This window comes from Ipomoea nil, unplaced genomic scaffold (assembly GCF_001879475.1).
Source record: "Ipomoea nil cultivar Tokyo-kokei standard unplaced genomic scaffold, Asagao_1.1 scaffold1317, whole genome shotgun sequence".
NCBI lineage: Eukaryota > Viridiplantae > Streptophyta > Magnoliopsida > Solanales > Convolvulaceae > Ipomoea > Ipomoea nil.
The window spans coordinates 2,671,197-2,743,041 of record NW_017617745.1 but is presented as its reverse complement, the minus strand read 5'-3'; the positions used below and the strand labels follow the sequence as shown (position 1 = coordinate 2,743,041).

Here is a 71,845-nt window from a genome sequence, read left to right as displayed (position 1 = left end):
AGTGCAGGGTGTTATGCCACATCTGAGCTGGAGAACTCATATGCACAGGCTAAACTAACTAAATATCCTCAATACATCATCATGGCACGCAGGCCGAAAGGAAAACTATCTATCTACTCCAAGTTCTTCTAGCGCGCTCTGGGAGCTAATCATCTGTGCCTGAAAGCCAAATATATCTGTTCAGCAAATGATGCCGGTAACCCACTCCAACGCGTTGAAATACATTATAGATAGATATATATAGATATATGAAAAATCATTTTGAAGCAGGAAGATATATATTTAAGAGACTCTAGTTTTAAAACCAGGAATGGACTCAGCAAATAGGGGTAAGCACAATAATCAATGATAACGGTTAAGCAGAATCATCATAAAGAATACGCAACTAAGGCCACAGTCTATTTCCAAGTCAATTACATCATAATCCAATCATCATTTGTGACACTCAATCACACTGAGCTGGCGCCACGGGACCAATCGCATGCCCCGAACATGAGGGTTAGCGCATATAGCACTAACACGGCCCCGCAGCACCCTACCTCATACCGCAGCATGAAGGGAGTTGATCGCAACCAACCCTTTAAAGACCGCTGACGAACTCAACGTCGGACCACAATCCTACACACCGCTGACGCGCCCAGTCGGTGGACTGTGATCCCCTTTACAAGGGGGGACATACGACCCTACACACCGTTGACGGGCACAGTCGGTGAACCGTAGCGAATCAAGCCCTACACACCGCTAAGAGACTCAGTCGGTGGGCGAAGATCCTCGGAGACTACGACCCTATACACCGCTGGCCCATCACTCGGTGGGTCGCAGCCAGCCGTAGCCCTACACACCACCTGATTACTTAGGTCGGTGGACTACAGCCTTCCTCAGGTTTGTTAGCCCTACACACTGCCTGGCGCGTCCAGTTCGGTGGGTCATCGTACCCGAGGCCCATGTGGACCGCAACCCAAGAAGTGAATCACTGACCGCAGCCAGGAGGATGAACCGCAGCTCATAAGTAACCATCAGTGGACCGCAGGCCTATATAATATTTATATACCTGACCGATCGCAACCGGCCTGGTTAACAGTTAGGATGGTTCTCAACCCATCCAACTGCCCGTATAGCCAATTTGATCGCAACCAAATTGGGGAATCATGCATCACATAACACACAATAGCACATAATAGCACATTGGGAAGGGGGAGACACATAAATAAGCTTACGTGTGATCATTCACATAGGTCCTAAGGGGTTCATACGACTTCCACCTAGGTCAACGGGTTACCGATTCAACTAGCATGCAATCCCTAAGGCTCTTTTATCCTACGAATGGTACCCAAAACATCAAACTAGACTCAAGTACGACAAACGGGGTCCGTTGGGACACCACGGGAGAATGGGGAACATCAAACGGGGAAGCCAAAGAACCGGGGTGGGTACGGACCAGCCGGTAGCCGGTGGGTGGGGGTCACCCGCCGGCTGCCCGCCGGAGATCATCGCCCGGGCAGCGGGTTGCCGGCAGGCGAACGCATGCCAGGCGCCTGCCCGCTGCCTGGCGGTGATTTTCGGGCAGCGGGTAGGTGGCGGATACCCCTACCCCCCACTGACTCTTTCATCACAATTACGTCCCGGGATCCTTTGTGGAACCCGAAACCATGCTTAGACACTTTTAAACGCAATTAACGGCACCACGTAGGCAATTAATGGATCAAAAGCAAGAATCACGTATAACTCATCCTATTATGACTTCTAAGTATAAACAACACCCGAACATGCGAATTCCCACCCGAATATATATCAAGAACATTATAACACAAATTCCCAATCCAACCTTAGGCTTAATCCCACCCAAATCATCAAACTCATATTTTATTTTCATTATCAAGAACCATCAAGATTTATCAAGAATCATCACATAAATATCAAGAACCTCTTTTTAACATCAAGATCATCAAGATCCCTCATAAAATCATCACATCAATCAATCAAGATTATATCACAAATATCATAAAGAAATTCATCAAGACACAAGTACATAGAGGGAGCCAAAGAAGGAAATCATAGCAAGGAAAATAGGTTTTGTTGAGACATGGGTTACCTCTTAGCCTTAATTAATCCTCCCTTGGCTATTAAGGTTCTTCCCTAAAATTTCCATCCAATTGACCTCCCTAGACTTGGTGGTGGGGAATCCCTTGGAATTCTTGTGTGGTGATATCTATTGTGGTGTGACTTCTAGGTGTCTCCTATGTCCTTATATATATATATCTAGGAGTCCTAATTAGGGTCTGAATGGTATGGGTTTACTAATTCTATTCCTTATAGGACTAAGGGCTTGGTTTAGGGATAAGGGTCCATGGTGGACCATATTAATTAATTAAAGGGAATCCTAATCATAATCTGAATAGTAAAGGCCTACTTTCTTCATTCTTAATAGATAATTAGGTCTGTGACTCCTAATTAGAATCTGATTAGTAAAAAGGTTTACTCCATTTATTCCTAATAGGCTTAAGACTCTAGTTTAGGGAAGGGTCCACGATCCATGGTGGACCACATTAATTAATTAAAGGAAATCCTAGCCAAATTAAATCCCGTTTTAATTATTATTAACGGAATTAATTAAATAATTAATCCGGGATTGAAGGTCGTAACACGGGGTGTTACAACAAGACTCTATACACTCACAACAAGGATAAGGGAACACATCCCAAGACAACAAGAAGTACAACGACACACAAGAACGGCTCAAGGCGTATTCTACCATCACTCAGTAGAATATCACCCGACATGCACAACACAAAAGAATAAGAGACACACAAAGGCAACACATGCCTTCGCGACATCACTCGTCACGAACATAGAATTACACAACGACAACATTTGCCTTCGTGACATCACCCATCACGAATTGATATGCCTTCATTATGCCCGGTTCCAACCTTATGGCTACCCCCAACCTTATAGCTAGTTCCAACCTTTACCTCCAGGACCCCTGTACACCAAGTCCAACCTTATTCCTCCGAGGACCGTCATCCCCACTCCAACAATCTCCAACATGACCACCGATTTCATAGTACACGAGGGTACCGATCACACACACGGCAACACATGCCTCCCAAGAAACGTGAACCCATCACTCAGGTCACAAGCTCCATATCATGTCAAGGCCACCACGAGGACCACTGTCGTACCTTTGTGACTAATGTCTCATAAAATTAATCGTGCAATCCAGGTACAGCCACACACACCACACCATCATAGGAATCAATCAACGGATCACAACGAAGATATGAAACCATACTCAACAAGGAAAGGATCACAATCTGACAACAATGATGATTACACAAGTCATCATCCACAATAGGAAAGGACAAACAACACACACGCTAGCATTTAAACACCGAACTAGCATGCTTATCAAACGGGTAAACCAAAAGTAGTTCCGAAGAACACACAAGATCACCATGGCTCAACGAATCACAAGGTTGAACACTTAGCACGATTCAAGACACCAAAACCTACACGGAATCCTACCATATAGTTCTAGACATACGAAACATCAAGAAGACACTCAAATAGTTCCACAAAAGAACATCGGGAAGTCAAAAGACTAATTACCGAGTCAAAAGAATCACGGGAAACAAATCCCCAACAAGCCAACATTGTTCCCCGCGGGTGGGGCCACGGGTAAACCCCCACCCGTGGTTCCGCCTGCGGGAACCAACTCTCCCATGCCTTTTTCCCCGCGGGTAGGGCGGCGGGTAGGCCACTGCCCGCGGGTACACATCCTGTACCAAAAATATCCCTTCGGGGATTTTCAACACCAAGCTCAAATTCAAGTCCAAAACATGCTAAATCTCACCCAATACAACAAAATGACTTGAATCAAAGGAATAGCCAAGCAATGGCATACAAGAACCCTAATAACAAGCTCTAGATATGCATTTTCACAAGACAATGCACCAACACTCACATTTCATAGCACAATCACATGTAGAATCCAATAAACCATCATATAGGTAAGCAAAATAGATTTTATAGAGCATGGGTTACCTCTTGTAGACAAAAACCTTCACTTAACACTTCTCAAAGCCCCTAACAAGGTTTACCTTCCACACCCACTTCAAGAACACACCAAAAGATCATAAAGATTTCATCTTTAGGAAAAGATACCTTAGAAGACACTAAAAACACAAAAGGAACATAGATCTTACCCTCCTAGATGCTCAAAGGTAGGAAAGGTGGAATCTTGGAGACAAACTTTGGAGATCTTGATAACCCTAAACTTAGCTTGGAGAGAAAGCTAGCTAGATTTTTAGAGAGAAGGTAGAGCTTTTGATTTGGAAAGTGTTTGGGAAGAAATGAAATGTGTCTCCTAGGTTAGCTTGGAATACCATTACAAGGAAAATGTCTTCTTTACCCTTACTAAGATGAAAAGTGTAAGGGAACAAGGGAACTATTCACAAAGCTTTAGGTACAACACCTTGACTTGGGTTGACTAGTCAATTACTAGTCCCTGATTATTAAATTTTCAGGAATTTAAAGAATTAAATTACCAATTGAATTAGGATTAATTTGTGACACCCCAAAATCCACACTCCAATCCATGAATTAATTAAGTAATTAATTCTATTTCTTTGAGGAGTTGATTCCTAAAATCATGATTTTTGATACTCAAGGACTAGTATTTGACTAGTCAATCTTTAAGTTGTGTTGTACCTTGTGCTTTGAGAGGAGTTCCCTTGTTCCTTACACTTTCTAAGAGTTAGTAAGGGTATCCTTGTCTTTTCACCAAGAGTTAGTTTTGTAACCTAAACCTAGAAGACTTCTTCATTTTCATCCCTTACAATTCCTAGAAAATATCTCTACCTTCTCTCTAGAAAAGAAGAGTAGCTTGTTCTTCAAGACAAGTGAGACCTTTGTCAAGATTCCAAGTTTTGCTTCCAAGATTCAATCTTTCATCTATTTGGGCATCTAGAAGGGTAAGATCTAAGCTTGTCTAGTCTTTTTGGTTCCATCTTAGTAGTCTTTTTCTTAAAGGTGGGATCTTTATGATCTTTTGGTTTGATCTTGAAGTGGGTTTGGCTAGTGAGCTTAGTGGAGAGCTTGTTGTGGTGTAAGAGGAGTCTTTTGGTCTTCAAGAGGTAACCCATGCTCTACAAAACCTATTTTGCTTACCTATATGTGATTTCTTGGATTCTACATGTGTTTTGCTATGAAATGTGAGGGTTTATGCATTTATCTTGTGATATTGCATATCTAGAGCTCGTGTAGAGGGTTCCTTTGTGCCATTGCTTGGCATTTTCCTTGGTTCAAGTCATTTTGTTGTGTTTGGTGAGATTTGGCATGTTTTGGACTTGAAGTTGTGTTTGGAGAAGAAAATCCCCGAAGGGATTTGTTGTGGTACAGGGACGTACCCGCGGGCGGAACGGCGGGCGGGGCACCACCCGCCAGCCTACCCGCGGGGAACATGTTGCCTTGTGGGTTGTGTACCCGCGGGCGGGACCACGGGTGGGGCACTACCCGTGGGTCCACCCGCGGGGAACACAGTGGTGTGGTGATGGGATTTGTTCCCCGTGATTTGTTTGTCTCGGTGTTTGATCTTTTGGCTTCCCGTTGTTCTTTTGTGGAACTATTTGAGCGTCTTCTTGATGTTTCGTAGGTCTAGAGCTTTATGGTAGGTATCCGTGTAGGATCTTTGGTGTCTTGAACCGTGCTAAGTGTTCAACATTGTGTTTCGTTGAACCAAGAAGTGTCTTGTGTGTTCCTCGGAACTATCTTGAGTTTCCCCGTTGATAAGCATGCTAGTTTGTTGTCTTAATGCTAGCGTGTGTGTTGTTCGTACCTTCCATTTGGTGGATGATAACTTGTGTTATTCATCGTTGTTGTTGTTGGGCTGTGAGCCGTCTCTTGATTGAGTGTGTTTCATACCTTCTTTGCAATCCGTTGATTGATTCGTGTGAGTGGTGGTGCGTGTGTGGCTCTACCTGGATTGCACGATTAGTGGTATGGGACACTAGTCACCAAGGTATTGCAGCGGTCCTCGTGGAGGCCGTGACGTGATTATGGAGCTGTGGCTGAGTCCACGTGATTGGGGGATAACATTGTGTTATCCGGGCATGTGTTGCCATGATTGGTGGGTTTTTGTTGGTGATTATAGGTGGGGGACGACGGTCCCGGCGGAATAAGGTTGGACTTGGCTATACAGGGGATTTCTGGAGGTAATGGTTGGCTTTGAAGGTACAAGGTTGGGGGTAGCCATAAGGTTGGAACAGGGCATAAGGAAGGCATATCAACTCCTGATGGGTGATGTCGCGAGGGCTTGTAAAGCCGGTGTTGTGTGATCTTCTCTCGTGACGTGTGTAGTCACAGAGGCTTGTGGTGTTTAGGCATGTGTTGCCGTTGGGTGAGTCTTTACCCTTGTGTGTGGTTAATCTTTGTGGTTGGGATGTGTTCCCGGTGTTATCCTTGTGAGTGGTGAGTCTTGTGTTGTCTTTTGATCTTGGCTTTTGATTTATATATATGTATTCCGTTTCGAAAATGGTTTTTATATCTTATATCTACCTATTTATGATACTTAACAGTATTGGTGGGTTACCAGCATCTTTCGCTGACCGGGCGCCGCCCCGATGTTTATCTTTGTATCTTTCAGGTGTTGAGTAGTCGAGCGCGATGTCTAGAGCCGGTAGCTTAGCACCTGTATCTTTAGACTGTGTTTTTGTGGCCTGCGTGCCAATGGTTTTAGATTGTTTTTAGACTGATGTTTTGGGTTGGTGTGATACACTTGCAGATTGTCGCCTTAGCGTTACCTCGTGTGGTATACGTGGCATAACACCCCTATTTTGGATTTCTTTTATCCAGTTTCCGTTTTCTTCCGCTATGCTAGTGTTTTGTTGTTAATCTGCATGTATTAAGACTTGTTTTTAGGTCTTGTTGTTTTGGGGGTGTTACAGTTGGTATCAGAGCCTAGGTTTTGAGCCTTGGTTTAGAGCCTAGGAAGAGTTGAGTCTAGACTTTCTAAGTGTTTAAGTGTGTTTTGAGACCTCTAAGCGACCGTAAAGAGGTAAGTGTTAGACTTAGGACTCTAGGTTGCGCGGTGAGATGTGCGTTGCTTTCTGTCTTGCTTGCTCTTTTGGTAACCTTGTTGTTGTAGCAGAAGTGTGATGCCTCCTCGTCCTCGCGCTCGCTCCCCAGAGACCCCGACCAACGAGCAGCTCGCCCAGAATCTCCATCAGTTGACACAGACGATGTAGTCGCTCAGTGAAGCTCTGTTGAACAACAATCAAGCTGCGCGGCCTCCGCCTCCGGCTGGGCACCGCGATGTGGGTCGTTTAGTGTCCGGGCATCGGCCGCCTTCCTTCGCTGGTGAAGAAGATCCTGTAGTCCTTGAAGAGTGGCTATGGGTGTTTGATAAGATTTTTACCGTGGTGGGCTGTCCCGAAGAGAGTAGAGTAGAACTGGCAACATTCTACTTCTGCCAAGAAGCTGATCTGTGGTGGGTTCACGAGAGTCCGACCTTTCTTGAAGAGCCTGGGTTTGATTGGACCGCGCTCAAGGACAGGATGCGCGAAAGGTTCTACCCAGCGCATGTGCGAGCCGCCATGTTTGATGAGTTCCTTCATCTGCAGCAAGGACCTCTATCTGTGGTGGAGTACCACAAGAAGTTCCTAGAGCTGGCGCGCTTCGCGAGGGTGTTGGTGCCTACAGAGCTTGCCAAAGTTGAGCGTTTCGTTGCCGGTCTGAATTATGAGGCACGAAAAGCGTTGACGGTGAGTAGGCCTAGTTATCTCAAGGATGCGTATCTGTGTGCCGCGGATCTGTTTCGTGTTCAGCAGCTTCAGAAGAGTTCACTTGAGTTGGCTAGGAAGAGAGTTCAGAGTGGAGGTTCTTTTGCTTTCAAGAAGCCCCGACCGAGTTTTCCGGGTAGAGTTGTGTCATCTTCTTCTCAAGGACCAGTTAGGATGGAGCCTCCGGTTCAAGCTAAGTCGGTTGGTTGTCGCAAGTGTGGGAAGGTGCATCCGGGCCAAGTTTGCTATGACCAGGCGTTTAAGTGTTTTCGCTGTGGGGTTGTTGGTCATAGAGTTGCAGAGTGTCCCCAGCTTGCCGGTCAGAGAGCGTTGCCGCCACCCCCGAGAGCTGGAGGAGCACCAGGAGGGAGTTCAGGTCACGGAGCTGTTGGAGCTAGGCCGCCTGGGAGAGTTTTCGTGATGGCGCGTTCGCAGGTGGAGTCGGAGGGTCTGATGGAGGAGGAGTTAGCAGGTAACCCTTGTTTTCGAGCCTATCCTTGTGTCCCCGAGAGTGTTGTGTTCTTTGTTGCCTTGGGTGCTATCTTGTGTTTCGTAGTTGTCTTTGTTTGGCAATCCTCGGCATGCTTTCCTTGTTAGTTTTTCGTTGAAGTGCTTAGTATAGACTCTTTTCTTGCTAAGTGTTTTCTTTAGTTGGTATCTTGTTTGTGGTAGTCATCTATCCTTGAGTTATCTTGTGCTTAGCCCAATTCTTCCACCTTTGTACTTGGTTGTTCTTACAACAATTCCTTGAGCTTTTCCCTAAATTTTCCAAGTATTCTTTGATTTGGAAAAATAGCAAATCCCTACCAAAATCTTTCCTTGTGTAGCCTAAAAGTTAAGCCTAATGTTTCTTTGTAATCTTTGAGTTTTAAACCCTAGCCAATTTCTTTTCTACCCAACCTCTAAACCTCTTGAGCCAATTATCTTTTTTGAAACCTAACCTATTTTAATTCCTTTTAAAACTTAAATTCCCACTTTGTTCAAAATCCCCAAATTTAATCATCTTTTTCCCAATCTCACCCAAATCCCTAATTTCTCTTCCCAAATTCTCTCCTTCTTTTTCTTCTTCCTACCCGTGAGCTACCTGAAGCCATCCCACCCCCCACCAACCTGCCCGTCGCACCACCGTCTCGCCACCGCCGGAGCCTCGCCGCACCGCCGCCGTCGCCGGTCTGCTTCGCCGCGTCGCCGAGAGAGAGAGAGTGCAGCGAGAGAGAGAGGCAGCGTGAGTGTGAAGAAGGAGAGTTTGTGGGCTTTGTTTGTTGAGCTTTGGATCATCTTCCACCATGCCTAGAAAGTCAAGCTTGGCTAGGAAAGCGGAGTGGGTGGATGCCCACTACCTTGTGCTTGAAGGTAAAGCTTTTTATCCGGAATCTTTTTCAAGTTCCTTGTTGGATTTGCTTAAGTTTTAAGGTTTGTTAGATGGGTTTCTCGCCATAAGGGCCGAGACTTACCCGAGTTTGGTGAAGGAGTTTTACCGTCACATGGTGGTGACGAAGGAAGGTGAAAGGCTTGAGATCACCTCTAAGGTGAGAGGTGTGAAGGTTGTGTTGTCTGAGAAGAGGTTAGCTCAGTTGTTGAGTTTGTCTGCTACCGGAGTGGCTCAGTACAGTGGTCATTCTTGGATTAGTACGGATACCATGGGGTACCGTGACTATTTGAGTTATCTGTTTGGCCGTACGAGTGGTTTCACTCAAGCTTCGAGGCCGGAAAAGAAGTGGTTGTCTGCGGAACAAAGGATCTTGGTTATGTTGGTGTCAGATTGTTTGTTGCCTAACAACAACAAGAGCAGTTTGTTGGGTAAGTTGGAATGTACCTTTGCTTTCTGTCTGAAGAATATGGTTAAGTTCAATCTACCTGCTTTGATGATGCAACACATGGTGTTTTGCCGGGATCACAACCGGAAGAGTTTGCCGTATGGCATGGTGCTAAGTTGGATCTTGGTTAAGAAAGGTGTTAGTGTGGATGGTTGTCTCCCGAAGGCTGTGGGAAAGATGGTGTTGGATACCGCCAATCTCCGAAGTTGTAATCTATTTCAGTTGGATAGTGGTGAGTACATCACGCTTGAGGAGGTTGCAAGGAAGGCACCTGTTGAGAGAGCAGAGTTAGCTGCTGGGCTTGGGATCCATGCCAGGAAGTTGAGCCTTGCAGTCCAGAGTTTGGGTGGTGACGAAGAAGTTGAGGAGGAAGCAGATCAGGAATAAGAAGAAGGAGCGCCGGAGACCGCTGAAGCTGAAGTAAGTGAATCAGACAGTGAGGAAAGTCGGAGAAGGAAAGAAGTTCGCACCAAGAGAGAGCAGGACGTCGTCTCTTTGCTTCGGCAGCAGAACAGTTTGATCGCCGAGGGCTTTGCGTTTGTGAGGTCGCTGTTTGTCGCAGTGCATCAGAGGCTGGATCGGTTTGAAGCTACTTCAAGCCACATAGATGAAGCCGAAGAAGAAGAGTCTGAAGAGGCCGAAGAGTCGGAGAGTGAGGAGTTCTAGTGGTGTTGTGGTAACCCCGTTCGCTTCTTCCTTGTGGTTTCTTAGTCGTTGTAGCTTGGTGTTAGGTTGTTGTGAGCTTTGTGTGCTTGCTTGTTTTGTTTGTTGCCTTGTTGTTTAGCTAGTTTGTTAGTTGGTGTTTGAGTTAGTTGTTGAGTTCTTGGTTGTTGACTAGAAGTTGGTTATTGTGTTGAGGGTAGAGTTCTTGATGCTCAATCTATCCGTTTGTTGACCCCTACCCCAAACCTTGAAATCGTAATGTCTTCTTCTTTGCTTTGGAACCCTTGTGAGTACTTTTGGAGTTTTTGACCAAAAGGGATATTCTTGAAATTTCTTGTCACAATTTTGTTTCCTTGTTACTTTCGTTCTAAACTCGTTGTACCCAAGTTTCGGGGACGAAACTTCTTTGAAGGGGGAGAGGATGTGACACCCCAAAAATCCACACTCCAATCCATGAATTAATTGAGTAATTAATTCTATTTCTTTGAGGAGTTGATTCCTAAAATCCTGATTTTTGATACTCAAGGACTAGTATTTGACTAGTCAATCTTTAAGTTGTGTTGTACCTTGTGCTTTGAGAGGAGTTCCCTTGTTCCTTACACTTTCTAAGAGTTAGTAAGGGTATCCTTGTCTTTTCACCAAGAGTTAGTTTTGTAACCTAAACCTAGAAGACTTCTTCATTTTCATCCCTTACAATTCCTAGAAAATATCTCTACCTTCTCTCTAGAAAAGAAGAGTAGCTTGTTCTTCAAGACAAGTGAGACCTTTGTCAAGATTCCAAGTTTTGCTTCCAAGATTCAATCTTTCATCTATTTGGGCATCTAGAAGGGTAAGATCTAAGCTTGTCTAGTCTTTTTGGTTCCATCTTAGTAGTCTTTTTCTTAAAGGTGGGATCTTTATGATCTTTTAGTTTGATCTTGAAGTGGGTTTGGCTAGTGAGCTTAGTGGAGAGCTTGTTGTGGTGTAAGAGGAGTCTTTTGGTCTTCAAGAGGTAACCCATGCTCTACAAAACCTATTTTTCTTACCTATATGTGATTTCTTGGATTCTACATGTGTTTTGCTATGAAATGTGAGGGTTTATGCATTTATCTTGTGATATTGCATATCTAGAGCTCGTGTTTAGGGTTCCTTTGTGCCATTGCTTGGCATTTTCCTTGGTTCAAGTCATTTTGTTGTGTTTGGTGAGATTTGGCATGTTTTGGACTTGAAGTTGTGTTTGGAGAAGAAAATCCCCGAAGGGATTTGTTGTGGTACAGGGACGTACCCACGGGCGGAACGGCGGGCGGGGCACCACCCGCCGGCCTACCCGCGGGGAACATGTTGCCTTGTGGGTTGTGTATCCGCGGGCGGGACCACGGGTGGGGCACTACCCGTGGGTCCACCCACGGGGAACACAGTGGTGTGGTGATGGGATTTGTTCCCCGTGATTTGTTTGTCTCGGTGTTTGATCTTTTGGCTTCCCGTTGTTCTTTTGTGGAACTATTTGAGCGTCTTCTTGATGTTTCGTAGGTCTAGAGCTTTATGGTAGGTATCCGTGTAGGATCTTTGGTGTCTTGAACCGTGCTAAGTGTTCAACATTGTGTTTCGTTGAACCAAGAAGTGTCTTGTGTGTTCCTCGGAACTATCTTGAGTTTCCCCGTTGATAAGCATGCTAGTTTGTTGTCTTAATGCTAGCGTGTGTGTTGTTCGTACCTTCCGTTTGGTGGATGATAACTTGTGTTATTCATCGTTGTTGTTGTTGGGCTGTGACCCATCTCTTGATTGAGTGTGTTTCATACCTTCTTTGCAATCCGTTGATTGATTCGTGTGAGTGGTGGTGCGTGTGTGGCTCTACCTGGATTGCACGATTAGTGGTATGGGACACTAGTCACCAAGGTATTGCAGCGGTCCTCATGGTGGCCGTGACGTGATTATGGAGCTGTGGCTGAGTCCACGTGATTGGGGGATAACATTGTGTTATCCGGGCATGTGTTGCCGTAATTGGTGGGTTTTCGTTAGTGGTTATAGGTGGGGGACGACGGTCCCGGCGGAATAAGGTTGGACTTTGCTGTACAGGGGATTTCTGGAGGTAATGGTTGGCTTTGAAGGTACAAGGTTGGGGGTAGCCATAAGGTTGGAACAGGGCATAAGGAAGGCATATCAACTCGTGATGGGTGATGTCGCGAGGGCTTGTAAAGCCGGTGTTGTGTGATCTTCTCTCGTGACGTGTGTAGTCACGGAGGCTTGTGGTGTTTAGGCATGTGTTGCCGTTGGGTGAGTCTTTATCCTTGTGTGTGGTTAATCTTTGTGGTTGGGATGTGTTCCCGGTGTTATCCTTGTGAGTGGTGAGTCTTGTGTTGTCTTTTGATCTTGGCTTTTGACTTATATATATGTATTCTGTTTCGAAAATGGTTTTTATATCTTATATCTACCTATTTATGATACTTAACGGTATTGGTGGGTTACCAGCATCTTTCGCTGACCGGACGTCGCTCCAATGTTTATCTTTGTATCTTTCAGGTGTTGAGTAGTCGAGCGCGATGTCTAGAGCCGGTAGCTTAGCACCTGTATCTTTAGACTGTGTTTTTGTGGCCTGTGTGCCAATGGTTTTAGATTGTTTTTAGACTGATGTTTTGGGTTAGTGTGATACACTTGCAGATTGTCGCCTTAGCGTTACCTCGTGTGGTATACGTGGCATAACACCCCTGTTTTGGATTTCTTTTATCCAGTTTCTGTTTTCTTCCGCTGTGCTAGTGTTTTGTTGTTAATCTGCATGTGTTAAGACTTGTTTTTAGGTCTTGTTGTTTTGGGGGTGTTACATAATTACTTAATTAATCCCTTAATTGAATTTGGATTACGGGGTGTCACACTACCGGCCCTCCAGTTCCCGTGGTGCGGAGATCACTAGCACAGGGGAGTAAATGTAGTCGGGACTATATCTTGCCCTCGGGTTTCTCAAGGTCATCCAACTAAATGGTTATTTACACTCACCGACCAACAGATCCGGCACGTTATGATCTAGAGATCAAATTAAACCGACCTCCAAGTCGAGTTCAGGCCTGGGAGAAGACCGCACCGAGAAATTAAAGCTGAGCATCACAACCACGAAAGTCAACCGACCTAATGGTTTAGTCACTTACCTCGACCGATAGGTCGGATATACTATGATCTAGCGATCAAATTTCATCGACCCACAGGTCGGGCTTACCTTCAATCTAGTGATCGGGTTGCTCGCGATCTAGGGATCGCCTTTTATCGATTAACCCATTGGATTTTCCATCGATCTAAAGATCGGATTCATTACGATCTAAAGACCGTTTCTATCGATTTTGAGATCGAATTTGACATCGATCTAGGGATTGGAATTATTGCGGTCATGGGGACTTTTTGCCCGATACTAAAACCGGATTTGAATTGATCTAGGGATGATTTTACTGTGATCTAGTGATCGTTCTTCATATTTATTCCCCAACTGAGAGATTGAAAATAATATGATCTAGGGATTGTTCTTCGCCATTGTCGAGATCAGTTTTCATGGAGGCGGGGTGAGCCAACCTAAATAAACACTACAATATACAATACAGTTACAAATTATTTCATTCAATAGGGCATTACATCGGGAATAATACATATTGTAAAATATCTGAACTGAATCGGATCGGTGGATATAAACTCCCATCCGAGCACCAGACCGATCAAAAAGGATTTAAGGCTTGGTTTGGTACCGATGGGAAAATATTGTTCGAATTGATCGTAGCGATGTCAGTTTGACCTGGAAACATTGTTTTTATATTAAGAATATTTGAATCGATACCTTTGACCTGGAAATATGCGAGAAGAAATTTTTTCACTAAATTTCGGCTTAAGTCCCGTAGGTCAGATTTGACCGAGTACTAATGAATAATACTAATGTTGTAGTTTCTTTTGCATGTATGGGGCAGGATAGAGGTTTTGACACCGCTCTCTCAGCACTTCAGAAGCCCTGCCCTAATGCCGCCCTAGGCGAAAAGAAAGCAAGCTCTTCGGTGTTCGATCCATGCGAGCCAACCGTGCCGACTGTTGTTCCCTTAACCGCCACGACCACGGCGCAGCTCACCAACTCGAGCCAGGATTTGCTCGTCGTCCAGGTTCAGAGCAAAATGGGTAAGGAAAAAGCCACTGACTCTAACGTCAAGGAGGTGGTTCCTTTAAAACGGACTCGGCGCTACAGCCCCCCGGCCTGGACTCCCGTGGTGGATGCTCTGTTGAGCAGTGAGCAACCAGCTGCCCTCCTGGGAAGCTTAGCGACCTGATCCGCCCGGGCGACAATATGCACAATTGGATGGCCGACCAGATCGACGAACGGGGCGCCCAAGATCCAGTGCAGGTATGCGCCTCGCTATTTTATATTTCTTAATCGTTGCTTCATAAAATTAATTGATCCTTTATGTAGCTAACTTGCATTCTCATCGCCCTCTACTGTCGAGCCAAGGCCGAGCCCTTTCTTTATCTTATTTTTCTGTCAAGAAAAAATATGGCAAACTGACTGATATTTAGATCAGTCAATGAAAGAGCCCAATGCAAAAAAAAAAAAAAAAAAAAAAAAAAAAAAATGCACGTTGGGTCTTTGAAACAGTTCAGATCATTTTGATAATAAGCAGTTTGATCTGTTTGACCGAGAAGGTCTACGGTTCGAGTCCGTATAGCCCTATATAACTTCTACTTATTATAACGATAAAAAAAAAAAAAGAAAAAATCATCAAAAAAATTGTCTCATTTTCTCATTTCTTCATTATTTTTTCGTGTTTGGAACTAACGACCGGTTGGTGTTGGTTAATCGAAATCAATTTATTCCTATAAGTTCACTCATGGAAATCGTTTAAAGTAGAACCGAAAACTGAAAGAAAGAATGGATATCAATGGACTCAGTCAATATTGTTTTTCCAATTGCGGATAAACAGAGGAGACCGAACCCCTGAAGAAGACCGTAAGTCAACCGAGAAGTGGTCTGCAACGAAGGAGGCTAAAAGTACCCGGGAATATGCCCAAAAGGCTATGCTTAAGTTCAACGACCCGAGTCGCCTCACCGCTCACCTCTACCGCAATGCGCTACGGAGGCCTTTTTCCAGGCCATCCAGAAGAATCAAACCGAGGACCTCGTTTGGGCCTTTGGAAAATGAGCCGCGTTTGGGCCTTTGGAAAATGAGCCTTTACCACTGACTAAAGGAGCGAACAGCCCTGGCGGAATCCATTGAGAGTAACTACCTTACCACCATCTTGAGCATCCTACCCGAGGAGGTTGCCCACTCGGGCCCTACTCCCTACACGGGCAGAACACAAACAGGGCCCCAGTTGTGTCAAATACGCTTTCGATCATTTAGTTGAGGTGCATGGAACATATATGTGTTTTAATATTAATATATATTATCATTATAGTACTTCAAAATTTGTTGTAAGACTAGAGAAAAGAGTGAAGGGGGATTTCATTGCATTTTGTAAGATCCATGATCAACAATATTAGTACATTTTGCCGTGAAAATAAAATTAAACTAGTGTAATATAATTTGCAGACATTTATAATTAATTATTGATTTAAACATATGATCATATTATAATAATTAAATAAATAATATTTTGAGTTTTTGAAACATGTATAATATTTTCATCATTTTCTTATTGTAAAATTAATTAAAAGATATCTTCAATTATGTTTTAATTAGTTTAGATATCATTGAAGTTTTTAAACATTACTTTTTAAATTATTAGTGCTATATATACAAAAATGATAAAATATTATTTTTAATATGAAAAATATAAAATATTTATTTACTTTCAAAAACTATTACAAAAGTGACATATAGTCTTTACATGATAGGGGTGACAAGAAAAACCGCCACTATCTCAAAATATAATATTGACTTCAAATATAGAAATCCTATGATGTTTCACATTAAATATAATAGATTGTTTTATTATTCTTCTAGATTTTTACCCCGTCCTTAATTAAGTTGATTTTTCCTCGTCCTTAGCTACCTTATTGTCGTCCTTAAGAAGCTTGTCATCATCCTTAAGTTGCTTGTTCTCATCCTTAAGGAGTGTATGCATGTCCTTACAGAAATGCTCCACGTCCTTACATGGCTTATCGTCGTCCTCACATGGCTTGTTCTTAAAAGCCTTACAATGCATGCCCATAAAGTCCTCAATCTGTTTTTTCTTAAAGTCCCAAAGTTCCTTCTCCTCGTCCGTAAGTTGCTTGCCCTCGTCCTTAAGTTTGCCATCGGCAATAAGTTGCTTGCCCTCGTCCTTATGCTTGCCCTCTGCAATTACAAAATAACCTCAAAATTATTAATGAAAAAAAAAAACTAATTTAAAATATAACTATAACTATATCTACCTTTATACGCCTTGTCGGTACATTCGCTTTCACATTGTCTTCCGCATACAATGACAGTTTTTCCTGTGTCTTTGCAAGCGGAATTGCATGGATCGAAGCATGACTTGTAAACCGAAGAAAGCGAAGCGTCGACAGTGAGGACAAACATGCACACGCACACCAGACACACTGCAACGTTAACCAACTTCTGGGACGCCGACATTGTTTATTGTTTGTTGTTTTATTATTGATGTAGTGTTTCAATTCCTTAAGATTGATGATTATGGATGGGCAATGGTAGTATTTATAGTTAAAGCTAAGGGTTAGTTAGTTGTGGTGTTGCGTTGTTTTAGGATATGGATGCTTTAATTTACTTTTCATCGGATAGGGATTTATCACAAATTAATTAATTAAATGTGGATCTGGCCTGGTCTTCCTTAAATTCTTCCAAAAGGCTGAACCTCAACCCTGGTCTTCCTTAAATTAATTCATTGCTTTACTGCTTAGCTTCATCCGCTTCCACTCAATTTAATAATCTCAGCTCCTTCATCAGATCACCTTAGCTTCCTCAATTCAATATATTTATTTTTTTAAATTTTACTAAGTTTTATTATATTTGAATTTAAATAGTTATAATTATTATAATTAAATTCAAATATAATAATAGAATCTTGAAAGTGCATACAATATTCATTTTGGATAGACTATACCCTTACTATTCATCCTAAATAATTATTTATTTATTGGATAAATATAATATTAAAGGAGTTTGTTGTGGGGTGGAAGTTACATTTTCTCGACTATAAATAAAGCCTCCATTTTTAGAGGCGGATCAAGAAATATTCGGTAATGGGGGCAAAAAATTAAAAACTAATGAGATTTTTTGAAAAATAATACTTAGAGGTTGAGTCATTGGGGCCGATGTAATGGTTATTGCTCTGTATTTTTCCTCGTCATTGACTTGGTGACATTTGGTGATAAATTATGAAATTTTATAGAGCTATAACTTGTAATTATTTTGTAGTGGAATGTTATACCTATTATATATTATAAACTCTATTTTGGCGCGAGTAAAATCTATTTTTGTATGAGAAATATATTTATATGGTTATAGCTATTGATATAGGAAAAAGAAAGGAAATTTAATGTGATATTTTGTATGCAAGTAAAAATGACTATTGGTGAAGAATGTGTTTCATACTAATAGTTGCTTTTTATACTTCCTCCGTATCATTTTATTTGTTTGGTACAAGACTTGACTGAAGTTATTTTTAAACTAATTTTTCATAAATTTAAGTTTAGCATTAGTATACAAAATTTATATATTTAGAAACTACACTAAAAGTACTATTAAACACACAAAAAAAAATCAAATTTAAAAATAAAAAATACTGAAGAAATTAAACAAAGAAGAAAGAGTTGGTTTGACCAATGAATGATAAGTAGAAATATAAAATAGGACAGATGGAGTAGTATGTTATCATGTGTTGTATATATATCATACTAATGTAGTGTTGAGTAATGTCCTTACATGATGGTGTGTTTGCATACTTAGCATGACTGATTTCATATCATGTATGTACAAATAAGAAAAATAATAATGAGAAGAATAATAATATATTAAAGAGTTGTATTATGTGTCAATTATTTGCCCGTGTGTTATGTGTTATGTGCAAAATATTTTACAAGTGGAGTAAGTCTTACCAGCTTTATGCTGAATTGTCCCTTCCTTAGTTCTTTTGCAGGTGTTGTTGCATGCCATTTGAAAAAGGTAACTTTCAATTGTTTTTATTATCTAAGTTTAATAAGTATCCCTTACAGGGCGTTTGGTTGAAGGGATTTTAAATTTCATTCCCACTTAATTCCCACCTAATTCCAAAGGCCACAAAATTCCCTTGTTTGGTTGAAAGGAATAATTCCCTTGTTTGGTTGAAAGGAATTGCAATTCCCCCATTTTCATGGAATTAAAATCACATGTCCCCCCTGGGATTTAAGGAAGAAAAAAAGATAGTGATGAGTCAAAATTACATCTCTCTTTTTTAACCTAAAATTAATGTTTGACAACAATAATGGACATTTTGGATTTTATACTATTTATTCCCTTTCAATTCCCATGTATACCAAACATTGGAATTGAAATTCCCGGTAATTCTATTCTTGTCAACCAAACATTGGAATTTAAATTTCCACTTTATTTCCAGTAATTCATCTTCCATGGAATTGCAAATCTTTTCCCACGTAATTCCCCCTCTCCAACCAAACGCCCTGTTAGTTTAGTTCTAGAGTGATACATTTCAAACTGACATACATTTCTTTCTTTAATTTTTTTTAGTCTAATATGTTCTTAGATACATTTAAGGCTTAATATGTTCTTAGATTAACTATCATTCAACACTTTATTCTCTAGGATTTAACTTAGAAATCTGGAGGTAACAGATTTAGCTATAGTTAGGTTCAATGTTGTGTGGTTTTATATATATTTTATTTTTATTTTTTTTGTAATGTATTTGTCCACTGTATTTGTTTTTATATAGTAAGGTTAATAACTTAATACTAATTTCTGTGAAGCAGATTTGATTAAAATAAAGTTGGGCTTAGGATTGAAAAAGAACTTAACATAAAAAACAGATGGTCATATTGGAAGATTACAAATTGGAAAATGTAACTTTCAATTGTTTGTATTATCTAAGTTGAAAGAGTATCTCAAGACATTTGCATAGATGACTTTACAACCTAGATTTGTCCATCCTAGCATCAATTAATAACTCTACCAATTACATCTATAATGAAAATAGAACCCCTAAAAAAAGAATATAGTGCAAAACTAAAACATAGGATATATAAGATAGACAAAAGAAATAATATAAATCATACCAATCGAATTGCATGTCAGATACACTGCCAGACATTAAGGGGTCGTTTACTTCATTCTTTTGTTTTTTCATTTTCAGTTTTCCATTTCTCCATTTTTACAGTTTTTCTTCTCCATTCTTCCAGTTTTCCTTCTCCATTTCTCCAATTTTTCAATTTTTATTCCCTATTCATTCAATTTTTCAATTTTCTAATTTTCTGATTTCATTAAATACAAAAATCCCATATAACATTTCTACAACAAAGATAATAATAATAATAATAATAATAATAATAATAATAATAATAATAATAATAATAATAATAATAATAATAATAATAATAATAATAATAATAATAATAATAATAATAATAATAATAATAACAACAACAACAACAACAAATTTGAGTGTACAAGGAGGAGATAATAATAATAATAATAATAATAATAATAATAATAATAATAATAATAACAACAACAACAACAACAACAACAACAACAACAACAACAACAACAACAACAAATTTGTGTGTACAAGGAGGAGATAATAATAATAATAATAACAACAACAACAACAACAACAACAACAACAACAACAACAACAACAACAACAACAACACTGTGTGCACAAAGAGGAGAAAAAAGGGAAAAAAGATAATAATAATAATAATAATAATAATAATAATAATAATAATAATAATAACAATAATAATCCTTTATATAATAAAGCTATATGGTTTGGGAAATAATTAATGTTACAATTATTGCCACAACATCCTTTATTAAAAAAAAAAATAAAAGCACAACATTTAAAAATTAAAATCTCTATCTCTATCTCTATATATATTAAAGCAAAATAACATAGCACAAAAAGTTCCCGCCCAAATGGAACGACACCGTTTACAGAAAAGCAGAATATTAATTGACATTGCGTAAGAATCCATGAGACCGTTCAGTTACCAAAGACTTTTTAAAAAAAAATAATTGTTTCCTTTTATTTTTGGTTTACAGAATCAATTTCAACCAATCAAATTAAAGACCTAATTTGAAATAGGTTGGTCTCTGCGTTTTCTGATAACATATTTATGTAAACAATTATGTTCACATATTCATTACGCCGAATTGGGTTTTCCAACGATAGTGCAGGCCATGGCTATTTAAATAACAGTCGAAGCATTTGTACACCAGTGCTCATCTTCGAATCAAACACGCTCATCTACACTAGTGATCTGCAGGTAATTTTTCTTTGAAATTAAGTGGGTAATCTCGGAAAAATATAGCATATTACAGAGATTACATCATGAAATAATATGAGCTGGATATCCATCCCGTGCAAATACAGTTCGAAATCTGGGAAAATTATATCGTGTTATTTTATATTTTTTGTAGGCCACGTCCTGCTTGAACAGACCCCGATGAGGAGTATTGTTTCACAGTCCAGTATCAAACCAGGGATTTCATACAATGGTGATTTACAACTAATAACCCTATCAGAAGTGTATGCTCGGAAAGAGGTAGTGATTCAAATCAAACAAATTGTAGTATAAATTTGTTCAAAATAAAAACTGGATTACCCTAATATCTAAATTCTTATGTGCAACAGATTGGGGACTTTGGGTAGCAGCTAGAATAGTTTGCATTGACACTGATAGTGAGTGGTATTATTCTTCATGTCGGTCAAAATCATGCTACAAGAAGTTGGAGCCAAAAGAAGAGTACCTCTACTGCAAAAATTGTGACGAAACTTGGGAAGATGGGATGTTGAGATATAGGGTTAAAATCAGGGTTTTTGACATAAATGGAAATGCTCCATTTGTCATGTGGGACAGGGAGTGCACTGAGTTATTGGGTATGAGTTTCCTAGAATTGAAACAGAAGCAGACACAGGTCAATTTTTGGTTATGTTATAAAATCTTTAAGACTCTGATTTTTTTTGTGCCCTAGAATCTGAATTAAAAATTACTTCATGTTATTTGTTTTAACTGTAGGGAAAAAAAGGTGTTCCTGCTGAGCTTGAAGCATTGATTGGTCTCAGGTTCATTTTCAGAATTGTTGTCCGAAAAGAACAATTTCTAAACCTCCTAAATGCATTTTCTATATTGAAGATTATAAATGATGTGGAAGTGTTAGAGCGACATGCCCCAGAGTTTATGCATGGAAGAAGGGATAAAGACCTAAGCTCCAACTTGGAGTTTGAGCTTACAGTCGATGATTTGTCGGAGGATGAGGTAATTTTGTCTTAACAATTTTTGCTAATGCTTGGTAACTTGGTCTCTAATCATCGACTGTACCTAAACTCAAGCTCATTTCCTATGTGTATGATGAGGTGGATGTCAAGCAAGCACAAAGTCTTATGCAAGCTGTTCCTCAGAGCCTTACTGGTGATGGTGATGGATATGAAGCCGGTGCTCTCAAAAGGTCCTTAATTGACTAATTGTTTAGTACTCAGAATTCCAAAACGACATTGAGGAATTCTCGAGTCTTCAGTGTTCCAAAACGAACAAGGAGGTTGGTGTGAAAACAGAGGAATTGAAAGAATTGTGAAAGACAAGATGGTGACTGTCAATTGAACTCTGGTCTTTTGGTTTTTATAAGACATTATTCTGAACTTAGGGGGTGAAATCATTTGTCTACTTTATTAGTTTTTGCCTAAGTGTTTGTTGGCTAGGTTGTAAAAGTACTTGACTTTTGTTTTAAAATAACTGCTTTCTATGATATTCCTAATTAAAATGCAGGTGACATGACTAACTATAGAATACCGTATCACAATAATCAAATGACAGGGCTACCAAAGCAAAGTACCAGTAGCCAACAACTTCATGTTGGACATTAGTATTTCTAATCTCTAATTTGAAATCAGTAGTGGTTTTGTCTTTGTTTGTCTATTTTGCAGGTTTTTAGGCTACAAATATACCAAGTCATCACACATAACAAATGATAGCATGAGTTCAAACAGACTGTAAAAAAAAAAAATTTCAACCAACATAGTTCATGCATGAAGATTCAAAAAAATTCTTTCTTTCTTTTTCTGTAATATTGTTTGCCATGTAAACAGAATGATAGTTTTAAATCTTTACCATGTAAAATACATGATATCTTGGTTATTAATGGTAATGTATTACTCTTATTAGAAAAAAATGTATTACTTTCAAATCTAACTATATTTAAAGTGTTTATTTATACCAAAAATACCACTTACCACATAGAATACTCTAGGACTGTGCAAAATACAAAAAATATTTTATCGAGGATTTGTATTATAATCACAAGTAATGTATGAAGTGATATTCTAGAAACTTAAATTGGTTGGAAGATGCTTATAATTGGAAATAGCCATTCAGAACAAATGCAATCAAATACATACCTAATAACAACAAAACACATTTAACAGATGTTTTCCTTCAAAAAAAAGAAAAAATACAGGTATGCCCCCCTATTTAATATATAAAATTTCTATTTATACTTATGTTACCTGCTTTGCCTTCCAAAACAATATCACAATGTGTATCCCTTTCGCCCTCACAACTTTGGAGCATCCTGTCAAGTTTATTGTTACAACTGTGGTTAGTAAATTAGAAAAATAAAATTTTAATATCCTATATATTAGTGCACCAAAACAATTCTGAACTCACAATTAAAATAAAAATTTTAAACTTACATTTAAACAGTGTACAAGATCTCTTCTGCATACTCGGTTTGGTTCCCAAGTTTACGTTTGGGTCAGGTAAGATCTCTGATCTGTGACCCCAACACCTTCAATGAGAAATCAAAGATCATTTTAGAAAAAATGACATAAAACACTTCAATTAGTAAATGTTTTAATAAAATGAGTAAAGTAACATTACCTCTACAAAAATCGAATTCAAGATGCCCTGCAAAAATCGATTTTAAAAAGTGTAAATGAAGTCAAACTTATATACACTTATACAAATTTTTTCTTAATCCAGTTTTCAAATGAAGCCCCAAGTGACAATCATTTTAGGACATAGAATGCACAAAAATATACATTCAGTTACCAAGTAAAAAGTATCACCACCTAAATAAATAAAACTATAACAACATACATTAACCTTTCATCTTCATTAAAATAAAAACAAAAAAATCATATTTTTTCTTTGGGATTAATACACAACACTTTCAAAAACCTTTGAGGTTCTCTATGTACTTGATAACATGAATAATTAAGCCCTGAAACATCATTTGAAAGACAAAGCAGTTTACCTTCCCTATAAATACACAACCAATATAAACATGACTTGGATTTACAACAATGGTTTGAACACAATAAACTCAATCCATCAAAAACACAGTAGTTAAACCATTTCTATTGCAGAACATGAGGAGAATTACATCATCATGCACAATTGGACCCAAGAGGAAACAGTGTCATCAAACAAAAGGTATGTCTACTATTACATGTTTAATTGTAGTAGTAGGAAAACTTATCTCTTTTCTAAGCTCTCTGTGTAAATTGTGAACCCTTCCGTGTAGTCAGAACAATAGCTTCAATAGAATCAATGCAAAGAGCATGATTCAACCTATTAGGGAGTGACAGAATTAGCAAAATGTATTAGGGAGAACATATTAACCAGAGAAATGTATATCAACATCAAATCTAAGTGTAAATTAATTAACACTACAAATAAACATTTTATCGGCTCAACACTACAAATATACAATTTTTATAAAAAAGTTAAAATGAAGTAGATTGAAACTTATCTCAAAAGTGAGGCTTTACTGAAACGATTTGAACTCAAGTCACCGATTGCCACTTCTACCATGGTTAGCGCCAAGCTTAGCATATATCTCTTTCCAGAATCGCAAATCAGACAAAGGATTCGCTAAAACCCTAGACTCAGATTCATATTCCCCAACTTTTTTGGGGAAAAATACACTATCGCAAATATAGAGCACATAAAAAAACAGATAGAGAACTGTTACACAACTCAATCCGGAATCGGTAAGCATTTAAAGTAGTCGCGAAACCTCTGCACTGAAATTGCGACATTACCTGTTTGCATGTCGCAATCCGGTGTTCAAGACTTAGTCATCTTTCATAGTCAAGGTGTTTTTAGCCAATCCTTCACCGATTGAAAGAAAGATCCTAAACATGGCTTTCTTAGAAATGAAAGAACAACAAAAAATAGGATGAAATTACCAGAAATTGCACTCAGATTCCCATATTAACAACAGGATCTGTAACCTTTCTAATGAAGCCTAGGGTTTCTTCACGGTGCCATAGTAGACTGAGGAAGTACAGAACCATTCCTGTGAAGATAGAGAGTAGCTCACGGCGAAGATAAGCCGAGGGGCAGCGAGCGAGATAGCGGGGTAGATTAGGCAACCAAAGTCGCAGAAAAGACTTACTGAAGGTGTTGGGGTCTCACAGTCAACCAAATTGTGTGAACCACATTAGGCAACCCAATTAGGAAATTATATCTCACAGTCAACTAATATGTTATGAATAGATAGTTTTTTTTTTTTTTTTTTTTTTTTTTTTTTTTGTATTTCACATGTGTGTCAGTTTTTCATTACATAAGATTTAGTATATAAAAAAATCTTTTTATAAAAGCAACCTTTTTTTACGAGATCATAATTAGAATTGATACTATTTAAAATAATTTGGTCTGAAGATTATAAACTTCATTATAACAGAGTCTATCAAAAATTAATGATATTATATGCAGAGAATGAAGATATTATATTCAATGAAGGCCTGGAATCATCGTTAATAAATAGTGTTCCGCATCAGTCTAATCGTGCGCAAATAGTCGCTGCCAACGACTCAAGTACAAATGCTACATCAACGACCAATGTAGCATACCAGGAAATCTTCAATAATTTGTAATTGTGTTATGAACGGGATTTTTTTTTTAATTGTGTGTTAACATTTTTTTAATTATTCTTTATATTTTGAACCGAGAAGATTCTTTACTTAATAATATATACAATTATTTAAATAATTAGTCAAGATCTTGAACAATATCCATCCCGTGCATCGCACGGGGACTATACTAGTAGCTATATATTATATAATCATATAAAAAATATACTTTTAAAAAATAAAATAGCTATATATTATATAATCATATAAAAAATACGTTCAATTAGAGTTTAAATTTACACATACAAAATTTGAAATTTGCTTTCCAAATGTAATTATCTTAGTTATTATTCGTATTGTGAAAAAAAAAAAGCACAATATTTAAAAAATAAAATAGCTATATATTATATAATCATATAAAAAATATATATAATTTTGAAAAATAAAATAGCTATATATTATATAATCATATAAAAAATGTGTTCAATTAGAGTTTAAATTTACACATACAAAAATTTAAATTTACTTTCCAAATGTAATTATCTTAGTTATTATTCGTTTTGTGAAAATTATAATATAGATGAAATACAATTAAGAATAAATCAATGTAATTATGTAAATTCTCTCTATAAGTTTATTTGAATATGCACATAATTAGAGATTATATTAACCATACAAAATTATAATTTTAATTTTAATTTTAATTGTAATTTTGTATTCTATAAAAATAATAAATACTTGACCAATGGAAGCTCAAAAATATTATTATATTAAATAATTTAAAATATTTTAGTTTTTTATTTTTTATTTATATTTATAATAATATAATTTTTTCCCGTGTATCGCGCAGGTGAATTACTAGTAATAATAATAATAATAATAATAATAATAATAATAATAATAATAACAACAACAACAACAACAACAACAACACTGTGTGCACAAAGAGGAGAAAAAAGGAAAAAAGATAATAATAATAATAATAATAATAATAATAATAATAATAATAATAATAATAATAATAATAATAATAGTAATAATAATAATAATAATAATAATAATAATAATAATAATAATAATAATAATAATAATAATAATAATAAGCTTTTAAAAAATAATAATAAAGATAATATAAATAAATAAATAAATAAATAATAAGAAGAAGAAATAAGAAGAACAAGAAGAACAAATAATAATAAGAAAGAAGAAGAACAAAAGAAAAGAAAAAGAACAAATAATAATAATAAGTAATTAAAAAGAAGACCAGGACTATGTGGTCTAATGGTATCCGGGTTGGATTTCCATTTGGAAGGTTGTGAGTTTGAGCCTCAGTGGAGGCGTTGGTTCTTTGTCTATATGAACAGATACTACAATGTAATAGAGCCAGTAGCATAAGCATAGACAAAGTGAAGGCGTCTCCTTTAAGTCTTTACCTATGCACACAGCAGGATTCAAACCGGAGGCCACTCAATAGTATGCACTATTCACACGCATCCTTTGTCTTTAACTACAGCAGGATTCAAACCGGAGGCCACTCAATAGTATGCACTATTCACACGCATCCTTTGTCTTTAACTATGCACACAGCAGGATTCAAACTGGAGGCCACTCAATAGTATGCACTATTCACACGCATCCTTTGTCTTTAACTATGCACACAGCAGGATTCAAACCGGAGGCCACTCAATAGTATGCACTATTCACACGCATCCTTTTGGCTTTCTCCAAATTTGTTATGCACTATTCACACGCATCCTTTGTCCACTCAATAGTATGCACTATTCACACGCATCCTTTGTCTTTAACTATGCACACAGCAGGATTCAAACCGGAGGCCACTCAATTGTATGCACTATTCACACGCATCCTTTTGGCTTTCTCCAAATTTGTTAAGAAGGTTGGAGATTGGGGAAGGAGTAAGCATTTGGAAGAAGAAATTTAGTAAACAACTTCTCTAATTTTTATTTTTTCCACTTCTTAATTTCTCCATTTTTTAAAAAAATTCTTCATTTTTCCAAGTTGGTAAACGACCCCTAAGTCATTGAAAGTCTTAAGCCAAAACATGAGGTTGGGAAAACCCTTTCTCCTGTGTCTCTCTACATGTGCTCAGTGGTTTTGTACTGATAGTAGTGTGAGATAACCCCAAAATCTTTTATGGAATACACCTTCCCTTCTTTAAACAGTTTACCAAATTGTTCGACACAATCTTTAGGAATATTACCATGTATATAAGTGCCCTATAAAGAAAGAAAATTGATTTTACTAACAATAATTTTTTTTTTTAGGTGCAATATAAACAGAGCTTACCTCATTGTCATGAAACAAACATTCTTGGCTCTTAATACAGTCTGTATTGCGCCCTTTAGGTACCGTATATGTGCGAACCAACCTTAATCTAATTGCTTCTTTACCTTGAATGAATAGTGGAGTCATTTGCAGATTTTCAGAAAGAGTAAATATGGCAAAGAAAGTTCTATCAACCCTAGCTTCAATGGGAGAATGGTGTAAGACAAATGGTAAATTAGTACTCAGTATTTATAGAAGCAATTTGAGAAGATTTCAATCAGCCGTGCGAGCATGTTTGCAGAGCGATTATGAGTGTACATGGGAAGAAGAAACACCACATCTGAAAAGTTGAAAATATATTTGATTAAATTTGAATTGATATATGTATATCTATTAATATATATTTGTATATATGTATGTATATGTATATTACTTAAAAAAAATCTTAGTTCAAATGTTGTCAGTAGCATTTATATCAATAGTCGTCAGAACAGATTCCCACAATATTAAGAGCCGTCGGAACAGATTCCTAGAAATTGAGACTCCAAAAAGGTTGTTAATTATAGCTTTAGTATTCAATTCAAATACAAACACATTTATTTCTTAGATTTTAATAGTCAATAAATCTGAATAATTCAACTACAATATTTACATAGACAAAATGACACAGTTTTGATGGGATGAGAAATTGAAGTGATGTGATTGGCTGAAATCTTATGACTTTATTATTATATAGTAAAACTGAGACGTATAACTTTTAGCAATTTCATTAGTCAGACAAAAATAAAAGAAAACAATGCCATACACGTGCCTCAATGAAAGTCGGAAAAGTGCAGCTTGTGAAACCCGGTACGTTTCTTTTTCAATTATTATTTTTAATTTTCTTTAAACCGGTTGGCCGGTCTAACCACAAGACATTTACGCAATTACGCCTTTCTGGCGCTCCCTGCGTTTTGATGCTTTGGAAGATTCTGCTCACATTCGCTCCTCATATTCTCCCACTCTCCTCCATTTCATCTTACAGACTATACTTGAGGTTCCTCATTTTTTTTTGTCCATAAAAACAAAAAATTATTGCACGAACATCCCCTAATACGACTGCTACACTGCAGAGAAGCCAATGGACAGGTGATTTTATGATCTGTTTTTTTAGTTTTCCCCTTTGATTGGCACATATTTTTGTTATTCCATCCAAGATTTGATCTGGGTCTGCTCTTTCATTTTTTTTATTTATATATGTGCTGGTGATAATTCCATATGCATCGCTGCTTCTTGCGATGTAAATGGAAAGGCCAGAAGTGTAGTGATTCACACAAAGAAAGATTGTGTCCGTTTTATATAAATTTTTGTCGAGTTCGTGATTCCATGATGCCTTATTATGTTGGAGTTTTTGAGGTCTTGATGAATCCGATGAATGTGGAAGTATAGATGAGGAGTATATATATTACAGGAAATTCTATGTTGCTGGCCTCGTATAACGTGTGTAAGCATAAGATAGACATGGTAGAAATCCCTTAAAAAAATTACTTTGTGAAGAGATTTCCTTGAAACAAATCAGTCATTGGTTTTTCCAAAATCATTTGGATCTGTGATCTTTGTAGTATAATTGAGAAACTTTGAAGTTGAATGGCGATTTTGTTGTTGAGTTCAAGGCGCATATAGCTTTGTCATTTCAAAGGTTGTATAATTGAGAAACTTTGTAGTTGAATCGTGATTTTGTTGTTTAGTTCAAGGCACGAATAGCTTTGTCTGAAAAAGGTTGTATAATTGAGAAACTTTGAAGTTGAATCGCGATTTTGATGTTTAGTTCGAGGCACGAATAGCTTTGTCATTTCAAAGGTTGTATAATTGAGAACCTTTGAAGTTGTATTGCGATTTTGTTGTTTAGTTCGAGGCGCCAATAGCTTTGCCATTTCAAAGGTTGTATAATTGAGAAACTTTGTAGTTGAATCGCGACTTTGTTGTTTAGTTCAAGGCACGAATAGCTTTGTCATTTCAAAGGTTGTATAATTGAGAAACTTTGTGTGGAAAGTAAATGTTATTAAACAGGAAAAGCAAGGTTAAACTGGATATTGTACTGTGTAGAATGCAAACTGTTTCAGATAAAACTGGACATTCCTTCTTGTTTTATTTATGAGACTTGTAATCTAACAGATTCTCTGCATTCTTAATTTACAGTACTTCTTGTCTTGCTCAACTTGTTCCACTTGAAGCAGTATTATTTGACATTGATGGAACCTTATGCGATTCTGATCCAATCCACCTTCTTGCCTTTCAAGGAATGCTTCAAGAGGTATAAATTTCTTCTCCTGCTTTTGTTTTCTTGTTGCGCTTAATTTATTGTATATGGTTTCGAGCTTTGAGGTTTATGTGAGACCTTTCGTGAATCTTGATTTCTAACACCCTTGGCGCTTGGGGGTTTGAGTGATACAGATAGGCTACAATGGTGGTGTGCCGATTGATGAGGAATTCTTTGTCAAACACATTGCTGGGAAACATAATGATGATATTGCCGATTACCTTTTCCCTGATGATCGTGTAAAGGGTGCGAAATTTTTAGACGACAAAGAAGCTCTTTTTAGAAGGTTTTCCTCATTTTTCCCTGCTTCCCCCAAGTCACTTGACCTCTTCGGTTCCCAACTCCTCATAACTTCTTTGGGTTCATAATCCAGTTTGGCAAAGGAAAAAGTGAAGCCTATCGATGGCTTATTCAAGCTGAAGAAGTGGATTGAGGATCGTGGGTTGAAACGGGCTGCAGTAACTAACGCCCCCAGGCCAAATGCTGAAATGATTATTGAAGTACTTGGCCTTTCGGGCTTCTTCAGTGCTGTTATTGTCGGGAGCGAGTGTGAGCATGCAAAACCATTCCCCGACCCATACTTAAAGGCACTCGAAATGCTGAAGGTTTCAAAGGATCACACCATCATCTTTGAGGTTTGAAATTCCTTTATAAAGGATGATGTTCAGTTTCTGGTTTTCTGAATTGGATTGAGAACATATTTCTCTTTGTTATAGTCTAAAGATTGACCACCCGTGGTCTTCCGAGTTTTGAATTTCGACCTGCCATAGTCCTTCCGTTAACATTTGCTGTCTGCGCCGTGAAAAATAAGGGCAAAAGAGTCTTTTTATGTCCAGCGCACCCAAAACAATTGATTTCTCTCAAGAATTAGCCCTAATCTCCGAGAACATCTGCCGTCCGCCATGAAAAGTAAGGGTAAAAGAGTCTTTTTATGTCTAGCCCAGCCAAAGAATTGATTTCCCTCAAGAATTAGCCGTAGATAATGTCCAGCCCAGCCAAAACAATTGATTTCCCACAAGAATTAGTCCTAATCTACAGCTAATTCTTGAGGGAAATCAATTGTTTGGCTGGGCTAGACATAAAAAGACTCTTTTACTCTTACTTTTCACGGCGCAGACGACATATGTTAATGGAAGGACCACGGCAGGTCGAAATTCAAAACTCGGAAGACCCAGAGGGTTCGATTTGAAAGTTTAGGACTAAACGTGGCGAAACCACCAAACTCGGAGAACCTTAGATGACATTAACTCCCACACTAAAAGACTGAATCCAATCAATTATCTAGTTTAACTCATGACCTTATAAACTCACATTTTCTCTCTTATATTTTCAATGCAGGACTCTTAACGCTTTTTTTTCTGTCCAGGATTCTGTTTCCGGAATAAAAGCTGGAGTGGCGGCCGGGGTTCCAGTTATTGGCTTGACCACACAAAATCCTGCTCACTTACTCATGGAAGCAAAGCCTGCATTCCTTATCAAAGATTATGCAGATGCTAAGCTATGGGCAGCTCTGGAAGACATTGATAAAAAGGGTGGTCAGATAACAGCTTGAGACTTGCATAAACTACAGTAGTAGTGGTAGTAGAGGATGCCACACGTATCCATTCAAATAAAATTTTAGCTGCTTCTGCAGAAGTTTCAGATTAAAGAGAACCTGATTTAGAAGGGAGTTATTTAGGATAGTATTTGGACAGTGCCCAAGTGATTTATATTATTTTTATTTTCATTAAATTTTAGCTTTTGCTATTTATTATAGTTATAATTTATTGCGTAAAATGAATATTTGTTATTACAATAGTTTCTTAGAGTTTCTTTTTTTTTTTTTTGGGTGATGATTTAGAAGAGATATGAGGTAGGACTTAGGAGATAAAATAAAAATGCATGGAAGTTTTGTGAGGTTAACTGAGATTTAAAATAATTTTTTTTTTTAAATACAACTTATGCTGGTCAGCTGGTGCTCGTCCCGCACCAGCTGCGCTTAATTCACGCGCCAACTAAGCATGTTAATTATTTTTAAAAAATCTTATTTTTTTCTTCCTTTTGTTATAAATAATATGTATTTTGGACATTATTGTTTAATGGTCATATTTATGTTTCAAAAGTCCGACCCGTTACATATCATGAATTATTTCGCAAATTATATCGTGCACTGATCATGCAGCATCAAAACGACGTCGTTTTGTTTAATGAAAAGAAACAGAATTTTCACAAAAATTCACAAAAAATAACTCTGTTCTTCAGTTTCATTTTATATATATTGTAGTTTCAGTTCAACACAACTACAGTTTCATTTCGATATAACTACAGTTTCATTCAATATTTATACACTCAAATATGTGAAAATGTTGTTTAATTTTATTTTATATACATTATAGTTTCATTAAAACACAACTACATGATCATTTCAATATAATTACAGCTTCATTGTACAATATACACCCAAATATGTGAAATGTTATTCAGTTTCATTTTATATATACTTTAATTTCAATTTACCACAACTACAGTATCATTTTGATATAACTGCAGTTTCATTTGATAATATAAAAATAATATGTGAGATAGTGTCGGTTTAGACACACTGTAGTGTCATTCCGTTATAACTGCAGAAACGACGCCGTTTTGACGCGCGGTGCATAATCGATTATGCACCGCGGTGGACGATATAACGACCGGAGTTATTTCCCTTACACCGTGGTTTCAAATTGAACATTTCTCAATTTGCATTTCTATTTTTAGTATGTAGTCTATTTTACTGTATCACCACCATGGCGTATCTCTAGGGGCTATCAAATACATGTTGATTATAAACTTCCATCTGTTGTCTGACTGCATACTTTATGAAGACCGGTTCACAACATTAGTGGAAGATATGAACCCAAACAATCAATTTGCAAATAATCTGACAAACATACATATTGACTATACTGATCATAAAAGAGTGACTATGTCCCATATACATTCTCCAAATTGGACCATATATATCTACCAGTGCTCCTTGGCGCCAGAAGTGCGGGAAATCTATCGGTGTAAAAGATAAGAATCCGCAACAACTAGATCTAGTAAAGAATTTTCATCACTCTTGAAAAATCTTAAAGACGTTCGTATTTTTTAAAAAAATGTGGTGACATTTTCATAATTACCATCAACTTTACTATGCAAACTTGAACACTTAAATATGCAATCTTTAACAACTAAATACGCAAACCTGGCAAATTTTATAAAATCAATGCAAAATCTAAATTTTAAATCTAGCTAACATGTAAATCCTAAATGCTAATCAGTAAAAAGTGAACCACTAAACCAAATAAAACCAAAAACACAATCATAAACTCTAAAATCAAAACCCTAAGTGCAATGTACTTTCGCATTTTCGCAAGTGCAATATTTTAATACTAAATGTGCAAAATGTTAATACTAAATGTGCAAAATGTTAGTACTAAATGTACAAACCTGAAAAATTTTGAAAATTGCAGATTTTAGTGTTCAAGTTTGCATAGTAAATTTGGTGATAATTACGAAAATGCCACCATATATATATTTTTTTAAATCAGATCTGGTCCATCCAATTTTTCTAGATGTAAGGTTGAGATTGGTTCTTAGTTTTCTCCTAAGGACTTGTTCTCATATGATCCAATGTGTGTGTGTGAAGAATATTATATAACTAGTATTTTCGCCCGTGCGATGCACGATATGAATTTATTGTAATATATTAACAATATGTGAATCGATATATAATTATTTAAATTAGAACATCAAATATTATATAGTGCAATTGAAGATGTGATTTGAATCATTATGTGTTTTAATGTTATCATTGCTTGAATTTGAGCAAATAATTGCTCAAATTAATAGCTAATGTGTAGATGTACGCATGCGATGTTGTAACTTTGGAAATTTTATTTATCATTGTTTAGTATTTTTTTAATATAAATTATGCAAATATGCCCGTCTCTAGCTAGCAACTCAGTTATAGAAATGAATTGTTATCTTAATTCATTTGTATATATGGAAGATATATTATTATTATTATTATTATTATTATTATTATTATTATTATTATTATTATTATTATTGTAATTGTAATTGTAATTTTATTTTATTATTACATTATTACATAGGATTTTTATTAGACTTGAACAATAATATTATAACATACATAATATTACCAATTATGCAATATTATCAATTAATAGATTTTAATTAATTTTCATTTGACATTTATTTTCTAAATAAGCTTTACTACAAAAGTTTGGGAGGGAAATAAAATAGGAGGATTTTGTTTTGTATATATATATATATATATATATATATATATATATATATATAGAGAGAGAGAGAGAGGGGGGGGGGGGGGGGGTCAATGAGAACAATTGCTTAAGTGAGAACGTGAGAACAAATCGTGTGCATCCATCTAATATTATTTAATGGTCTAGATCAATCGCGTTTGCACAGATTTAATCCGCGTTCGAACACACTTAATCTAGACCATTAAAATTAATTATATGAATGCACAAATTTGTTCTCACGTTCTCACCTAAGCAAGTGTTCTCATATATATATATATATATATATATATATATATATATATATATATATATATATATATATATATATCTCTAAAAACATAATAAGTGTGAATGAAAGTTATACCCCTGATTTATGTCCGATTTTTCTGTTAAGTTTTTTTGTACATTATGCTATAAAGGTTGTACATTAAAATATTTTGGACAAACATACCCCTACCGTTATAACTTCCGTTATCTTTTCCACTATTGTTACCATGCACATGCATCCACCATATATTTTCTTATCTTCTTCATTAATAATAATATATACACATTAAATATTTGAGGTATATGTTAATTATTACATAAATGTAAATATCAAATTTATAAAAATGATTTACATTATTATTATTATTTAGAATAATTTAAATATCTAAAATCTAAATAAATTTAAAATTTTAATATAATGTATTAATATTGGGCACCTATTTTTTGCGCATCGCGCATAAAAAAATACTAGTATATATATATATATATATATATATATATATATATATATATATATATATATATATATATATATATTGACAAATAATTATTATGATAATTAAGGAATTAATTACACAAATATTAGTATAATTGACTAATAATTATTATGTTAATTAAGATAATAATTACAAGGACATTATTATAATTACAATTAAACATGGATCATTGGATGTTTTTATAATAAATACAATTAATTTATTCAAATATGGAGAAGGAGGAAAAAAGTAAAGGTGATATAGTGAAAAATAATATACTTCAGGTATAAAAGTATAATTGCCTAATAATTATTATGATAATTAAGTTAAACATGGGTCGTTGAATTTATTTTTATAATAATTACAATTAAATTATTTATATTTTCCCCATATTTATTTTAAATAATAATATAATTACATAAATCATATTACATATCGATTTTTTAAAGATAATTATAGAAAAATGAGTAATATATTATTCAATTAATTGAGTGATACTTTTGTACTAATCTTATAATCAAATTATAAATGTACACTTTCAAATATTAAAATTGTTTATAATTTCATCTCTAATTTTATTATTTAAATATATAATAAAAAAAATGTATCCGTGCATCGCACGAGTAATTGGTTAATTATTTGCTCAAATTCAAACAAGGATAACATCAGAAAACATAATCGTTCTAACTCATTTCATCAATTGCACTATATAATATTCGTTGTTATAACTTATATAATTGTATATCGATCTAAATATTATTAAAATATTATAACAAATTTATTTCGTGCAACACACAGGTGAAAATACTAGTTATATTAAAAACGTTCATTTATACTTTCTCAATCTGTTGAAGCACAAAGAGTCAATGTTGGGTAATATGGTTGAAAAAATCCCAAAATAATAATTCTACAGAAAAAATTATTATTGTATGGGAAAACAGAAAAAACTGGGAAGGAAAATGTGGAGTGTTTGGATATAGGTTTAGCACGAATTCGAACACAAAGGTCTTTTCCTTAAAACCTTATTTGCTACCTCCCACAAGTGCTAGGAGCGTTGTAGCCTAGGTTTCCTAGGATAAAACGTGCTACGATTCTTTGTTTAAGCACCTAAACAAAGAACCCGGCAAACAAAGCACAGCAAGAACACTGGTTGGCTAAAAGAAGAGAGTAGAAGCAGAAGTTTTGAAGTAAAACTGCACTGGAATTCCTTAGTTTCGTGTACTGTGTAAAATGCTACTACTCTACCTCTCTTTATATAGGGATGTTGGAGTGCTAGCATTCAACATGGCCATTAAATTGGTATTAAAACCAATTGTGTAACACCTGTAACAGCCACCCACTAAGTAGGATTAAACTCAGAATTTAAAATTGAAATTAAAACAGTATTAATTCCGTAACAGATGAGTTTAATCTGTACAACAGGCTGAACTTTCGGGTTTCAGACCGTTGGGGTGCAGGTGCACACGAGAGCATAAGGACCAGCAACACGAAAGTACATCTCTCATGCGTGCTGTGGTGCAACCCGAGAGTGCACCTCTCGTGATCACAGATGCACGAGAGTTGTGCTCTCGGTGCACCACAACCTCTCCTCTCGTGCTCTTTGTAGCAAGAGAGTAGGTCCTCTCGGTTCGGTTTCGGCCGAACCAAGTGACTATATCAAATGAAAAATGATACCGAAGTTTGGCATAACTTAGCCCGCAAGGCCAGCCAATTTCCGGACGACATTCGTGCCCGTAGGTGCCGGCGCATGCGAGCTCGGGCTTGAATCAAGCCTTTTCGATCTCTTCTAGTTGGATTTTGATCACAGATGCACGAGAGTTGTGCTCTCAGTGCACGTAGCACAAGAGTAAGTCCTCTCGGTTCGGTCGAGTTTGGCATAACTTAGCCCGCAAGGCCAGCCAATCTCCGGACGACATTCGTGCCCGCAGGTGCCGGCGCACGCGAGCTCGGGCTTGAATCAAGCCTTTTCGATCTCCTCTAGTTGGATTTTCATTTGCACCCCCCCTCCCCCCGCGCGAGAGAGCCTCTATGCTATACAATTCTACAAGCTTCAAAAGAGCTCATGTATATAAGGGGGGCAAATCTTGTTTCCAAACCAATGTGGGACAAAGTCCACTGTTTTCCCTTCATTTCCCAACTCAAATGGGTCTACTTTGAGAATCAATATCTTATTCACCCATTATCCATTTTGAGCGTACAATATATCAATCTCTTCGTCTCACTACGAAGAACCCGAATCCACTTTGACCCGACCCAAATCGAAAGTGGACTCCACTGATAATTGTACCACAAAATAGCCACTTAATATGCCATTTTAAGCTAATTTTTCCAACAGTCAACACCGCCTCCACAAGATCAATCTCATGACCTCCCATATAGGAGAGTAACTACATGCCATCTGAGCACAAAGTGCTTGGCAAATATCATTTTTTATTTAAATTTCTATAAACTCCCTTAAGTTTCTAAACAACATACCCCTTCAAATATTACTCCTAAAAATTATCAAACAAAGTCAACTTAACTCATACCTTGTATAGACATCTTAGGTCACTGGATTACTCAACCCTTCAAGTCATTCTGTTCCCTTGACTGTTCACTCAACTCTTCGGGAGATAGGCAAGAAGTTGTGAATCATCCACGGATATCTAGAGCTTTTCTCTTCCTCGGTAATATGTTTATACTTATAGTCGGTTATAGAAGAAATGAAGTTTAGAAAGCCACGTAAAAGTAGGGATGTCAATTTAGCCCGACCCAATGGGCCAACCCAAAAAAAAAAAAAAAATCGAAACCGACAGGGCTATGGCCCGAACGGGCTAGCCCGATAAAACACATTAGCCCGAAGAGTCCGAAACCGATTAGCCCGATGCCCGATAGGGCTAGCCCAAAATTAAAAGGGCTAGCCCGACAACCCGAACTATTGAAAACTATTCTTTCCTATAGAAGTGATGTGAGACCTAACATATATGGAATAATTATTATACTTTAAAATAAATAAATAAATAAATAAATAAATAAATAAATATATATATATATATATATATATATATATATATATATATATATATATATATATATATATATATATATATATATAAATTAAAATTAAAATTTTTAGTTTTTTAAAATTTAAATCAACATTAATCTAATATTTTGACTAAAAATTGATGAGAACGGAATTCTTCGTTCCCGCCAAATTCTCCGCGGGAACGTAGATAGAGACTATTTTTAATTTTTCGTTGAGGACGGAGATGGGGAGTATAATTCCCGCCCCGCCCCATTTCGCCCCGCCCCGCTCCGTTGTCATTCATACTCTAAATATGGGTACTCACTTTCAGTTTCTAATTTTAGTTCAGATGGTTCAACCCGCCCGATTAACCCGACAACCCGAAGTTTAGGGTTAGGGCCAAACCGAACTCGAGAATAAAATATTAATAAACCGATTAGCCCGACAACCCGACAGGGCTAGCCCGATTGACATCCCTACGTAAAAGACACAAGGATTTTTTTAGTACAAACTTTGATAATAAGAACTGAACTTCTAATTTTATTCAACAAAGATGCTCTTTATATAGAAAATCTCGTAGGAAGATTACAAACTTTTTACAACTTTTAAGAGATAACTACTAAGTTACATAAAAAAAAAAAAAAGTTTTCAAACTTAGTACACACTAGTACAATAAGATAAGATATAAGTTATTTCAATTAATATAGGAATAAGGTCCAAATTGGCCCCTGAACGAAACGTGAAAGTGCAATTAGGTCCCTCAACGTAAAAAAAAAAGTGTAATTACCCCCCTCAACACCTCAAATGTGTGCAATTTGATCTGATAGCAGGTTAGCATCCCATCTAGCAGGATGCATGTGTGACGTGGATGATGACTTGGCATTTTTTTTTTTTTTGGAAAGATGACTTGGCATTTTTTTTTTATTTCCTTCTTTTGTCTTCTTCTTTACAAAACAACTAACTCTAGCAGTTGTAATATTCCACCATCGATATCTTCTCTCAAATTTACAAGCAGGATAAATTTCATGAAAAAATATTCAATTTTACATAGTTATATTAACAACGAACAAGTTAATAGCTTTCACGGGCGTGGTTTGGGAATTTCTGATGCAGGTACACGGTGAATGGAATTTCTGATGCAGGTACACGATGAATGGAATTTCTTATGCAGGTTTGGGAATTTTGATGCGTGGTTTGGGAATTTCTATTGAAGCTTTGCCTTAATACATGGTGAATGGAAGAAAAGGAAATAAAAGGAAATTAAAAAAAAAATGTCAAGTCAGCATACACATCATCATATAACTGTTTGGATGGAATGTTAACATGCTATCAGGTCAAATTGCACATATTTGAGATGTTGAGGGGGGTAATTGCACTTCTTCTACGTTCAGGGACCAAATTGCACTTTCACGTTTCGTTCAGAGGGTCAATTTGAACCTTATTCCATTTATATAATAAGATAAAATATAAATTATTTTAATTAGTACAATAAAATAAGATCTAAAGACAATAAAATAAGATCTTAATAAATTAAAGTCTCTTTATTTTTGCCTTATTACGTTTTTGTCTTCTTGTATTTTTATCTGAATTCAAGAAGGGCTTTACAAGCGAGTAACTACCCGCTGCCGTTGCCTCACTACATGCAAATTTAAAATGCTTAATAAATCAAAAAGTAGATTCTACTTGGTGGCTATGGGAAAAGAAGAAACCCAGTACTTCTATACTTGTATGCCTCAAAGTTGAAAAGCAACAAACAAAACCAGTAGCAATTTTACACAAAATATATCAAATTTAGCTAACAGTAGTTTAATAATTTGTCTAGAGCTTTTCTCTTTCTGAGTAATATGTTTATACTTTGGATAATCAATTGTAGAACAAATGGAGTTTAGAAAGTTATGTAAAAGACACAAGGAGTTTTTAGCAGCAGCTTTGATGATAGGAACTAAACTTCTCTTTTTATTCAAGAGGCTCTTTAGATAGAAAACTTTGAAGAGTTGCAGGAAGATTACAAACTTTTTACAACTTCAATATTAAAGAATTTATTAAAATAAAAGCATTTAACTTGTGGTGCACTGTCATTTAATAAAGGAATAAGGGTCAAATAGGTCATCCAACTACACACAAAAATGCAATTAGGCCATCAAACTCAAAAAAACTACAATTAGGTCCATGAACTACGCAAATTAATGTAATTTCACCAAAAATGACTTGTTTACCTGTTGTGTCGGTTTCAGAATTAAAAATAATTTTTGAACTTTTATTTTAATAATTTTAAATAATAAATTATTTTAAAATTTAAAAAAAAAAAAAAAAAAAACAAAAAAAAAAAAAACAAGTCATTAGAGGTAAACAGCGTATCAACAGGTAAACAAGTCATTTTTTATGAAATTGCATGAATTTGTGTAGTTCAGGGACCTAATTGTAGCTTTTTTGAGTTGGGTGGCCTAATTGCATGTTGGTGTAGAGTTGGATGGTCTATTTGAACCTTATTCCTTTAATAATAAATTCTTCCGTGATTAATAGTCTTTAGTTTCTTCAAAATTGATCCTGAGGTTCAGCTCAAAATAATTTTGTGAGACATATAAGTAAGACTCATTGTGTTCAGTTCGTGGGACATATAAGTAAGACTCATAGTGTTCAGTTCGTTTAAAGTGGACAATGAAGTTATTTGGGAAGTTATGGTGTATATTTAAAATTCCAAATTTATGGACTTAGACCTTTGGTTTGTTGTCTAAGTTATTAAAATGCTTCTGTGACTTAACTATCTTTTGGGTATTTTAATGAGTGGGAATGACAGACTTGTTAACTGCAAGCTCTTAGCCGTTAGAGGTAATGTTTATGTTAACTTATAAAGAAGTCGAATATAGTCAACATTATGCTAACATACAGTATTTTTTTGTACAATTTGGATGTGTTTCTCATTAAGTTGCGCATATATTTTTATTTTGAAAAAAATCCATTAAAGTACCAAGAATAAACATTGGGTTTGTTCATAAGGTTTGTTCATAAAAGCCTAAGTTGGAGAATTAAAATGCATGTGACCATAATGAATACTACTCTGTTAAATAGAAGACATGTCACTATAATTCATGTGTTTTGTTCTTTGATGAAGAGATCGATATATAACTACTTACATCAAAAAGTCTTCAAACTAAGTACACACTACAATAAGATAAGATCTAAGTTAATTCATCTAGTACAATAAAATAAGATCTAAGTTATTTCAACTAGTACAATAACATAAGATTTAAAGACAATAAGATGAGATCCTAATAAAGTCTCTTTATTTTTGCCTTCTTACATTTTTGTCTTCTTGCATTTTTTTCGCGCTAGCAACTCTTTCGCCGCCTAATCCCCCACCCAAGAATCGAGAGCCGTCTAGGGACGGCCGAAGGGAGCTTGCTTATAGAAGGGCTTAACAAGCGAGTAACTATCCGCTGCCGCTACCTAACTACATGCAAATTTAAAATGCTTAATAAATCAAAAAGTAGATTCTACTTGGCTCAACAAAAGCAATTTAACTAGGGAAAGAATTCGTTAAAAACCCACGGATGTTGCCTATGGAAAAAGAAGAAACGCAGTACTTCCATACTTATACCTCAAAGTCGAAAAGCAACAATAAAAACAACCAGTAGCAAGAGTGCTATATGTTTTTACAGATTTTGACGTGAACAAAATCTGCAGATGATGGCGCTAATGGGTGATTTCTACGGCCTGGAGCTGGCAGACTATATATATAATGCAGCTGAAGACGTACAATATAATGTTGCATTTCATCTTGCCCACAACACTCTGTCTATTTCATCTCTTGCAGATCTGTACAGCTCAAGCCTTCGTGAGCATTTCTGCCTCCTCTCCATCAACACTGGATCTTCATCTAATACCTGAGAAAGCTCACGGCCCTACAAATGCACCTTCAAGTGTCAAACAAACCAAACAAAAACTTCTAACTTCAGAAGATAAAAGAAATTGAATTATTTTATATATATAAAATATACCTCCATTTTACCGAGTTGAGTATAAAAATGATCCAGTAAAGAGCGCTTGGCTTCTCGGACTTGACAGTAAACAACAGCTTTTGGGATGGTGTTCTGGAGGGTTTCGCTCACCATTCCAGTGTACGCAGAAACATTTAAGCTTATTCTTCTGAAGTGTCCTTCTGTGTACCTATCAGCTGTAGAAACAGTTGGGTTTCCTACCTTGTCAACTTCCTGTGGCAGTTTCCGGAAGAAATCCACCGTCAGGTATGAAGATTCCATGTCTACCATTCGCAATATAGTCTTTCGACTATCGTCACGAAACCTTTCTAATGCTTCATTTGCTGCATTTGATATATCTGTTTGAAGAGTTGGAAACCGCCTCAATTCCTGCATCCACAAATATCAGTTATATATTCATTGAAAGGAAAATTAGAAATGGTTAATCTTCGGCATAATTGAAGCATGTGCTCCATCTCAATTAAAAGCTTGAGCTGATAGTTGAATTGCACATCAATGGCTATATACTCGCCCCCTCACGTATGCGGTGAGTTCCAAGTCCGTAGTAAGCCTGATACCAAATGCATGTGCTCCATCTCAACTAAAAGCCTAAGCTGATAGTTAAATTGCACATCAATGGCTATATGCTCAACATGCATCACAATTCATAAACCTGAGTTTCTCCTACTGACTTCCTCACAAGCTCCTTCAAGATGAAGTGGACCTGCATGGCAAATTCACAATCCTAATCAAAAGCTCTACGGATAGCATTGCAATCTTTTATGTTATTCAATGCATCCACAGCAATAACAAAACTAACAATAACACTCACCGCATCCACTGCAGCTTCTGCTGGACCTCTGAAATAATTAAGGGCACCATCTATGAGGCGCCTATAGCCTTGTTCTGGTGCTATCAAATGAGGTTGGTAGCCATCAGCCTCAGTGACAACTTTCTTAACATTTTGCAGTGAGAGATGGCGATCCAATGGAAGTTTCCTAAAAGCTGCCGGGAGCTGGTAGTCAAAAACTCCATAAATCCGATCTCCTCCAGGCCGCCTATAAAGTAGATAATGACAATATAAACAATGGAGGAGTTGCATCCCAAGAGGCCAAGATGGAGCCAATAGTGCGTGAAATTTAATATGGTTACTATTGGTGTATCAGTATTATGAATTTGGTTTAAGGGAAAAAGGTAAACATTTACCCTCCTTCAAGATGCTCCTTAAATACCCGATCAAATGCACGGCAGAGTTCCAAAATAGTATATAACTGGGCCTATAATTTGAACAAAAAGTAAATACTTCGAACTAGAGCCAAAACCTAGAACGGGTACATGTAGAAAATGGAAAACATTCTCACCCCGGCATCAACAGTGACAGGTCTGCCGAGATGACTCAACTCAGTTTCAAGTTCATCAATGCTTCTATTAATCAGAGACAATATAGCTGGTATGCGAGCCTTAATCACAGATTCTAGGTGCTGCAAAAACATGATTGAAAATTACGACAGTTGGGTATCCATCTCTTTACACAATGGATTATTATTTCATGTTTTAAGCTACAAAAGTAACAGTATGCATGCCTTTGAAAGCAGTTTTGCAAGATACTCTGATCCCATTCTGCTGGCCAAGTGTCTGTACTCGGGACTTCTAGCAAAAAATTCTCGCTCATTATGCCTTGCAACCATCATATCAACATTTCTGTTAATATCAGCCTGTGAACGATTCACAATTCCAACCCAAGGATTTTGAAGCCGATAAGATCTTCCTTCAAGAACCTTCATTATTACCCATACACACCGTGAAAATGAGAAATAAAAAAAGCAGACAGACCATGCACGCACAGTGGTAGAGATAGAAAGGGACAGTCCTTTATCAGGCAGAAGGTTGACATCACACAACAGACCTTCCCCCCAAAAAAAAAATAAAAAATGAAAAGCTTACATCTAATGCATTTGTACCCTTGTCCATCAAATCAATCTTCGTTAACACACCAATTGTACGTTCACCTGCATGAGAAACAAGTAATTTCACATTGGTATACGGATTGATGAAACATATAAGTATACAATAAAATAAGCACAACGTACAAGCTAATACCTCAGCGGATTACACCAACAAATTTCCTATTCCTATTAGAATCCTACTCCCATTGGCATTTATATACTTTATTATATATAAAAACATCACATAAATGAATCTCTAACCATACTAGAAAAGCATAAAATACCTGATGGGTCAACTTCTCGAGCTATCTTAATAGCATCAGATGTTGCAACATCTTGATTGGCTGGGGTTATGGCTAAGATGATGCAGTTTGGCTTCAAACAAAGGATGAGAAATGTCAAGCAGTTGGTATATGAAAGTTTCATAGGATGTGGAGGCAGTTATCACTAGAATGGTTGAAACTCAAAAAATAGGTGGCAAAAGACATTAACTTATTATAAGTCAAATTTTGTTTCATCAGTAATCATAGCAAATTAGCAATTCTATGGGTAAAAATGTAAAATGTTACTTTATTACTTAAAATAAAAAACATAAAGCTAACTTAAATAAATAAATAAATGACCCTAACATTTGTTATGGAATGTACAAGAAATATGGAACCTATATATATTAGATAGCTTGGAGATTTATAGGGATTTGAGTAAATAGTCATATGAAAATTTGTTTCCTTATTAGAAATCTTCTGGCATGTATTTATAGGGCTGTGAGTTGTGACAATACCTTCTCAACATATGATCGAACCATGTCTTCAATTTCCCGAACAATACTTTCGGGCTGCCCCTCTGCCAAGAATAGTTATGGATAATTTTAAAAAAAAATGGAAAATGAATAAAGAGGATATATTGGCAAACTAAGCAAAAAAGAAACATACCTACAGCAACCTTAGTCAGCCCAGGTAAATCTACCAATGTCAAGTTAACAACTGCCAAGTAAAAATAAAACATGAAAAATAGTCCAAGACAACAAGAACAGCAAAGCAAATGGATAAAATCATCATAAATTTATAGACTGTAGCAAAGCATGCAGAACATTTTAAGACTCAGTAAACACACACCATTTGGAGAGTAAATGCTAAGATTAATAGGAAGAGGAGAGATCTGCTTTGTCTTTCCAGTAACTCTGTCAGTTTCATCTTGGATCTCCTTTCTGACCAAAGCTTCATAACAAAGCAAAAGAAAGTGAAAATAATTAGATAAATAAATTAAACAACAGATGGGTGCTCTTTTGTGTGTGTCTATTTGTTTACTGAATTACACAGAGCTGTGGCTTCCAAACTCAAAGTCATGGTAATGTAGAACAAATATTTAAGAGTAAAGGTCAACCCCAGTGCACAATTATTCCTTTTGTCAGTGCAATTATCATAATATCAGGCAAGATACAAGCAAAAACTTACAAAAATCTGTAAATCTTCTATTTCCAGAATGAAGGAACTGTGCATACTCCTGTTGTCCTGGCTCTATCTTGTAAAGTTGCAAAACAAGTGGCCTTCTTGTCACAATTCCTACCAAAAAGAGCATTGAAATGAAAAAAGTAGAAGAAAACAGAGTGTGGCTTCATATCAAGTACTCTTTATTATTCATTGTTCAATTTAACATATCAACAAGGAGAAGCAGAGCCTCTGCGGCTATGGTTAAGAATTAATTTAGAATAGCAGAACTTGATTGTGTCAATAATTTTCTACTAAATACACAAATAAAATGATTCGCAAAATTCTGCCGATTAGTATACTGCGTGTTCTGCTGTTACTCCATTTGATCAATTATTCAAAATCATAATGATTAAAGCACTAGAAAATGACAAAACACTTTCAAAATTTCAAAACCTGAAAAAAAGTTCAAATCACTAAAATTCATTACCTGATCCTCTAGGAAGAAAATCACGCCCCACAATACTCTCCAACACCGACGACTTCCCGGAACTCTACATCAAACCGCACAACCACTCATCAATTGCACCAGCATTAGCAGAATCGGCATAAGAACACAACCGGCTGCTCAATCAACACATGCATACATACATACGCACTCACACAAACCAGATACGTATATTCACACACATACACCAAACACCAGGCAACATACAATTGATACAAACACAAAACAACTCAATCACACAGAGAAACAGAGGGAGATGAAGAGTGATGAGTACTTGGCCGCCGAGGACGACGATGGTAGGGAGAGCGTCCCAGAGAGTAGGCAAACTCCGATCATCGCCATAGTCGCCGAGGATCGTACACGCCTTCTGAATCCTGTTGACAAGCGCAATCAAACCTTCCATTCCGCCGGTTCGAGGCAGCGCTCTCTCCTTCTTCGAGACGAAGCTAACGAGTATCGGCAGGAGTAGGAGGAAGAGAAGTAGTAGAAGTGGCGAAGCAGAGGCGGAGAAGGGGAGAGTGGGAGTTGTAACGGAATCTAATTTTATCAAATTATTATAATTATTATTATTATTATTGTGATAATTAGGAATTATTATTAAATGTGTTTTGATATTTGGGGATTGTTGTTGTTGTTGGGTTGGAGTTGGCGGAAGGAGTGCGCCACGTGAACACGTCTGGGGAGGGGTCATGTTTCCTTCGTGGGATGAAGAGATGTTTGAATTGTTGGTTTTGAAAATATGAGAGAGGCGCGCGGGATCTTTTTCGTAACTTCCTAGGAGATGATGGATGACTTATAAATGTGTCCAACATCTGTAACCGTCTTCTGCATTCATGATTTTTTTTCACCCAAATTATTACTCCGTAGAATCTATTATGCATTTCGTCTATTTGACATGTAGATTACACTGCCGTTTCACCGTTTGATTTTTAAAAAGTGATTGCTTTTTGCTTTTTTGAACCCACTTGCACGACGTAAAAAAACACAAAAGTTTATCCAACTCAAAGGGATAGAAACTACAATTTAGAGTTAACTAGTAGTTGCACTCGTGTGATGCACGGCTATATATATAATTTATATTATATTCAGTATAATATAATAAGATGAAAAAATATACATTTCAAAACTTAATAAAATTGAAATGATGAATTTATAAATTTTATTAGACATTGTTGAAGACTCTTTTTGTTGAACCCATGCGATGCACGGCTACCTATATAGTACATATAATATTCCGTATAATATAATAAGAAAAAGAAATATATCATTTAAAAGCTTACTAAATTTGAAATAATAAATTCTGGAATGTTATTACACATTGTTGAAGACTTCGTTGTACACAACATTTTTAGTCGTACTAAGATATGGTACATTTTCTCCACAAATCAAAATTTTCAAACCCCTTGGGTTACTAACTCTTGAAACAGCTACGTACAATTGTCCATGGTTAAAGACATGTCTTTTCAACAGCAATCCCACTTTAGAAAGTGTTTGTCCTTGACTTTTGTTGATTGTCATGGCATAGGATGACATCAACGGGAATTGCTTCCGTTGAAATTTGAAAGGCAATCTTGGATCTGACGGTGTAAGTGACATTCTAGGAAGTAATACTCTTGTTCCTGCATTTGTACCGCACGTGATCTTGCCTTCCAACACGTGATCAGCTAACCTAGTAACAATCAACCTTGTACCGTTGCATAATCCTAGTGTGTGATCAATATTTCTCAAGAGCATAACAAGTGACCCAACTTTAAATGTCAAAGCATGATTTGGTACTCCAGAACATCTCAGGCCATTCAAGAATTCGGGAGTGTGCAAATCTGCTAACATATCAACATTTGAATTTGACTTACAAACAGAATCACAACTCAAGTAAGTCTTACTCTCAATCGGATTATGATCATTCATGTATTGGTTAATGCTATCTACCACATCCAATGTTATAGCCAAAATAGCACTATCATTAAGATATGACAGATCGCCAATCCCTAGTCTAAAATGAGGGAAGGTGCTATCAACAATTGTAGCAATAGGGTCATCCTCGCACTTCAGCAATAAATGTTCTGGAGCTGTAATATCTGACTCACCATCACGTGGATTACCAACAGTTCTGTCACCTATATTAGCTATCCATTTTGCAAACTCCTCGATCTCTTTACCCTCAATTTGTGATTGTACACTTCTTAGGCGCAGAGTCTTAGTTAGCCTAAATACTTTGCAGGATTTCCAAAGATATGAGGAACTAATGCTCGCCCGGACAATATCCTGTCTGGTACCCTTCGAAATTACTGGTAGAATCTGCCTGGAATCGCCACCAAAAACAACTGTTTTACCACCAAATGTCATTTCATAACTCCTTGGATTTTTGAAGCGCAACAAATCCCTCATAGTTCGATCTACGGCTTCAAAACAAAATTTGTGCATCATTGGAGCTTCATCCCATATTATCAACCTGCTTTGCACAATAAGCTCTGCTAATGGACTGCCGTGACTTATGTTGCAAATGGAATCTTCATTAATAAATATCGGTATGGCAAACCATCAATGGTGTAGTTCTTCCACCTGGTAATAAAAGCGAAGCTATGCCGCTAGATGCAACATTTAACACTATTTAACTCTGAGACCTTAAAGCGGAGGACAATGCTCGCCACAAAAACGTCTTACCAGTCCCTCCATAACCATAAACGAAGAATAACCCGCCAACTTGGAGATCAATATCGGTTAACACCTCATTGTATATGACTTTTTGCTCTTCGGTTAACTGCCTTACCAATTCCTGGTTCTCTTTCTCCTGATCCACAGAGTCACATGATAATTCTTCTTGTATAAACCTGTTTGATATAACATTTAAGGTCGCAAAATTTGTCGTAGGCATTTCAGGATAGTCCTTCAAACTCTTACCATGAATAGATAACAGCTTTTCAATATCAACTAAAGCAAAGCTCATCTTGTGAGATTCGGTCAACACAAAATCTGCATAAGTTTATATAAAATATACTAATTAAGATGCCTACGTTAAAGTTCACTTTATATTTTGTTAGCAATATAACAAAAATAATCTGTAGAATGTATGTGTACCTCTATTGTGCAATTGTTTGCGGACCTAGAATTGTGCATCATCAGACAATTGTGGCCACACAGCATTCCAAACTGTTTCCGGTTTACCCATGCAACTGCTCATTAGCAATGTAACAAATAATCTCCTCAACTGATCTCCTGACGCCCAATGACTGGCTTCATCTATTGCATCAACATATTCGTTATCATCATCAACTAAACCTCTTGCATAACACGCATTTCGAAATGAGTCATAGTGGACACCGTTTACAGTCCTGGTATCTGCATAACTTGCAGGGCCACGTATTTTATTCAACAAACACCTCAAATAAAAGATTTCTCCAGTAGCTGGGGTGACATAGAAGATCCTTCCGATTGAGAACCCTTTTTTCGTGGCTGCCATTTTCTAAGGTCTTTCTTCGAAACGAATCTTGTTAGCATCTCAACATAAGTAAGCTCTCTTGCATCTGGGAATGTCTTATTCGCCTCAAACCATTCCAATAACATGCAATGTGCTATAGTGGGTCTATTAACAATGTTCTCAACAGGATCATCATCTGCAAAGACCACACTCTGTTGATTAGGAAGGTGAAAGCTTAACCTTTCCACTGAAGGAGCCCTAAGCTGTATATCAAAATCAAACAAACGCCAAACCACTTCACATGGGGATATGTACCTACAGTCATAGTACATATTAATCTCATCTATGACTTTTCCATTCTCTTCATCATTGCTTGTTTTGTAGAATTCGGCTGTTACCCGATCATGACCCTTGTTAACATACTTGAACAGGTACTTGATTGAGCGTGACTGGTTGCACCACTCGACATTTATATGAGCCTTGTACTTAAGTACTAAATGTCTATTGTGAGTTACCACATATCTGTTGTCCAACACGATCCCGTTCGTTGTAACTATACTGCCGTTGTCTCTCCGTCTATATACCGGATAACCATCGTCATTAAATGTAGAACACTCAACAAATCTCTTAGGAAAATGTTTTGAGCATCGTGCATTTACATACATGGAAAATTGCTCCTTGCTTTTCCACATGGACCATGCATCATAAATTCCTCTACAGCTTTGTAATATTCTACATCTGTATTTTCATCTAGTATCTCAGCGGAAATGATTTTGTCTAGAGTAACCACTTGACTAACTTCTTTATTTTTCTCCAAAAAAAGCAATATATGAGCATGCGGAAGACCTCGCTTTTGGAACTCAATTGTATATATAACTGCAACATAATCGCAATAACCAGATAAAAGGAAGGTAATTTATGCTAATTGTAAAGACATTGATGTAAAACTAAACAAAAAGATTACCTCCCGCCACATAGCCAAAAATTTTATTCTTTCGACAATCAGCTATCAAGGAATCCAACTTCATCTTGAATAAACGGCAAATTATGTCAGGTCGGTCTTCTGCTTTCAACCTTCGATCTTTAAAAAAACGTTGGACCTCCGGCCACTTTGGGTTGCATGTAAACGTTATAAATAAATCTGGATATCCAATCCATCTACATATTGCCATGGCATCTTGGTAGTTTTGTATCATGTATCGAGCACCGCTTGTAAAACTTGACGGTAGTATTATTCTTCGACCTTGTGCTGCGGGGTTGACTCCACCCCTTGTTAAAGCGTCAGTCAACCCACTGTATGTTTCACACCTTAGGCTTTTTGGTGTGTCCTGATATAAATGAGTCTTCCTGACTCAACCATTGTGTGTATCCATCGACAACGAACTGTTAGAACAACCGCTTTGCAAATAGAATGATACTCGGAACAGAATTTCTAGACTGAATGCGATAGCAAAAAAACGCACTGGATCCAAATATATATATATATATATATATAAAATAAACATAATAATAATAATAATAATAATAATAAAAGGGAAATGAAGGCTCTAGAAGTTCATCCGCCATTCTCTTGCATCTCACTTACCACTCTCCGGACAAAGGCTCACCTCTCTAGCTCTCTCTGTAATGGCGTTTATAAGAGACGATCTCTCTATCTCTCTGTGTAATAGCGTCCCTTCGAGCCTTCATTACCCTAATCCTCTCGCAGAAATCGTTTCGACGATTTCTGTTCATAACCGTTTATCTATATCTTTCTCTATTATCATGATTCATGGGTTCGAAACATCCTTACCCACCCTCAAAGCATCACTCATCAGGAAGATCTTCTTAGGAGCTAATTGAAGCTTCATTTCGAAGAAAGGTACGGCGTTTCTTACTCCGATTTCTTTATTTTGACTATTTTTAGTCGATTTTCAAATAAAAGCTTGGATTTCTTGATTTTTAGTCTCATAACAATGTTGATTGCTGTCGTAATGTATTCCAAATTTTAGACCGTTTAAAATTTCCGGCTTATTTCTAAAATTTAGACTGCAAATTTGTTTTTAATTATGCATGCAATGAAATCTTTGGGTTTTGATTTTATTCTCGGAGATCTAAGCTTTTAGATAATTTTTTACTCTGGATTTTTTCATTCGTATATTATAAATCTACAATTTGATTTTTTTTATTTTTTCCGTAGTTGAAATAATACTATCTGTATTGAAATTTCTGGTAAATTTTTTGGCAATTTTTTTTATATGGCATGTTATTGTTATCTGTCTGCTTAAAGAACCAAGTCTACCTATCATATTGATTTATTCTGATAATTTTTGCTTATCGCTAAAAATCCTAATATTTTGTTTTTCTAACTTAGGGTTTCCTGTAAAAATTTGTAATTTTTTTCCTAATTCTAATTACTAATATCATTTTTTTTTGTGCGAGGATGAGCTCGGTGACTGGTTTTGAAAAGCAGATAAGAGAATGATACATAAGCAAGCTATTATGGAGATTACAATAGTTGATAAAAATACTAAAATATTAGTTTGCAATTTACCTTTATATGTTGCATTTTGTTTTCTTTTGTTACCTATAATGGTGGACTTTGTAAGTTTCTTTATAGTACTCTAATGTGAGAATGAATTTGAATTGCCCTACTCTAATAATTTTTTAGAGAGTGTTTGTATTTGTTTGAGCAGAATAGTATGAGTTCCACTGTGTGAAAAGTAATAATTTGAATTGTAGATGGATTAATATTCTTGTAAATCATCATTGTGTCAGTGGAACTCAACAGTTTTATCACTTGTTAATAATAGCCTATCTGCCTATGTCATCATACATGTCCTCACAGTCTGTAAACTTTATTTTGTATGAGTTTTATCTTGCAGCCATTATGTTCATTAGTTTTTGTTAATGACCATATCCTTAATTTTTCATATATTTAGATATCACATTGTTTATTTTATTTTTTTTCTAAGTGATGGCACAATATGGTCAGTAAACATTGCCTATTTGCCTATTTGCCTATCTGTATTTGAAATGTGTGTTCTATCAGTTTGGTTTAAGACCATATCTCTCTTTTATTACATATTGAGATATAGCCTATCTGTATTTGAAATGTGTGTTCTATTAGATTCCTTCCACCAAAAAAAAAATAAAAATTTTTCATTGTGATAGTTGAATGCATGGGTGCATAACTTGAAACCTTATGTTCCTTGTTATATTTATATTGAACTAAGTTACCTAATTTTTAAATACTGATAGATTTTACTTGTCAATAAGCAGGTTAATTGAATGTCACAATTTGACACCTAGGTAACCTCAATTTACTAAGTCTCTAACAAAATGAATCCCACAATTACTCAATGTTTATCCTTGTCAAAATACATGAGTTAATTATTTTTTTGGATTTTAATTTGCAGGTACAAATTTACTTGCAATCCTGCTATTATATCTGATGCAATTCCAAAGGTATATGGGGATGCGCTTCATATTAATGTCCTTTAATAAGTTCATATTTTGTAATCCTTTGTTTTATTAGAATATCAGATGGACTTGATGAAAAAAAATTGCCTATTTTCAAGTCTAATGAAAGTTCACTGCTTTTCAATAAGTAGAAGATACAATATTTTATTGCTGATTCACAAACTGAGTTTGGAGGTAATACAAATGTGACTACAGTACAAATCTCTGTCTCAAAATTTACTTACATATATTCTAATGAATATCTAAATAGTAGTAGATATAGAGTGTCTAGAAATGTAATTACTATAGATGAATCTGTGCCATTATGGGTATTCATTATGTGCCTTCTTTCTTTGCATTCATTATGTGCCTTCTTTCTTTGCATAGTCCATTGCATTTACCATTTTGGAAAAGGTACCTGTTCAAAGAATTAAGAAAACTGGAACATAGATAATATAAAATAGTCAGCCAGAAATGAATCCAAAATTAAGTTCCATCAGTCACAACTGTCCTAACCACTTAGCATCACATCGTTTAGATTCAAATGCCACCATTATCAAAATCTATGTTTCAAAACCATACACTACTCAATGTCACATGTGACCTTTTCCAGTTTCACAGACAGTAGCAGAGACACCTCTTGACTGTACCACTGCCATCACCACTCTCTTCCTTAAAGGAATTGTCATTAGTCAACGGACTTTCAGACTCGTCCTCACCATCAAGAAAGAACCCCTAGATTACACCAAAAAATTATTTTTTTGGTTAAGTCTGAAAAATTTAGATCATAATGCAATTTTTTTTATTTAGTTAAGAAGCTAACCTCATCACTGTCACTGTCATCTTCTGGCTTTAGAATTTTTGAACTCAAATCTTTGTTTTGTGAGTCAAAAATTATCTGGACAGTGGATTGCTAGTAGTGCACTATACAGGTAAATTTGTAATGATTCAATAGCTTTCTTGTTGAAGCATTTCCTTCAGTTTTGAATGTCACACAATATCACTGGAAAAACCATCTATTCTCCTGGCTGGGTTAGTTTAAGCTTTGAAAGTACTATGGTATACATTATATTTCTAGAATTCTATTTGTTTTCAAAAGAAAGTTGAAAGAGGATACAAAGGTTCACCTTAATCTTGCAGCAACTGTCTTCTTCCTTGTGAATGATTCCCCAACAGGCCGAATGCAAAAAAATTAAATGAAGTTTAAAGCCATCACAACAGGTATTATTTCATGATACCTTTAGATTCTTTCTCTTGCACCCATGGTAGTCTATCCCTTCAACATTTTCATTCCTCTTTCCTCTGTTAAACATACAACTACATAATTCATAGACTAAATGCAAAATAAAGTGACTTTTCATCTAAAAGAGAACGGTCCAAAAACTAATAAACCAAATTAGATTTTTTCCTTCACTCTATCTTCTGTTAGTTTCGCACGACATCACAAATCGTGAATAGAAAAAAAAATGTTATTATCAAATGAGTCATTATCTTCTCCTATTATCATCTTTGAAATATTTGCCAGAATATATGTTCACTAAAAATAACAGTAATAAAGATTTTTTCAGATTATCTAAAGCAATTAATACAAATATATATATATATATATATATATATATATATATATATATATATATATATATATATATATATATATATATATATATATATATATATATATATATATATAAAAGAATCAATTTACCTATCATCAAGAAAGAGGCTTCTTTACTTTTGATTGATTGTCCTCTAACTTCTGGCACTTTGGAGCTCCTTACTAATCTAACGCTGATTTGCTTGGCAGAAACATATTGAGAATGCATATTATACAGGGGTTTACTTCTTCACAATAATCTGGCCGAGGCTGTGATTTTACCTGATTTGAGTGCTTTATATAGAGGTTGGATTATTCTGGGCTTTTAGAATAAAGAAGAGGAAAGCTTTGGAACAATAAAAAGGCATGATTACATTTTTCTTCAAAAAGACCTCTCATAAAGGTTGTGTTCAATTAGATTTCAAATACTTCAGATTTGTAATTAAAGTATGCAACGATTCTGTTTTCTAGATTTATTATTGTGGTTCTCGATGTTTACATGCATAGGTAATACAAAGAACTAACAAACTTAATATAAAAAATTATTAATGAATTAGGCTAAATCTAATCAGTGGCTGTAATTGAATATGAACAGCATTAATTATCGTGTAAATTAACATTTCTCTTAAACGGCATCGTTTTCATTGGGCGGGAAAAATTATTGCAAAAAACTTCTTGCTTTATTATAGAGTTAGATACTCAGTTTGGCCCTTTCCCTACAAGGAAAATGCACAAAGACATCACTACAAAGACAATGATTTTTTATAAATATTATTGTCTTTTATATAAATAAAAGACAACAATTTTATCTAAAATCGTTGTCTTTGAAACTAAGTAACATTTTTGTCAAAGACAACGGTTTTTACCGAACTGTTGTTTTTAGTGTGGTGTTTATGTGCATTTTGTAAAAAGACAACACTTCAAAGACACGATTTTGTAAAACTGTTGTCTATGTGTGTTTTTTTTTTTTTTTTTTTGTAAAGATAACAGTTTTATTTAACCGTTATTGTTTGTGTGTTGTCTTTAAACGCACTTTGAATACACAACACTTCAAAGACAACGGTTTTTAAAATCGTTGTCTTTGTGTGTTTTATTTTTTAAAGACAGCGATTTTATTTATCCGTTGTCGTTTTTGTGTTGTCTTTTACCGCATTTTGAATACACAACACTTCAAAGACAACAATTTTGTAAAATTGTTGTCTATGTGCGTTTTTTTTTTTTTTTTTTTTAAAACATCGATTTTATTTAACCGTTGTCCTTTGTGTGTTGTTTTTTACTGTATTTTGAATACACAACAGTTATTTTTAACTGACACTTGGACAATTATAAACTGACATTTGACTATTGAGTATTGCACAATTTAGTCACAAACTTTGAAATTTATCCAATTTAGTCATTTGATTGTAAAATTACACTCAATTTGATTTTCCATTACAAAAGTCATCAAATACTGTTTATTTGAAGGGTAATAAGGTCAAGCGACGTTCTTAGCCCTTTGTCGCGTAATCACCCCCTTTCTCTCTAATTCAAATACAGACCAACATTCTCAACCCTAACACTACGGAAATGGTAGAAATTAGAGCTTAAAATCATGAATAACATTGAGAAGGGGTTTTTGTTTCGGAAGCATGTGAACTTGACGCCCGGAACTAATGACATTACACTCCTGGGCATGTTAATCGGTTATCCCAACAACAGAGCCTACATGGAGAAGAGCCGCAAATTATGCAGTGGACTCGTGTCCACAATGCATTGTGAACACGAGTCCAAAACGACGTCGCTTTCAGAGAAAACGCGTCATTTCAGTTAAAAAAAATTTGATTTTGTCTCGCCGTTAACGGCGTTATTCGTTTGTGCCAACAACAGAGCCTACATTGAGAAGAGGTTTGTCAAACCCAGAGGAGTGACGTTACAGATTTTAAGAGCATCCACACCAAAGGTGAATGAGGAGTTAATGTCAGATTAAAAAACTTGGATGGAGATAATAAGAGATGTGGAGTGGAGATAATGGAGGAAAGAATCCTCCTGCAAATACACAAATAATGTCAGAAAAAGATAAAATAAAAAAAAAATAAGCAACACAGGCTGTGCGCGTTTGCGCACAGCCTGTGGCCACACGGGCGCGTGCAGTGCACGCGCCCGTGTACGCGTCAGGCGCGCTGACAGCGCGCCTGACGCTTCAATTTTTTATTTTTTTTTTTCAATTTCAGTTTTCTCTTTTTTCTTTTTTTTTTTTTTTTCTCTCCCCTCCCACTTTCTCTTTCTTAATCACTCTTACATTATCCCCCAATTCTCCCCAACTGATGTGGATGCTCTAATATCTGTAACTATGGATATCACCTTGAACACTTGGGCCCACTCTGTTGGTGTTTTTGGCGAGAAGCTCCAATTACACACAGAAGAGGGCTCCGAGAAAGTAAAGTGGACTCTGGTGAGTAATGTCCATGTAACATTTTTCATGGATGCGTTTGGAAATCCGAAAAATGACTTCTTAAAAATGTTTTTTGAGTTTTCATATTTGGTAAGATGGAGGAAAATGAGATCAATGAAAAATGAAGCATTGGTCAAAGAAAAATAGGTATATTTTAGGAGAAAATGACTTCTTTTTTCTTTTTTTTTTTGAGAAATTATTTTCCAAGGGATGCACATATAAAAATTTTCGGGTCTAATTTTTTGCGGGCTTTTGCGAGTCGGCCCACCAAACTCGTGAGTTAAGGTTCACGCAACCAAAGTTCGCCCCATACGGGTTGACGGGCACCGTGGGCCGATCCGCATTTTTTATTTATTTATTCAAAAAAAAATTTTTTTTAAATAAAGTTTACAAATAATATTAATTTTTTCATATTAAAAAATTACATTTTTAAAAATGTTAATAATATATATATATATATATATATATATATATATATATATATATATATATATATACTACACTACGCTACACGTACAGTAATACTACACACACACACATCTAATCTAAATCTAATCTAAAAATCTAATAAGTGTGAATGAAGGTTGGTACCCTTCATTTATGTCCGTTTTTCTGTTATCTTTTTTTATACATTAAGCTATAAATGTTGTACTATATAATTTTGTGGACAACAATGCCCCTACCGCTATAACTTCCGTTATCTATTTCCATTACTATTACCATGCACTTGCATCCAACATATATTTTTTTACATTCTTTAATTGTAATAATATATGTTGATATTATATTAGAATATGTAATAAATAAATTATTAATCATACCATAATTATTAATATACTTTTTAATATATAATATGAATTCTACAACTATAAATTTTATGAATTTTTATAAAATTTTAATTTTAAAAAATTATAACTATGATTTTAGCATTGAATACTAATATTGGGCACTTAGTTTTGCGCATCGCGCATAGAAAAGACTAGTATATATATATATATAGAGGCGGGTTCAGGTGCGGCAGTGTCTTACGGTGCGGTTATTTCTTACGGTGCGGCAACACCAATAGTTCACCAAATATGCACCATCAACGTTAGGAAATACACCACACAAAACAGAGTAAACAGAGCCCTGCATCACCAAACACACACCATTAGGTGTGAGTAAAAACACCATACACTGTTCGGAAATACACCATTGGGGGTGGTGAGTTATATGGTGTGTTTTTTTGAGTCTGTGGTGTATTTTGTGATGTTTTATTACATTTCATTGGGGTGTGTTTTTATTACACTGTTGGTGCATATTGTTAACACTGTTGGTGTATTCTGGAATTTGACCGCACCGCCGCACCGTAAGACCCCGCCGCATATGAACGCTCTTCTATATATATATATATATATATATATATATATATATATATATATATATATATATATATATATATATATATATATATATATATGTCAAAAGAGTGTTATTCACAAAAGAATTTTATCAAAACTATCAAACAATTAAAATTTTGAAGTATTCATTTCTTTTCATTTTCCTACTCATTTTATGAAAAATGAACCAAACACACAATTTTCCGTTGGGTAGCCAAACACTATAAATGAAAATGTTTTTTGGAAAATGACTTATTTTTCAGAAAACATTTTCTGGAAGTCATTTTCCGGGTTTCCAAACACACCTTAAGTCACCATTAAGTGGTGATAGGTCATGTATGACCATTATGTTGTGTTTGAAACAGATGTAACGGTTTCTGTTACAAAGCCTATATTGATGACATATAAAGATATATAAGTTTAGGTCCTGCTACTGCTCCGGAACACCTGAAAAATACACCATCTATATTGTCCGGAGATCAAATGGGAGACATTGTCACATTGTTACTCTGTTAAAGTTGCTACTACCATTTGGACATCAACACAAGAATACTAGCTACAACAGAATACCATGCAATTCACTAAGATATACAGTGGAGGTATCAACTATGGCTGGAGGTATGCTTGATCCTATCGCTTCCGCTATGAGGTTAGATCATTATAATATTATGATTGTATATTTATTCTAACATTTGGTATCAGAACCTGTTTATTTCTGCCTAGTTGTTCAAAGTACTTATGCTTTGCAATAATCTATTTTGAAAAATAGAGTAAATATCATGTTCATATGCAATTTAAATGCTGATTTATATATTATTTGCATATCCATATTTTGTGTTATATATATCAATTCTAAATGTATATTGTGCGTATATGTATGGATATGTGTATGAAACATTTGGTGATATGCGTATGATTATATACATATTAATCAGAATGTGCATCAGAGTACATTTGTTTTCGAAATAAACAAATATTTTTTTAAAAAAAAAATTGTTGGCTTCGTCTTTTTTTACTGTTACAGCGACTAGCTGGCCACCGCTATTTCCGGCAACCGCCGTGGGCGGCGAAGAAACAGTATTAAAAAAAAAACAACAACGAATTGAGATCGGGGCTTGTTGAAGCTTTGACCGTGGTTTTTGTGTTCCACCTGTCGGCGATAAAGCTTTGTACGTTAACACCGCGTCCTGGAGTCTCAGACAGAGGATGGTGTCGGCGTCGGCGGACGGTGGATGGCATCATCGACGGGAGTGGTGGCGGTGCTGGGCTTCGGCTCCGGCCGATTCCTCTTCCAGTGATGTCTTTCTCTCCTTCGGCCATGGCTAAGTGAGGACTGCTTCGCGATCTAGATCAGAAGTGGTGCGGCTGAGGGAGAAGGCGGAGGGATGGCGGTGCTGGGTCTCGAGCGGTGGGGCTTTCCACCGTAAGCTCCGTCCGGCTATCTCTCTCCTCTCTCTCTGTCAGCCATGGCAGCTCTCTTTCTCCCTATTCGATCTGCGCTGCTAGTTTCCTTTTGTTAAATCGAAATGAAATAATTAGGGGTTTTGTTGCCAAACATCTTATGCACAGGTGGCACCCGAATTGAACTCTTATATAAGAGGTTGTGAGTTTGAGTCTTAGTGAATCAATAGCATTAAAAAAAAAATCAGAGGTTTTGTTTGGGCCGGGTCTGTACAATGGGCTTGACCCATTCTATTAATAAAAAAAAAAAAAAAAAAAGGATTCTTGGCCTGTGTTTATATTTGCTTAAAAGTGTCCAACATCTGTAACCGTCTTCTGCATTCATGAATTTTTTTCACCCAAATTATTACTCCGTAGAATCTATTATGCATTTCGTCTATTTGACATGTAGATTACACTGCCGTTTCACCGTTTGATTTTTAAAAAGTGTTTGCTTTTTGCTTTTTTTGAACCCACTTGCACGACGTAAAAAAACACAAAAGTTTATCCAACCCAAAGTGGATAGAAACTACAATTTAGAGTTAATACTCATTTTGGTCGTTACACTACCCAAAAACAAAAACAAAAAAAAAAAAAAGAAAAAACAAAACAAAAAACAGGTTTTTTGTAAAATTATTATCTTTTATATAAATAAAAGAAAAGACAACAATTTTATCCAAAATCATTGTCTTTGTAAAAAGATAACACTTCAAAGACAACGATTTTGTAAAATCTTTATCTATGTACGTTTTTTTTAAACAAAGATTTTATTTAACCGTTATTATTTGTGTGTTGTCTTTTACCGCACTTTGAATACACAACACTTCAAAGACAATGGACGGTTTTGTAAAACCGTTATCTATGTACGTTTTTTTAAACAACGATTTTATTTAACCGTTATTATTTGTGTGTTGTCTTTTACCGCACTTTGAATACACAACACTTCAAAGACAATGGTTTTTAAAATCGTTGTCTTTGTATGTTTTATTTTTTAAAGACAATGGCTTTATTTATCCGTTGTCATTTTTGTGTTGTCTTTTACACATTTTGAATACACAACACTTCAAAGACAACAGTTTTATAAAATCGTTGTCTATGTGCATTTTTTTTTTAAGATAACGATTTTATTTGTTGGGAAACATTTAAAAGGCAAAGGCATTTATTATGTTTTGTCTTTATCTAGTTGTCTCATATTGTTTCGCTAATTCATCTTTTCCATCCTTTTATACCTCAATCTTTTTTAAAAGGTTTAAAGTGTTATAAAGAGGGAATAAGAAAAAACCATGCACACCGCCGCCCGCCCCGCTCTGTAAAAAGGTTTAAAGTGTTATAACCGTCTTCTGCATTCATGAATTTTTTTCACCCAAATTATTACTCCGTAGAATCTATTATGCATTTGGTCTATTTGACATATAGATTACATACTGCCGTTTCACCGTTTGATTTTTAAAAATGGTTTGCTTTTTGCTTTTTTGAACCCACTTGCACGACGTAAAAAAACACAAAAATTTATCCAACTCAAAGTGAACAGAAACTACGTTACAACTTAGACTTAATACTCATTTTGGTCTTACGATTATTGGGTATCGTACCATTTAATCCTAAACTTTGAAAATTACTCAATTTAGTCCTAGCTCTAACTTGTAAATCATACTTACAGGGCGTTTGATTCACTGTAATTTAACTGTAGTTGAATTACAATTCAGTGGATGCCTCAATTACATTGTTTGGTTGGAGGAAATTGCATTTTTACAGAATTGCAATTCTCTCCTTTTGTTGAATTGTAATTCATGGGGTACCCCCATGAATTGCAATTTAATGAATTTGAGAAATGAAAAACATATGAAATGACATTACTATCGTTGGTTGTTATTACTATTATTATTACACAATAGTATTTTAGTCTTTATACCACTTATTTCCTTTTCAATTCCAATAATTTTATTTCTCCCTAGCAAATAACGTAATTTGAATTCTTACTTTATTCACACATTATTTTTTTCCACCAAATTACAATTCATTTCCTCCCTAATTCCTTCCTTCCAATCAAACACCCCGTTAGAGTTAATACTCATTTTGGTCTTTCGATTATTGGGTATCGTACAATTTAGTCCTAAACTTTGAAAATTACTCAATTTAGTCATAGCTCTAACTTCTAAAATCGCACTCAATTTGGTCCTCCGATATAAAAGTCATCCAAAATACTGTTAATTTAAAAGGTAAATTCGGGAAGGAGACCAGTTTGGAGTACCCACAAGACCACTTGGTTTCAAAATTTTTACTAACCCTTCAGGATCAACTTTAATTTTTATTCTTTTGTGCCGTACAAGTGCACCACGGGAACATTCCATGACCGAGGAGAACAGGGTGTTCAGGATGTTCGAAATAATCACGGAACACACGGGCTATTATATTCAACGGATCAAATCCTTAAAAATGGAAGGACACTAACAGAATATGTCAATTAACTGGTTCCATAGAGTCCTTCAGCGAGATGACATACGTGAGGCCTTCGAGTGCTACATGAAAGGCCAAGTCAAGGAAAATTATTTTCATGCAAAATTCAAAGACAATTTCAAGGAGCTACGGGCATGGATTAATGGCATGTTGGATGGAAGGGATAGGTAAAATGTTTTGTTGATTGTATGATTATATATTTTTTGGGTACGTTGTTTATTAACATATGGAGATTGGTTTCTTAGTTGCTTTATTTTATTTGTCTGTGGTTCAAGCTTAATTTTTTAGACAATTTATTTTGTAATATGCATTCGGGGTAGAAAAACCAATCAATTATTTCAAATAAATCCTCATAATGCATAGGTTCCTTGTCTAAAAATAAAGCTACTAAGTCAAAATCATGTTAAACTCATCACTTGGCTAGTTAAAATAAAATGTATTTCACAAAAGATTATTTTTCAAAAAGAGAAAAAGACTAAGTCTGACAGGATAATAGGGATGGCACCCAATCCAGATCATAAATGGACATCGCTTGGGAACTCAACGGGCAGAACTCCAACGGTTAGAAATTCCAACAGGTGCCACCTTACTGTCATTGAAGCCAGCATTGAAGTCCCATTGATGAGAGAAAATTAAAGGCTAGGCTCCCCATTTATGTCCCATGCTGTTACCGTTAGGACTCTAAGTATAAATGGGGCTCTCCTCAGCTAGACAAGGACACACTGTACTTTCTATACTGAGACAAAGCAATACAACTATTGTTACTTTCTTATAACGTTATTATAGTATTATTATCACCGGTAACATTATTACCGTCAAAGTCAAAATGATTGGGTATAGATTTTATCATCATCGAAAAGGAGAAAATTGTTAGAAATAATTGTAAAATAGTTTTGATGAACCAAAATTATAATTTTAGAATTTCCCATATTTTATTTTTAGTCTAGTAGATCATCTCCCAAAACCAAAAATCCTACGAAATTCCAAGGAAACTAGAACCCTTTAGAATTTGGTTACTTATAAAGTATTTGCAGTTCTAGTAACCAAAGGTCTTGGAGAATTGGAAATGAGCATGGTAATGTTGAGCATGAGGTCTCGTGTTTGAATACCAAAAACATCCATTTTTTGTTAGAATGGAGGAGGATCATGTTCGAATCCCAATAGAGCTGATGTCGAGGATGAAGAGTTGGACAAAGTGCTAAGGTCAAATACTACTATGATCACAAAGAGAAGAAATACAATATAATATAAGGCGTAAAAATGACCAATAGGTCAATATGAATGAGAAAAAAATACAATATAAGGCGTAAAAAAAAAGACCAATAGGTCAACACGAAAGAGAAGAAATACACTATAAGACGTAAAAATGGCCAATACAAAGCATGCGTAAAAATGACCAATATAATAGGTCAATACGAAGCATTTGTCAAGAACTTACCATAAACTTATCCAAAGGCCCCATGTTCGATTCCTAGTCTCAACATTTTATGGATGAGGCCAAAGCCTAAAGCTTATGGCTAAAGTTGGAGATGAGGCTAAAGCTTATAGCTAAAGTTGGATCTGAGGATGGAGCGCTAGTGTTAACTGTTAAAGCCAAGGAAAGGGCAGATTAGAGCTAAAGGGCTTAGGAGGCTAAATCTTATGGCTAAAGTTGGAGGGCTAAAGCTAAAGGGCTAAGGAGGCTAAAGTTGGAGTTGAGGCTAAAGCGTATAGCTAAAGTTGGAGCTGAGGATGGAGCGCTAATGTTAACTGTTAAGGCCAAGGAAATGGCAGAGTAGAGCTAAAGGGCTAATGAAAAAGCCAAGGAAATGGCAGAGTAGAGCTAAAGGGCTAATGTTAACTGTTAAGGCCAAGGAAAAGGGCATAGTAGAGCGGCCAAGGAAAGGGTAGAGTAGAGCTAAGTAAAGGAAGTAAAGGCTAAGGAAATGGCAGAGTAGAGCTAGAGCTAAAGTAAAGGAAGTAAAGGCCAAGGAAATGGTAGAGTAGAGCTAAAGTAGTTGATGATGGGAAAGGGCAGAGTAGAGCTAACGTAGTTGATGATGGAGCTGATGAAGAAGCCAATGATGGCAGAGTAGAGCCAATGATGGAGTTGATGAAGAAACCAATGAAAGAAAGAGCCAAGGAAAGGGCATAGTAGAGCTAAAGTAGTTGATGATGGGAAAAGGGAAGAGTGGAGCTAAAGTAGTTTATGATGGAGTGATGAAGAAGCCAACGAAAGAGCCGAGGATGAAGCCGTTATTATGAACAAAGTTTAAACAAAATCAACAAATAGAAAATTTTTTGGAAGTCCAACTTGATACATCATATCAAGATTGCAAAGACAAAAGTCAAGTTTTCACATGGCTTAGAGCAGTTGATAATTCAAAATTGGAGGCTACAAATTCCCAAGTAAATCAAGTTAGATTATGGAAGACTTTTAAGCAAAAGTTTACTTCCAAAAAGGGGAGTAACAGAAGAAATTTTCAAACTTATCTGACAAATTTGCAAGAGCCCTCAAGTTTTGTAGATCAAGTTGACAATTTTATCATAACAATCTCAAGACAAAATGGATGATCAAGATTGAAAGGTTATCAACGGGCAAATAGCTTATTCTATAAATACCATGAAGACTTGAAGAACAATAAGGTGTGAAACATAGCAAGCAAGTGAGAAAAAAAAAAGTAAAGAAAGAAAAGGGCATACTGTGTGAATTATACAAAAAGGGAAAACTTGAACTATACACGAGAGAAATTAAGTCTAGAAAGAAATACTTTATTTCTTTGTAAAACTTTCTCTACTATGGGTAGAAAGATGGCAGAATAACAAGAGGAGCTTGTAAAAATCCTGGTTGAGTGTAGCTTTATGCGAGACACTCGTGGTTGTAGAAGTGCTGAATTGACGAACTAGCACTTGGTTATGTTGTTTCACTATTGTATCTGGGTGATCAAGATAGTGAATTCTTCCTGGAAGATAAGAGAAGAGTGGAGTAGGATGAATATTACACCACCTCTGAACCACTATAAATCTCTCTCTCTCTCTTTACATTACTTGAGTATATTTATTCTTGCTTTCTTAATATCTACTAACCCATTTACTATTCATTTACTCACTAACTTAGTTATTTGGGTTTGATACTTCTCACGTTTGCATGCAACTGCTTTTTAGAATATAGTTTACTTGAGTTATTACAAGAATTTTCAACATTTTGCATGAATTAAATCTCTTCATTATTATTTGAGTGAATTCCATTTTTGGTCCTATTGTTATTGGGGGGTTTTCAATTTTAGTCCACCATAATTATTTTTGCCACATTGCGTCCACTATTATTAATAGTGTTTCAATTTTAGTCCACTTTTTGGACTAAAATTGGAACGCTTTTAATAATAGTGGACGCAATGTGGCAAAAATAATTATGGTGGACTAAAATTAGAATAACACCTATAATAACAGTAGGACTAAAAATGGCTCTTATTATTTAGTTTTGAATATAACACTTTACATACATTTATTCCGTTGTACACTCCAAGTTAAATTTATTGTAATCCATTTACTTGGAGTTATTTATGATAAAGTGTTATTAATTTTAAATTGCTTGAAAAGTCTATTCACCTCTCTCCCTCTAGACTTTTCACCATCCAGTCGGGACCAACAATATATATTAAATTTTACCATAATTATATTTAATCTATCATTTACATATCTAAAATATCTACTTTAACAACACCTACAATCTTAGAGTCTAACAACATCAACTTTTGCTCAAGCTTCTATAAATTAAAGCTTCGGTTGATTACTCTTATACATGCTTAGTTAGAAATCATTGTAAGAGTATTATTTTTTCTATTGGGAACGTGTTAGTTCGAAATGTTAGTTGATTAACGAACCAAGTTGATCATGTGTTAGTAAGAGTCTCAGGTTCTTATGCTGATTTAAGGGAGTGAGTCTCCATTCCTCTTAGATGCATGTATTTCTCATATTATTTTTACTTCATAGCATTTCATTATTCCTTTTTTAAAAAATTATACAATAATTATTACCCAAATTACTATACTTTTAATATAATATAAATTTTATAATTATGAGTGTTTTAAAAAATATTATTTATAAAATATTTCAATATAACTAAACTTTTAATATTGATTCAAAAAAAAAAAAAACTTTTACGGCCCGTTTGGTTCACGGAATACGCTGGGAATCAATCATTATTGTATGGACCATGGTCCACACAAGTTGTGTGGACCATATTTTATCTACTGTAAAATAACGTACGTTTAGTACAAAAATAATATACATTCAGTACAAAAATAATGTACATTATATTCAGAGGATTTACATTATTTTTGTTCTGAGTATACATTATATTGTATAATGTACATTCAGTACAAAAATCATGTACATTTAATATGTTAAAAATGTACATTTTATTATGGTCCACATAACATTGTGTGGACCATGGTCCATACAATAATTTGCCGCCGGGAATGGCATAGTATTCCCAGTTGGCATAGTATTCCCAGTAATAGACCTATTCATTTGTTTGGTAACCCTATCCATTACCAGGCTTAATATTCCTAGTAATAGCCTATCACCTCAAATAAGGTAATAGCTATAACCAGGGCCCCCCTGGTATTAACTTATTCCTGAGTCCTCAGGAATAGATTTTTTTTTTCAATTTTAACATTTATCATTTTCCCCGATTCTTTTCATCATCAGCATTAATCAAACAATTTTTTCTGGCCATTCTGCATCAATCTTTGCAATTCTTTCTATCATCTACATCAACATCAAATTAAAGCTTCAAAGAAAGGTAATTTTCTGAATTTTATTTTTTACAAATTAATTATTATGGATATTTAATACTGAATATTCATAGTAAGTGATGGAATAATTACGGAGCGGACCTGGAGCGAAGAAATATGGAGCGGATCACACCCGGCACCGAGTGGACTACGCACACGGCCGGACAGACCATGGAGGGGTCTACCTCCCCCGGGTCCTCAACTACTACCACGGGGTCCTCGGCTAATATCACGGGGTCCCCGGCTACTATCATGGGGTCCCCGGCTACTGTGCACACGGAGTGACGAACCACCCCGGGGTCGGCCAACATGGGCTCGGCACCCCGGGGTCGGCCTACGTAGGCTCGGCCATCACGGGGTCGGCCGACGCACCCCGGGTCGGCCTACGCGGGGTCGGCCACCCTTTGGGGTCGGGTCGGCCGGGACGGGGTCCCCGCGTTGTCCGAGTTGTGCGGTGGCAGTTGCAACTCCTCCCGCGTACCCCGGGCCACGCTTTGGACCCGGTCCTGAGCTAGGACGCGGTCAAAGCGCCAGATCCAACCATCCCCGGTTTAGGGGGAGCGGTTAGAGGTTTGTAGCATATAAAAACCCTCCCCTTGTCCTAACAAGGGACACTTGATTCCTATCTTCTACCTTCTGACAGTACTTGTAACGTTATTACACGTCCCGAACCTCTGTAATAGCATTTCTGCTCAATTAATACAATATTTACCGTTTTATTATCCATTTCATATATTCAAACATATACATGGGTTGTATAATCCGGACCCCCGGGTTCATATAATCCATCATTGGTGCTCTTGTTGAGAGCCGCTGTACAAGCTTAAGCGCTCTCCCCATTATCATTTATCCACAGCGATGACAAGATCCGGGTCGAACACCCACAACTCGCAGGGTTCACGCAACACCCGCGACCTCTCCCTCGCCAACCACCCCAAGGGGAACACGGCGAGTCGGCAGACCGTGCCCGTGGGGACGGGAGGGGACCTCAGAGATCAGATCAACGGGAACCGGCGGAGGACCTCTGGGGTCGGCTCACCAACAATCGCCCGCTCAGCGGGTCGGCGCCGCCCGTCCCACCCCCGATTCCGACTCCCCGGGAGTAGGCCGCCCCGCTCGAGCAGGTGGCGACCGCGCTCAACCGCGTCGCGACGGGGCTGCGACGGGGTGCCCCGGCACCACCACCTCCGCCCCGTCCGAGGGAGCACGGTGGTACCAGCAGTCACGCGCCCCGGGCGCCGCGATGCTGGCTGATGGGGAATTCAACTCACCGCGACCATCCCAGAGATGAGAAGAGGAAGAAAGAGGAGGAGGAGAGACGGGGCCGGAGTGACAAGGCACCTTAACCTCAAGAGGACCGTCGCCAATCACGGTCGCGCCGTGATCGGGGTCGCCGTCTAGCCCCTCTGCGACACCTGACCCCGTTGACACAGCCCGTGAGCATCATCCTGGACCACGCGGAGGACATGGGCATCGTGTCGTTCCCCGGGGAGTGCTTGAAGGTCTCCCCCAAGGCCAACCCGAAGAAGTACTACCGTTTCCATCGGCAGCGCGGGCACGACATGGACGAGTGTATGGTCCTCAAGAGACAGATCGAGGAGCTCATCCAGTGGGGGTACCTAGGCCAATACGTGAAGAGGACAGGGCAGGACCTCGCCAAAGGCCCCGACAACACCCGGAAGAAGAAGGGTGGTGCCGGACCATCCGCATCTGCCCCGCGCAAGAGGGAACTTGGCCAACTCACGGGGGACAAGGAGACCGAGCCGGACAGCCCGCTAAAGAAGAAAGTCATCCACGTCATCTTCGGCGGGCCGGAGGGTGGAGACGCGCCTGCCATCTAGAAGAGGTGGGCGCGGAGCCTATATGTGGGGGAGGTCGTCCGGGTACCCCACGAAAAGAGGACACGCCGGGAGCCCATAACGTTCACCGACGACGACCTCCCGGATGGCCCCCTGCCCCACCGAGACGCGTTGGTAATCAGGCTGGAGATCAAGGACATCATTGTCCACCGTGTACTGGTGGATACGGGGAGCTCCGTGAACATCATGTATTATGACATCTTCACGCAACTCGGGCTATCCCAGAAGTAACTTCACCGGGGACTCCACCGAAACAGACGGCTCCATCACCCTCGAGGAACAAATCGGCACCCCGCCGCATGTCAAAAGGTGGGAGGTGGTGGTCAAAATCTGCTGTGTCCACAATATCATCTTCGGCCGACCTGCCCTGGAGGACCTCAGGTGCATCATTTCCATGGAGCACCTCTGCATCAAGTTCCCCACCCCCACAGGAGTGGGTGTCGCGCGGGGAGACCAGAAGATCAGTCAGAGCTACTACTTGAAGGCATGCCGCCAAATAACAAGGAAGGACCTCCAGGTACACACCGTAACCGAGAAGGCGCTTCGATAGGAAGAGAAGCGGCCCCGAGCCCAACTCGCGGTGGAGACGGAATAGGTCATTCTAGACCTCAGCCGACCTCCGGGGTTGGATCATGGAGGTCATCCGCAGCTACAAGGACGTGTTCGCCTGGGGTCCCGAGGACATGCGGGGCCTCAGTCAGGAGGTCATCACCCACAAACTGGCGATGGACCCCAAAGCCAAGCCGGTCCAGCAGCGGAAGCGCTACCTCGCCGCGGACAGACGAGAATTTGTGAAGAAGGAGGTCGACACCCTCCTCGAGATAGGGCACATGAGGTCCTATAACCGGCATGGCTCATGAACGTAGTCCTCGCACCTAAACCACCTATGTGGAGGATGTGTGTGGACTACACGGACCTCAACAAGGCATGCCCCATGGACCCCTTCTCGCTACCCAACATAGACCAGCTGGTGGATGAGACGACGGGATGCGCGCTCATGAGCTTCCTAGACGCCTTCCGGGGGTACCACCAGATCTTCATGCACGAGGATGACGAAGAAAAGACGGCGTTCACCACCCCCCGAAGGGGTCCTTTGCTACCGGGTCATGGCCTACAGACTCAAGAACTCGGGAGCCACGTACACAAGAATGGTGGCCAAGGTATTCAAGAAGGTCCACGGTCGGGACCTGCAAGCTTACGTTGACGACATGATCATGAAAAGTACGGACACCTCCACATAGCCGACTTGATCGAGGTACCCCGAATTCAAAACGGGGGTGCGGACTTGCTCTCCAAGCTCGGCCTCGGCACCCCGGAGCATGTCTCTAAGATAGCACGGATTTAAGACCTCCAGAGGTCCACTCTGGAGGCCTACCCAGCCCTCCCCATACAAACTCGGCCGCCATGCTGGTGGAGTACAAGAGAACGGGCACCCAGCCAGCAGACGAGGCGGCCACCAAGGCAGTGAAGAGGAGGTCACCACCATATGTCCTCCTTGGCGACACCCTTTATAAAAGGTCCTATAACGGCGCATGCCTCCGGTGTTTGTACCTAGACGAAGCCAAGTCCGTCAAGGAAGAGATACATGAGGGCACCTGCGCGGCACACCAAAAAGCCTTCGTCATGACGAGGAGGGCCCTATTGCAAGGGTACTCTTGGCCAAATATGGCCAAGGAGTGCGCAGAGTACGCCCGGGAGTGCCCGACCTGCCAGCACTTTCACGCGGAGCCGGGTCGGCCAGTAACCAGTTGCACGCCTATCAGCACGGTGATCCCATTCTCAAGGTGGGGAATCGACATAGTCGGGGCCTTACCTATGGGGTCCGCAAAGAGGAAATACATGATCGTCGCCATAGACTATTTTACAAAGTGCGTCGAAGCCGAGCCCCTCGCCACCATCACAAGCACCCCGTGCACGGAGTTCGTACGGAGGAACATTCTATACCGCTTTGGGGTCCCCATGCAAATCATCTCCGACAATGGGCGGCAGTTTGAGAGCAAAGAGTTCAAGGAGTTCTGCGACCAATGGTACATAAAACACACCCGTGTGGCGGTGGCGTACCCGCATGCAAATGGACAGGTGGAGAATGCCAACAGAACTATAGTGGAAGGCATCAAGAAGAACCTGGACGCAACCAGAGGTACATGGGTGGAGGAGTTGGACACCGTCCTACGGGCGTACTGCACCACCCTAAGAAGAGCCACCGGGGAAACTCCGTTTGCGTTAGCATACGGGTTCGATGCGCGAGCCCCCACCGAGGCCGCAATACCATCCTATCGGGTCACAGTGTACGACCCCGACCTCAATGAGGAGCACCACGCCGCCGACCTCCACCTCATCGACGACAGAAGGGAGGACGCCATGGTTCGCGAGGAAAATTACCAGCGCCAGACAAAGGCATACCACAACAACAGGGTCCGACCTCGCTACTTTCAAGTCGGTGATTACGTCCTTCGGAGGAGGGAAGCGAGCCGACCCTAGGATGGAGGCAAGTTTGCCAAGAAATGGGAAGGACCATATGTGGTCGAAGCCATAGTACGTCCGGGCAGCTACAAGTTGAGGACTCCATCGGGCAAGACGGTGGACCGCGTGTGGAACTCGGAACACTTGCTGAAATTTTACCAGTAGAAGCACATTTGTACGGCCTACACCCTCCCCAATAACAGGCCGACTCCCCACAATAATGTTTTGTTTTCGTTCGTAATGGAATAATGAATTTCGTTGAGCAATTATTCTATCCCGAATGGTGGAAGAGCACGGGCACATGCGAGATCAGGTACTCGGGCATCGCGGGGTCGGCCGGCGCGGGGTCGGCTGACCTGAGGACAGCCATGCCGGGTCGGCCGAACGTGGCGGATACGTACGCGGGGACCGCAATGGCCAACTTAGACGTAGCACATGCCCTAGGGGTGGTACGAGGTCCGGCCTCGCCTATCGCCGAACGAAAGGGTTCGGGGCGCGAGTCAAAGGACTTCATCCCAGAATCGCTAAAATGTCCTAAGGGCGGTACGAGGTCCGGCTTCGCCTACCGCCGAACGGGCGTAACGCAATCATAACACCCTAGGGGCAGTACGAGGTCCGGCCTCGCCTATCGCCGAACGGAAAGGTTCGAGGCGCGAGTCAAAGGACTCCATCCCAGAATCGCTAAAACGTCCTGGGGGCGGTACGAGGTCCGACCTAGCCTATCGCCGAACGAGCGTAACGCAATCTAAATACCCTTGGGGTGTACGAGGTCCGACCTCGCCTATCGCTGAACGGAAGGATTCGGGATGCGAGTCAAAAGGCTCCAACCCAAAAATCGCTTA

At 37.4% G+C, this 71,845-nt stretch overlaps 5 protein-coding genes and 1 long non-coding RNA gene across 11 annotated transcripts; 2 read left to right on the top strand and 4 right to left on the bottom strand.

Annotated features, from left to right (window-relative positions):
• Window positions 1-16,056: 16,056 nt before the first annotated feature.
• On the bottom strand, window positions 16,057-17,459 carry LOC109185319. 2 transcript variants are annotated; one of them, XM_019335293.1, is made up of 3 exons: window positions 16,611-17,459; window positions 16,525-16,533; window positions 16,057-16,485 (listed from the first exon to the last, which is right to left on the bottom strand). In XM_019335293.1, exons 1-3 carry the CDS (start codon window positions 16,810-16,812, stop codon window positions 16,220-16,222), a joined length of 477 nt encoding a protein of 158 aa, XP_019190838.1. In that variant the 5' UTR covers window positions 16,813-17,459; the 3' UTR covers window positions 16,057-16,219. The 2 variants fall into 2 exon arrangements, with proteins under 2 accessions (XP_019190838.1, XP_019190837.1); XM_019335292.1 differs by having other exon boundaries at window positions 16,057-16,533; window positions 16,611-17,242.
• A 2,926-nt stretch (window positions 17,460-20,385) lies between these two features.
• Window positions 20,386-24,843, bottom strand: LOC109185188. 4 transcript variants are annotated; one of them, XR_002054951.1, is made up of 5 exons: window positions 24,599-24,810; window positions 23,286-24,521; window positions 23,099-23,193; window positions 22,913-22,977; window positions 20,386-20,669 (listed from the first exon to the last, which is right to left on the bottom strand). It is a non-coding gene; the product is annotated as an uncharacterized LOC109185188 (long non-coding RNA). The 4 variants fall into 4 exon arrangements; XR_002054952.1 differs by having other exon boundaries at window positions 23,286-24,334; window positions 24,452-24,807; XR_002054953.1 differs by having other exon boundaries at window positions 23,286-24,214; window positions 24,599-24,805.
• LOC109185186 lies at window positions 20,701-22,165 on the top strand. The gene is made up of 2 exons (XM_019335169.1): window positions 20,701-21,327; window positions 21,429-22,165. The coding sequence occupies exons 1-2, from the start codon at window positions 21,199-21,201 to the stop codon at window positions 21,681-21,683; spliced, it is 384 nt and encodes a 127-aa protein (XP_019190714.1). The 5' UTR covers window positions 20,701-21,198; the 3' UTR covers window positions 21,684-22,165.
• Window positions 24,844-28,467: 3,624 nt separating the features above from the next.
• Window positions 28,468-31,644, top strand: LOC109185406 (haloacid dehalogenase-like hydrolase domain-containing protein Sgpp). 2 transcript variants are annotated; one of them, XM_019335426.1, is made up of 5 exons: window positions 28,468-28,678; window positions 29,732-29,843; window positions 29,984-30,135; window positions 30,223-30,484; window positions 31,216-31,644. In XM_019335426.1, the coding sequence occupies exons 1-5, from the start codon at window positions 28,671-28,673 to the stop codon at window positions 31,399-31,401; spliced, it is 720 nt and encodes a 239-aa protein (XP_019190971.1). In that variant the 5' UTR covers window positions 28,468-28,670; the 3' UTR covers window positions 31,402-31,644. The 2 variants fall into 2 exon arrangements, with proteins under 2 accessions (XP_019190971.1, XP_019190970.1); XM_019335425.1 differs by having other exon boundaries at window positions 29,729-29,843.
• A 9,739-nt stretch (window positions 31,645-41,383) lies between these two features.
• LOC109185405 (dynamin-related protein 1E-like) lies at window positions 41,384-46,480 on the bottom strand. Its single transcript, XM_019335424.1, has 15 exons — window positions 46,018-46,480; window positions 45,726-45,789; window positions 45,263-45,370; window positions 44,924-45,025; window positions 44,741-44,791; window positions 44,590-44,651; window positions 44,093-44,183; window positions 43,807-43,871; window positions 43,446-43,640; window positions 43,224-43,343; window positions 43,069-43,139; window positions 42,695-42,920; window positions 42,536-42,586; window positions 41,884-42,252; window positions 41,384-41,787 (listed from the first exon to the last, which is right to left on the bottom strand). Exons 1-15 carry the CDS (start codon window positions 46,432-46,434, stop codon window positions 41,659-41,661), a joined length of 2,121 nt encoding a protein of 706 aa, XP_019190969.1. The 5' UTR covers window positions 46,435-46,480; the 3' UTR covers window positions 41,384-41,658.
• A 425-nt stretch (window positions 46,481-46,905) lies between these two features.
• On the bottom strand, window positions 46,906-49,853 carry LOC109185244. The gene is made up of 5 exons (XM_019335226.1): window positions 49,184-49,853; window positions 48,909-49,082; window positions 48,408-48,716; window positions 47,355-48,253; window positions 46,906-46,956 (listed from the first exon to the last, which is right to left on the bottom strand). The coding sequence occupies exons 1-5, from the start codon at window positions 49,851-49,853 to the stop codon at window positions 46,906-46,908; spliced, it is 2,103 nt and encodes a 700-aa protein (XP_019190771.1).
• Between the last annotated feature and the right edge of the window lie 21,992 nt (window positions 49,854-71,845).

Excerpts from the sequence above, each read along its gene's own strand:
- LOC109185319 (XM_019335292.1), bottom strand. The coding sequence starts at position 16,812 with ATGTCGGCGTCCCAGAAGTTGGTTAACGTTGCAGTGTGTCTGGTGTGC. Across the intron at positions 16,534-16,610 it reads TACCGACAAGGCGTATAAAG|AGGGCAAGCATAAGGACGAG; the intron begins GTAGATATAGTT and ends TTGTAATTGCAG.
- LOC109185186 (XM_019335169.1), top strand. The coding sequence starts at position 21,199 with ATGTTGAGATATAGGGTTAAAATCAGGGTTTTTGACATAAATGGAAAT. Across the intron at positions 21,328-21,428 it reads TGAAACAGAAGCAGACACAG|GGAAAAAAAGGTGTTCCTGC; the intron begins GTCAATTTTTGG and ends TTTTAACTGTAG.
- LOC109185406 (XM_019335425.1), top strand. Across the intron at positions 30,136-30,222 it reads AAAGAAGCTCTTTTTAGAAG|TTTGGCAAAGGAAAAAGTGA; the intron begins GTTTTCCTCATT and ends TTCATAATCCAG. Across the intron at positions 30,485-31,215 it reads ATCACACCATCATCTTTGAG|GATTCTGTTTCCGGAATAAA; the intron begins GTTTGAAATTCC and ends TTTTCTGTCCAG.
- LOC109185405 (XM_019335424.1), bottom strand. The coding sequence starts at position 46,434 with ATGACCCCTCCCCAGACGTGTTCACGTGGCGCACTCCTTCCGCCAACT. Across the intron at positions 44,652-44,740 it reads GCTGACTAAGGTTGCTGTAG|AGGGGCAGCCCGAAAGTATT; the intron begins GTATGTTTCTTT and ends TATTCTTGGCAG. Across the intron at positions 42,921-43,068 it reads AAGGAGCATCTTGAAGGAGG|GCGGCCTGGAGGAGATCGGA; the intron begins GTAAATGTTTAC and ends TCTACTTTATAG.
- LOC109185244 (XM_019335226.1), bottom strand. The coding sequence starts at position 49,853 with ATGTGGAAAAGCAAGGAGCAATTTTCCATGTATGTAAATGCACGATGC. Across the intron at positions 49,083-49,183 it reads ATGGCAGCCACGAAAAAAGG|ATACCAGGACTGTAAACGGT; the intron begins GTTCTCAATCGG and ends CAAGTTATGCAG. Across the intron at positions 46,957-47,354 it reads GTACAAATGCAGGAACAAGA|GTAGCCGTGCATCGCATGGG; the intron begins GTATTACTTCCT and ends TGTACTATATAG.